The following is a 56,480-nucleotide window of genomic DNA, read 5'->3' as shown; positions in this document are numbered from 1 at the left end:
AGGCAGACAGGGAGAGGGCTAGGGCCCAGGTACTTGGAATACAGTCAGGCCAGGAGCCAGAGGTCAGCAGGAAAGGGGAGCGCCGGTGGGGCAAGGGGAAAGCTGGAGGGCGGGTGGGATAAAGGAGGGGGTGAGGGCTGCAGAAGGGGGCCGAGGGGTGGGGGGAAGGTGCGTGGCCAGGTAGGGCAGGTAGAGCACGGGCAAGGCGGCTGAGGGGGACCCTCCCCAGGCCAGCAGCCTGTCCCCCTACCCCGCCCTCCCCAGCAGGCAGCTGGCACACGCCTAGCCAGGCTGGGTGATCTTGGTGGGTGACCCGTGTTCGGATCTTATGCTCCTTACAGAAGCCACCTGAGTGGCCTTGGTCCTGACGCCCGGCCTGGGCCTCCTACGACAGGAAGTGGGCCGAATAGCCCTGCAGGCCCGGTGCCTCCAGGGCCTGGGCCCCAGCTTGTACACACAGCCCCCAGGCCCGGCGAGGGGACGGGGAGGGGATGGGGGAGGGGGGCACTTTTCCTGCGGGCAGGGCCTGGGGCCAGAGTCTCAGATGGACCCCTGGACGGGGTGGGGGAGAGAGTGCGGCGGCCGGAGGGCCCTGGGGGAGCCTCCTGGCCCAAGTCGGCAGGAAACCTGGGTTTGAATCCGGATCCATCAGCTGTCAGGTCGTTTGCCCCGCCTTGCAACCCCTCCCCTCAATTCAGCTGATCCCAGAGCACCCGCGCCCCGAGGACTCTCCCGATCGCCCCCCCACACACCCCGACCCCAGGCCTCCCAGCAGTTGGGCCTCGCCAGGTCCAGCTGTCCACCCTCCGGGCTCGGAACGCTGCGCGGCAGAAGGCCCGGAGCCGCGCTGTCCGCCAGGTGGCGCTACGCCCCCACCCCAGGCTCGGAGGAGATGACGTCATCGGCCTGCGGAGGCCACAGCGGAGCGGAGAGGGGGGAGGGGGAGGGCGGTGCCCCTGGCGGCCCAGGAACAGCAGAAGCTGATTTTCTGTCGGCTAATCTTGAGTTAAGTGTGTCACGCCCTAAAGCGACGGGTCCAGCTGGAGCTCTAGGATCTGGACCCTGGCGGGCGGGGTCGCTTAGGCCACCTGAGCCCCTTCACCTGCCCTTGTCGGTGCCGGGAGGGGGCGTCACCAGGAGCAGCTCGGGGCGGAGCTCGGGATCCTGATGAGCTGAGTGGTCGCGGCCCGTGTCACACTCTCTGGGCCAGGCTTTGTCTGCGACGCGGAGGTGACGTTGGTCCGGCTCACAGAGCTGCAGCCTCGGCCCGCAGACTTGCTGCGCTTAGCTTGGGGGCGGCAGTGTGTCCCCCTCCGGCCCGGCCTTGGTTGGGTTTCTGGGGGACAGGCGCGTGGGTGGGGGGAGGGGGCAGGGTGCGCCCTGGGATCTGAGCTCTCTGCTTCCGGGACCAGGCTGCGCTCTGTTTCTGGCCAGACCTAGCTCAGGGGTCCCGCTTCGGCGCAGGGACGCCCCACCTCCGCCCTGCAGACGGCAAGCTGCAAGAAAGCCTACATCCGACCCACACCCAGGTGGCAGTTCCACAGCGACAGGGGTGCAGCTCTTTTAGCCGATCACACCAGAGAGATGCCTTTGCCTTTGCTATATCGGGGATGGAGGGCGTGGGGGCACCCACGGTGCGGGCACTGCTCCCCAGTGGCCTGGGGCTGCTGGGAGGAGATGGCTGGAGCCCGCGGTTAGGAAGAGTCGCAAAGGAGCATCCAGAACGCGCCTAACATAGTCATCCCGGCGCCCTGCGCTGCCCTCTGCCTGCCACCCCGACGGCGGCTCTGCCCAATGACCCCAGGGCCTGGACGGCGGGTCAGCGGGAGCCCCCCCCCCCCCGAGTCTTTCCCTCATGCTCTGCTTTCTGCGGATGGGAGCTTGTGTGTGGCAACCTGGGGAGGCATGGCAGGGAACCTGAGTTTCTGGAGCCCTCCAGGGAGCCCAGGTGAGTATCGGGACCCTCGGGACAGCACAGAGGTGAGCACAGCCAAGCACAGCTAAAGGCTCGTATATATTATCAAAATCTTATGGAAAAACAGATACACAGCTATTTATACAGCAGCAGGTGGGTGTGAGGAAATGTCTGCTTTGGCATCAAACCTTCAGGTCCAGCTGCTGTCTGTCCTCTCCTCATGTCTGGAGCCCACTCCCCCCAGGCTCGCGGCCCCTGCCGTGTCCTCTGATTAGCTGGGAGGGGCTTGGGGGTGTCCTCAGCCCCTCCTCCCTCTTCCCTGGGCCCTTGGCCCTCCAGTCTTCCAGGCTTGCCCCACACAGAGAGCCAGCAGCCCAGCGGCCTTGCCCCAAGGGCTCCTCAGAGGCCTGAATCCTGGCCCTAGCGGGGCAGTGGGGCCGGGCGGGTCACGTGGTCCCTGGGAGACATCGTTCCTGGATCCTAGGACTTTGGCAGCTTGCCAGCCGCATGGGCCCCAGGCGTGCCGTCTTCTCAGTCACGTGCTGAAAGGACTCTTCTTGTCCAGAAACCTCAGCTCCAGGTATGAGACATTTGTGGAGAGCCTCAGAGACAAGAAAAGGAAAGCAAGGAGAGAAGGCATCCTTCCCGGAGCTGGCCCAGGCCTCCAGCTCTCCCACGGCAGGGCAGGGACGTCCAGGGCAGGTCAGCCGGCGTGGCGGGCGGGGTCTGTGCGGCCCTGGGAAGCGGGGCCTGGGCAGGCGTGGCGTCGCGGATGGCGCCTGCAGCCCGGTCCTACTGCAGCAGCTTGGGCACCTCCACCTGTCCGGGCAGAGCAGAGCCGGTTTAGAGGAGGGAACCCAGCGGGGGCCTCTGGAATCCCTCTCACTTCCTTTCCTGCTGGGCTCACAAAGAGATGAAGTGTGGACAGAGGGAGCCCTTCCCCTTTTCTGTGAAAACCGGATGTCATCGAATGACCCTGGAGTTACAGTCGAGGTTGTGCAGTGTCTCAGGAGTGACCGTGTAGGGGTGGGGACAGCCGGGCAGAGGACCGAGACGCTACCACCCAGGGAGGCCGAGCCTTGAGAAGCAGGGTCTCCAGGGACGGAGTGCTTCCCAAAGACCTTTGGGATAAACTGACCTGTAGGACTTGGCTGGTCCTGAGAGGGAATTAGGAAAACAAAGACCATTTGGGTTTGGGGAATGGGGGGAGGGAGGAAGGGCATTTCTGGGAGAAACGGGTTTCACTGCTGGGTGAGGGGCTAAAGGGGGCCACCCCAGAGGAAGGCCAGACTCCGTCGCGGGCAAGGCGGGGCGGCCAGCCTGGGGCAGAGGGCGGTGGGATGAGCCAGCCCCCTCCCGGCCCCGCGCTGCTTGGCGCGGCGGCTGAGCGCACCCACTCACCTTCTTGAGCTGCTTCAGGTTGCTAGAGCGGATGGCGGCCAGCAGCTGGTCCCGGGAGTTCTTCTCCTGGGCGGGGAGGACCTTGTCGCCCATCTTCCGCTGGGTGGCCGGCGAGAGCGAGTTCTTCAGGTTCTCCATGAGGAGCGGCGGGGCCAGGGGCGGCGGCGGGGGCGGGGGCGCGGCCGGGGCGCCCCCTTTCCCCGGGGAGGTCCTGGGAGCGGCCCTGGGGGACGACTGCGGGGAGGGCCTGGGGGAGCCCCGGGTGGGGGCCCCGGCGCGGGGCACCTCCAGCAGCGCCTCGGCCCCGCGGGCCTCCCGCTCCTGCCGGCGCTCCTGCAGCCGCTTCTGCCGCTGCCGGTCCATGTTGCGGCTGAGCAGGCTGGTGACGGTCATGCGGGGCCCGGCCAGCTCGAAGTGGTAGCCCAGCTTGAGCAGCGTGGTGTTCTCCTTGAGCAGCTTGGCCATCTCCATCTCGGTCTTGCCGCCGCAGATGTGGCGCTGATTGTGGAAGCGGAGCTCGGTCAGCGAGCTGTTCTGCAGGAGGGCCCGGAAGATGGCCAGGATGCCCTTGCCGGTGATGCGGTTGGAGTCCAGGTTCAGGCTGGTGATGGTCTTGTTGGCCTTCAGCATGATGGCGATGGCGAACGCCACGTGGTCGTCCGCCCGCGTGTTGGCCAAGGCGAAGACCTTGACGGCCGTGTTGAACTCCAGCGCCTCGGCGAAGCGCACCAGGATCTCGGTGGTGATGCAGTCCGAGTTGTTCACGTTGAGCTCGGTCACCTCCGGGTCGTTGCTCTTCACCCGCTCCAGGGGTTCGTCAAAGACGCTGGGGGCCGCCTCCTCCTCAGCCTGGGTGGGCCCGTCGGCGGGCTCGGTGCGGTCTCCAGGGGCTGATCTCTCTGGCGCCGGGCTCTTGGGCTCTTCGCGGGGGGCCTCTGCACGGCGGGGCTCCTCTTTTCTGGCCTTCTCGTCCTCCGGCCTGGCACCCCTGTCCCTGCTCCCTCTCTCCACCTCCTGGCCCTCCTTCCGGGCGTCCGTGTCCTTCCTCTGCCCCTTCACCTTCTCGGTCCCCTCTCTCTGGCTTGCTTCCTTCTTCTCCTCTACCTTCTTCCCCTCTCCCTTCTTCCCCTTGTCTCCGCTCGCACTGCCCTGCTTCTCCTCGTCCTTCCTGGGGGCTGCCGTCCCCTCCTGCGCCCGCCCCTCCTTCCCGGCCTCCTTCTTGTCCACCGCGGCCCTGACCCGGCCCTTCTCGAGGCCCCTGATGAGCTTCTCCTCCTTGGGCCTCTCTGAGCCTTTGCTTTCAGCTTCGTCCTTGTCTCTTGAGAAGCTTTTCTTCAAACCGCCCCTCTTTGGCTCCTTCCCCAGGTCTGAGTCCCGTCTGGGGCCCAGGGGCTTTTTGCTGGCATCTCTGCCCCTTTCCTCTCCCTTCTTGGCATCTGTCTTGGTCTCCACTTGCTTGTCCTCCTAAGAATTCAGGAAAGAAAAATAAACACGAAGAGCTGGCTACGGAGGCAGAGGAATGAGCCTGGGGACAGCGCGGGGTCACGTATGGAGCCGCCTGGAGCCCCCGGACAGCCTCCGTTGAGGCCGCCGTGCGGGGGCCTGGGGTCACACGCAGAGACCGAGCTGACATCGGACTCACAGAACGTCAGGGTCGTGAGGCCCCGAAGGGAATTCCTGGGCAGCTGTGGCCCTTCCTCCCCAGAGGCTCTCAGACCCTGAAGCGCCCCCCTCTGTCGTGGGTGACCGGGAAGGTGGACCCTGCTGAGCCTCGCTGGACCATCCCTAGAACTGGTCGTGTCTTTGTTTAAAATTTTAGATTTTTGTCCATATTGCGTTCTTCGTGTTAAATTTGATTTTTTACAGTATTCGTTACAACATTAGTTGTCTTGATCTCTGGGCTGCTGGGCTCCCCTTGCTTCCTGTGCTCCGGGCGGGAGCCTCAGGGCCTTGCCCTGGCTCCCAGCAGTAGGTCAGTGATTCTCAGATCCTGGGGTTTTTACCGCCGAGACCTTTTCAGAGGAAACAAAGGTTGGAGGGACCCACAAAGGACTGCTTGTGTTTTATTTCATCAGTTAGGAGTATTTGTAAATTCTGTCTACCATCCTCATCTCGTCGAAATAAGGAGTCAACAATAACGAAGGAAGGTAGACGTAACAGAATAAAGGACATACCTTTGCATCAAATATACGTGGCTTTTTGAAAAGTCCACATGAATTCCCTTATTTTTTAGTAAGCACTTTGCTCAGGCCCAGCCCTCTCTGTGAGGAGCCTGGGACCCGCCAGGTCAGCTGGCCTCGGGAGAGCTGGACCCACGCTGCAGCGGCGGGGGCCGTGGCGAGCATGCTGCGTTGAGCTAGAGGCTGGAGCGTGAATCCCGCACCTTATTCTGAGAGCCACGGGAGCAGCTGAATCGCCTAAGATGAGATATTAGATTTAACCCTGTCCAACTGTGACAGACCCCAGGGCAGCCGGGCCCCCGGGGACGCCCCGACGTCCTTCTGAAGGTTCTTAAAAGGAGGAGGCTGTGGCCCGAGTGGTGGGAGGTGTTCTGTCTCTCAAGAGCCAGGTGGCTGTGGGGACAGAAGCCCACTCGGCCCACGTGGCCCTTCCTCACGTGTGTCCCGGAGGGAGTGGGGTGCCGGTTGGCCCTATGGAAACAGCGTGCACCTGGACCACAAACACGTGCCCTCGGGGACCAGCCCCAGGGCTCATTTAGCTCCGCTGCCAGAATGCCATGAGGCAGCCACGGGGCACGGGGCCTGGTGAGCCAGGGCCTTGCAAGGCACCACTTCCCCCTCCTGCCTCGCAGGCCCAGCTCGGGGCTCGTGGGGCACAGAGCCCTCTCCCACTCACTCCAGCTCCCAGAACCGGGGTGACCCTTCAGAGCACCTTCCAGGGCTGGGCCAGGAGGGGTGGCGACCGTGCCTTGATTCGAAAGGGAGAGAGGAACTTGCAGATACGAGGCCAGCGAGGGGCCCGGTGGCTCAGCCCTTTTAGGACGTTTGTAAGAACCCACCCACCGTCTGGCCAGGGAGCCCCCCTCCCCCCGGGTTCAGAGTGGTTCCATCACAGATGCCGTCCCCTCGAGGAGCTGCGGGGGAGCTGGGGCCGTGGCCCATCCCCCAGACGGAGGTCAGGCGCCCGGCCGTGCCCACGGCACACGGTCCCGCTGCCCTCTGCAGAGCTCCCATGCCGCTCGCAGGCCTGGCTTGGAGGGAAACTGGGGATCCAGAGGGACGATAGCTTAGCCAGCTTCAGCCAGCGTTCGCGAGAACCCGACTTCAGACCTGTCTCACTGGCGCCCCCGTGGGGCGGGGGGGGGGGGATGGGCAAAGGCACCACCCCCTGCTGCCCGCAGAACCTGCACGGCCCGCACCCAGCCTCTCAGGAGGCTGTTTTCCAACATCCTAGCCCTCTCTCTGCCCCCGCGTTGTCTTCACCGGGATTCTCCCCCGACCTCACGCGCTCCCCGCACCGGCTCCTAGTGGGCTGGGCTGGGCCACGTGTCTGCTCTACAGGGGGGGCGCCATCCCTTTAAAAAGAACCTAATGAAAAACAGGCCGGGGGTGGGGGCGTGCGGGGTGGCGCTGAGTAATCATCGTTGCCTCCAAATAGCCAGGAATGAGTGGGGCTGGGGCCGAGAGCTCAGACGTTGCCTTAAAAGGAGAAGCAGCCCAGCGTCGTCCCAGGGCCGGGCTTCCGCGGAGCCGAGCTTCTCGGCACAGAGCACGCTGCCTCCTTGCTTGCGTGACGCGGACGCCAGGCCGACTTCTGCTGCTGGAACTGGGGCTGCATCCTGGTGACCTCTGGGGGTGACTCTGTGTTCCTGTCTCTAGGCACCTCGACGAAGAGGGTTTAGGTCGAGTTGAACTAGGGACCTCCATGGAGCAAAGGTCTGAGGCCTCTGGATGAGACTAAGCAGAGTTACCCTCTTCCTTTGGGAAAAGCTTTCGGGTCAGGGGCGCCCACAGGCGTGGTTAGGGACTTCCTCGTGGACGCAGGGGAGTGGAAAGGGTGACCTTGGAAAATCTCTAAGGACCTGTGACAGTGGCAGGGACCTGCCGTGAGTCCAGGGTCAGGGTCAGGGGAGGAAGCAGCTCCTGGCCCCCAGCTCCTCCAGGCCTTTTGGCCTCATGACTTTGCTCTGTACCTTCACGTGGTCAGGACCCAGGTGACGCGTCTTTGGCGGGTGTGGACGGCAGGATGCAGTGTCTTTCCCCACCTTGGGCCTTGCACCACTTCCCCGGGAAGTCTCGTCTGATTGGACGGGGGACAGCGTTTCCCACTTCCACTGCCAAAGCAGGAGAGGAAAGGAAGTGCGTGCCTGTCAGGAAGTCCCTGAAAATGAGGACCCCCTCCCCGCCTGGTGTGCTGCACTGAGCCCCCGGCCCAGCGGTGCCCTGCGAGCTCACGCTGACTGCCACCGGGTCCCCTCTGTCCTTCCTGTGACCCATCACCTGAGGAAGAGTAATCCTGGCCCAAGGCATCTGCAAGGAGGGGTCGCAGGCCCCCAGAGGGCAGGTGGAGCCTGGGAAACGCCTCAGAAGGGGAGGGAGTGCAGAGCAGACCCGCTAGCCTGGAGGGGGCGGAGCCGAGGGGCGGAGCCAAGGGGCAGGGGTGTGGCCACCGCCTGGAGTTTAGGTGCATTTGCTCCTTCCCCAGGGCGAGAGCAGGGTGATGCCCACCCAGATGGTTCTGTGTCCCCAGGGCTGCGTGGCGAGGCCCCTGAAGGTCTGTGTCCGGTGCATCCGGGCTGCGGGCAGGGACGCGCTGCCAGAACTCTCTCCCCAGACTTCACTGCAGTTCTGGGGGCGCTGACAGCCTCAAGGGTGTGGAGCGGAGCCCCTTAGAAGACAGCATTTCCCCTGGGCCTTGGCCGGGGCTGCTTCTTATTCCTCCCTGGTCAAGGTTCCATTTCCCGGGACAGCATCAGGGGGCGTGTCCTGCTCCCGTGCTCAGAGCGCCCCCCCAAACACCTCTCCTTCCTGTCCTGCACTCCCCACCAGCCCCTCCGTGTCTCACAGCCCAGCTCGCACCCCCTGCTTCTCCCCTGAAGCCGGCTGGCCGAGGGCTGGGGCCCTGGCCCCCACTCTCTCCAGGCACCTGGTGACCTCTGATGTCAGGCACAGCAGCTGTCAGGGCCGTCTGTCTACAAGGGAGGGCAGGGAGGAGACGGCCATGGGCTGGGGGCGCCCGAAGGTGCCCTGGGAGGGCAGCTCCCTTACAGGGCTGGCGGGCGTGAGGGCAGCACAGGGGCAGGGCCAGGGCCAGGGTTCACGGGGGCCTGGAGAGCTCACTCCCTCCAGCCTCCTGCTGCACGGAGGGCCAGCTCTCTCACTGTTTTCCACCAAGAAGAAAGAGTCTAGATTCTCCCAACAAGAAGTTTCAGCAGAGGCCATTGCCTTTGGGGGGAAGCGGTATTCCTGGGGCTGGCAGTCCTGGGAGGGACGGCGGCGCCCGTTTCCCTTGGTGGTTCGCGGGCAGGAGCCCCTACTGAGGCTTAGGCCAGCTCACTGGACTGAGCTGCAGGTCTGTAACAACTGATCATCCCCTAGAAGGCCACCGGTTCCCTCCAGGGCTGCCGGGGAAATTCTGCCTATAGTTGCACGGGCGTTCATTGGCTTGGCAGGCAGCTTGCAGGAAACTGAGACCCAGAGGGTGGCTTGGAGCTGGGGGGGGGGAGGGGGCACCGAAGGAGGGGGCATAGGACTTTGACACCCCTTGGTTAACATTCCCGGAAACATACTTTTTGGGGTGTTCAGGGCTCATACAGACACTCAGCTCCTGCCCATAACTGGTGTCTGGTTAGTGCCCTGAGAACGGGGACTGGGAGTGGAATTCCCATTGCTGGGCTGGGGTCTGGGCCCCTCACTGTGAGGGCAGCACGGTGGCTTCTCGCACTCTCTGAGGCCCAGGACGCTGCTCCCAGCTCTGCAGCTCCCAACACAAGGCCTGCAAGTGGGCAGTGCCTGTTGGGACGATGGCCATGCCAGGCGAGGACACGCTCAGGGCCCTCCGTGCTCCCAGTCTGGAGCCGCATGGGCGGATAGGGTTAGCGCCAGTCCGCACCCGCGAACACAACAAGCTGTGCTGGAGGCTGTGCCCCTCGACTCCCAAAAGAAAGCCTCCTGCCTGCTCAGGACGCCCGGGGACGTGTGTGCCTGGTGGGCCCTGAGCCCAGGGGCCAAGGTCAAGAGCTTAAGAGGAGCCACCCCTGACACCCAGGCTCCAGCCCATCCTGGGGACCGCACACCAGGGACGGTGAGGCACCCACTGTCCCGCCCAGTGAGGAAACCGGCCATTTCCCAGCTTTGGCCGCGTCTGGTGCGGGCACCGCGGCCCCCGCCCCTCCCGGAACGCTCAGCCCCAGTGCGATGCTCTGCAGGGCTGTCATCGTCCCCATTTCACACAGGAAGAAACTGAAACCCAAGGCCGCACAGCTACCCCGGAGGAGGCCGGGCCTCCAGCTCTGGGGTCTGAACCGTTTCCTCCACAGCCCACCGTCCTGGGTTTCACTGAAACGCTGTGCTGAGGGCTTGCCTTGAGCCGTCCCTCCCGTTACTCCTGACCGTCTGTCCATCCATCCATCCATCCAAGCAGGCAGAGGGAGCTGAGCTCCGGGCTTAGCAGGAGGAAGCTTGGGGATGTGGGGGTGAGGGCCTCACCCGCGATGACCTTCCCTGGTGTCTCACGGGCTGCCTTTCGCTGTCCCTACACGCCTTTATCACGTCGTCAGAGTATCTTGGAAACAAACACGGAAAACCCACCGCCGCTGGACAGTGTGTGGAAGGGGAGCACGTGGGCCGGGGGCCAGTGCTAACGTTTTCCTGGCTCTGCAGACGGCGTATCGGGGGAAGTGAGAGGCTGGAGGCCAAGCTCAGATCTCCTGGGCTCTTCACTGCCCTTCCTGCCATCCGAGGAGTGGGTGCCACCGCCGCCAGGAGCTCCTGGCAAGGCACCTGGAGCACACCTGACGTTCGTCCCCTGGGTGCCTGGTCGTTGGCACACACAGAGGGACAGCTCTGCACCGGGCTGGGGGAGGATGCAGGTGACCCCGCGTCCCCTGGAAAGGCTTGGCCCCTGGGGTGCAGAGAGGGCAGGCCGGGAATCCCCCAGGAGCCCGGGACTGGGGTGGGACGGGCAGCCAGCATTCCCTGGTTCCCCTGGATTTCACGTCCAGGCTGGCAGGAGGGGCCCCGTGGCCTCTGCTAAGGTAGGCTGGTGGGGAAACAGCCTCGTGGGAAAGAAGGTCAAAAAAAGGAAGGCTCCCACCTGCTCAGGGCACGCGGGGACGTGTGCGCCTGGGGGCCACTGCTTATTAGATGCTGAAGGAGTCAGCGTCTGCAACCCCGGGCCTCTCCTTCCCCATGTTGCTTTTCCCACATTACTTGGCACTGACACTGAAATTCAGAGGGCCTGTGTGCTTGGCAAGGGCCAGAAATGAAATAGACGGAGGCTTGGAAGTCAGTCCTGAGGACCCTGACCTGCCTTCCCGCCGGGCCCCAGCCCTGCAGCCCAGGACCGCTTAGGCAGACCGCTGAGCCGGGTCAGACCGGCGGGGCAGTGTGAGGCCCGGGCTGCTGGGGGAGGATGCAGGTGACCCCGTGTCCCCTGGAAAGACGGCCCAGGCTCTGCCTCCCAGCAGGGCCAGCAGGGGCCACTTCTACGTTCCCCACAGCCTCTCCTGAGGAAGCCAAGCCCCAGCCGGGGCCCAGAGGCCCTCGAGGAGTCTGCTTAGGCTCCCAGCCTCGAGGATGTCCGGAGTTGGGGAGGGAGGTGGGAGCTGAGAGGCAGCAAGACCAGCCGGCCAGCACCAGAGCCTGCCCCCCAGGATGGCCCTTGAAGGAAGGCGGTAAACAGGGAGGCGGCCCTGGGGACCAAGGTGGGAGGCTCAGGGCGGGGGCCCCTGGCAGCCACTTTATTCCACTTTTATGGCGTTACCCTCCACCTCTACCGCTTTATCCCAAAGGACGGAGCAGCTGGGAGAGGCTGCGTTTGCTTCTCCAAACCAAAGACCGGTTACCTTCAGGCCGAGACCTGACCCCCAAGACTGGCACCCATGGGCTAGTTTCCGGCTGCTTCCCCAGCGGCTTCCCTCTGGGCCACCACCTGGAACGTGGTCCTTCAGGACAAGGCTGGAGCCCCCCACTGACTACTCAGTTCTTACCCCGATCACCGCGGACGCTCTTGTTGCTGAGGAAGGTGCGTGGGTGAGAGTGAGATGAGGTCCTGCTAATGGAGGGATCACCTGCCGGACAGGGACCCTCGAAAAGCTCGAATTCAGAATTTCTTCCTTTTAAGGCTAACATCCCATTATATGTGCAGACCACATCTCGTCTGTGCACTCATCCTCGGATGGACCCTTGGGTTGCTTCCGCCTTTTGGCTGCGTGAATCAGCTGCTAAGCGTGGCTGGGCAGGGGTGTGTCTTGAGTTCCCGCTTTCAATCCTTTTTTTAAAAAATCCTTTTCACATACTTCATTATTTACTTATTTTAAAAAATAGTCCTCAAGTTTTAGGTTGTGCATTTTCTTTCTTTTAAATTAATTATTTACTTATTTATTTATTTGGCTGTGTCGGGTCTTAGTTGCGGCACGCGGGATTTTTGGTTGCGTCGCGTGTTGTGGCGCACAGACTTCTAATTGTGACCTACGGGTTCTAGAGCGCGGGCTCATTAGCTGCAGGGTGTGGGCTTAGCTGCCCCGCGGCATGTGGGATCTTAGTTACCCGACCAGGGATCGAACCTGCGTCCCCTGCATGGGAAGGCACAGCCTTAAGCACTGGACTGCCAGGGAAGTCCCCTTGCTTTCAATCCTTTTGGGTCTGTACCCAGAAACAGGATCCCTGGAGCGAAACCCAGGTTCTGGCTTCTCTACACCAGCTGCCTGGACTGCTTCACCACCCAACCCTCCTTGTACCGAGTGTGTCAATCACATCCTTACAAAATCCTCAACCGTGGTCACAGCCACCATGCAAGCCCCGGCCTGACTCTCGCCCACTGCGTGTCTGTGCTGCTCCGCACCAAGGCTGCTAGACACACCACCTCCTGAGCCCCAGCTCTGACGACAGAATGCCCGGGTCCAGCCTTTGCTTTCACGTGAACTTGGGGACCACAGTCCTTCCCGGGCTGTCCAGCGGCTTCAACAAAGTTGCATGGAGCTCTAACAGTGCCCAGCGCACAGGAGCTCCCGGCAAAGTCAGGCGTCCTCATTGAGCGCATGTGCCAGTCTGCAGCCCCTCCTGCTCTCCTTGCCCCTGACCCGCCCCACCCCCAGTCTCAGCAGACCGCTTCCTCCACGAACGTCCCCGGAATAAACAGAAACCAACTGCGGGAATCCTCCCTCCTCCTGTCCAGGGCTCCCCTGCCTGGGGCTCTGGCTCCCAGCCCCACGCCCTGCACCTCCGCCTCCCAGAACCCTAACCTCTTCCCCTTCCCTGGCCCCCTCCCATCGCCTTGTAAAAGTGCTCACACCTCTCCCAGCACCAGGATGACCAGATCCTGCCTCAAGCCCACCGCCCCGCCCAGGTGCCCTCTGTCTCTATCCTTTTACCCCAGGCTCCCCCAAAGAGTTCTTTTTAAATCCCTGTTCATCTCTGGATCCAACACAGTTTCGCCTCAAGCCCCAACATTCCATGGAAATGTCTCACCCAGATCATCGCTGACCTTGTTGCTAAATTGGATTTAGGTCTTTTATTCCTTATCTTGCTTAGTTGCTTGGAAAACATGTGACACTGTGGACCAGCCCTCCCCTCCCCCCTCGAGCCACCTCCTGGCCCTCTGGCAGCTCCTTCTCAGTCCCCAGGCCGTCCTCCTCTGCCTGCCCCTTAAACGTGGGTCTTTTCAAGGTTTTCCTTGAAGCCTCCTTCATTTGCTCTTTTAGACTCTCCCTGGGTCACCTCGTCCACTCTGATGGCATCAGTTGGGTTCTATGTCCTGGTGTCTCTTGAAGCTGTACTTCCGGGCCAGAACCCCCTACGGAGGTTCGGACCCTAGTAACCAACTGTCTAATGAACATCTCAGCTTACGAGCCCCAATGCACCCCCAAAACTCCACTTCTCTCCCCGCCACCACACCTGCTCCATCTTGGTGGGTGGGTCCCCAAATCCATCCTGATGAGAAGGGGTGGTGTAGCATGTGGGGGGCGGCGTGGACCCCTCTGCCTCACTCATCCCTGCTCCCCTTCCCAAGAGATTCATCCTCCACACTACCTTCTCCATCCTCACCAGTGCTCCTCTGGCCCAGGCCCTGTCACCTCTCACCTGGGTCACTGCAGACCTTCTCACTGGCCTGCTCTCTGCCGGGACACTCTTCCCACCGCAGCATCGGGACCTTTCTGGAGTACAGATCTGCCAACTCACTCCCTTCCCTGAAACCTTCTGGTGGCTCCCCAGTCCCCCAGGGTAAGCCTTGACTCCCAAGACCTCACCCCAACTTGCATTCCTTCCCACCAGCCCCACCTTTGCCTTCGCCTTCGAGGGACCCAGACTGCGGGCTTTTGCGATGATGTTCTCACTGCTTGGAAAGCTTTTCCTCCTTTTTCCTGGTAAATTCTTACCCTAATTTTGAACTTTGAGGGATCTTAGCTTAGATCTTTAAATCAGCTGGGATTTATTTTGGAGTATGTTAGGAGGTAGCAATCTAACTTTCCCCCCAAACTAATGTCTGAGTTATCTAATGTCTGGATTACTTTTATGATAAGAAAAAAAAAAGTTGTTGCAGAAAAAGAAAAGGAAAGAAAATTGTCTTTAGATATTTCAGTTTCATAGCAAAAAAAAGGAAAAAGAAAAACAAAACAAAAAACCAAAGCCCCTCAGGTCAGCAGCAGCTAGGAGGGACGGATAGGGACAGAGATGGGCGTTGATTCCCCATCACGCAGCCCAGCGGCGCTGTGCCAGGACCCACCACGGAGCCTGACCCTTGCCCGGCCTCGTTCCAGCAACTATGAGGTCAGCGCAGTGATAAATATGAGGGCTGCTCAGAGGGCAGGGGGGCTCAGGCGCTGCCTCCCACCCAGTGTAAACAGTTCATCTTTACCTCCTGGGATGGGGGTGCTTTGTGAACCAGGGACACGGGGCACTTTCTGCTGGCGTCCAGCGCGAGGCCAGGCCGCCTCTGTGTCCGCTTTGCCCTGTGCGTGGAGGGAAGGAGGCCAGCGTCTTCTGGGAAGCAGGTGATGTGGAGACTCGGTGGTCCAGCCGCTGCACCGAACACCTCACCAAACTCTGCCCCTTGGCAGCCTGAGGTCCTCGAGGGCAAAGACTTCGTGTGAAAGAGACGTGAAGTGCTGACCAGGGGAAGGACACCTGCCGGCGGGGACAGGGGAGACTCTGGGGCCCTTGCCCCCTCCTACGAGCTCCAAAAGCCACCCAAAGAAGGGAGGGGTCTGTCTGCGGTCACCGGCATTTCCCTGCGGGGAAGGGGGCGCCAGGTCAGGGGTGGGTCGCGGCTGCACTGGGCCTGCCCTGGCCAGACCCCCGCGGGCGGTGTGAGGCTGGAAGGAAACACCTCCAGGGCAGAAGGAAGGGTGTCTGGTGGATCTCCTCTGCCCCGAAGGCTCAGCGGCAGTGTCTCTGTGGGCCTCAGGGACCTGTCTCTGGCCGCTGGGTCTGGTGACTCAGGGTAGGAAGCTTGTAGCAAACCCCATTTTTGGAGAAACTGGGAAAGCACACGGCAGAAACAAACAAGTCGCTTTGGCCCTCTGCTGTCCGCCGGGCTCGGCTGCCCTGAGCGCCTGCAATTCGTCCCAGGCAGACGCAAGCCAGTGAGTCTGGAGAAGGCTGTAAAGGGCCGCTTAGATGTGAGCGTTTGCCTCCTGTCCCTCCTGCCACGCCTGGGACCTCAGTGGGCCCCAGCGAGTGAGCTGAGCAGTTTAATAATTTTTAAGTAGCTTGTCTCAATTGTAGTGCTTATAATTATTATAAGCGATCGTTTCCTTCAATTTTGACATTGCTTTGTCCCAGTTATCTAGGGTTCATATTCCACCTTTCTGTGGCAACTCAATTTTACATAGTATTTTGAAAGGTAATTGTAACGTCCCTGGGTCCCACTGAGGTCCCGGGGTGGCAGGAGGGACACGCCGTCCTCTTGCCCAGCTGTGAGAGGGGGCCTGGCTCTCCCACAGCTCCTCCCGCCTGTTCTGGACGGAGGCCTGGACTCTGCTCTGCCCCAGGCCCCGAGCTCGGCTCCAGGCTTCGAGTCACCATCTTGAAAGGCTTAATTCCTGGACGAGGGGCCTCACACTTCAGTTCTGCTCTGGGTCCTGAGGAATCTGGAGCCAGTGTGGGGCCGAATAGGGAAAGAGGAGGGAGGAGGCAGCAGCAGGCGCCACGTCCCCGGAGCGGACCTGGGATGGCAGCCCCACCTCCCTGCTCCCTCACCTGCCTTCCTGACACCTCAGCACCCTTGGCACCACTGTGCTGGGGCCAAGCTGGTCCCCTGCCCGCCTCACTGCCCTCTCCAAGCCACCTGCACCTGCAGCCGGGGCCATCTCTCAGAAATGTCACCTGGTCAGTGGGGCCGGGCTTTTGGGATGAGCCCCAGACCCTGAGCAGGCCCACAGGTCCTCGTGACGTGGCCGCTGCCCGCGGCTGTGTCCCGCCCCCTCCTGCCCGCACTCCGGTCACCGTGCAGGACACACGGCCTGGCTGCCTTCGAGGTGCTGTTCATGCCGCCCAGTGTTCTGTCCCCCCCCCGCCTGCCTGACTGTCCTCCTCCCCCCAACTTCTCCTCCTCTGCCTCATTCTTCTTTTTTTTTAATTAAAAAAATTTTTTTAATATTTATTTTTATTTACTTGGCTGCATCAGGTCTCAGTGGCGACACTCGGGATCTTTGTTGCGGCACACGGCCTCTTTGGTTGCGGCACGCGGGCTCAGTAGTTGCGGCACGTGGGATCTTAGTTCCCTGACCAGGGATGGAACCCGCGTCCCCTGCATTGGAAGGTGGATTCTTATCCACTGGACCACCAGGGAAGTCCCCTCCTTCTTCTTTTTAACTTTGTATTTGGGGAAACTTCAACGGTTCATAAAACTAGAGCATAATGACCTCCTGGCAGCTCAGTCATCACTGTCTGCCCCCCTGTGTTTCTCTCACCCTCACATTATTTCAGGGCAAATCCCAGGTATATCGCTTCATGCACAAACAAATCAGTGTGTATCTCTAAAAGATGGCAACTTTTGAGAAAGAGAGCTACGACACTGTTCTCTTACCTAAAAGGTTAATAATAGTTAATTCCTCGGAATGGACCATCAACATGCAGCCCAGGCCCTGGGCCGGGAGCCCCTCCCGGGTGGCTGCCCTGTAGCCCTCTCTGCGCTGTCCTGGGACTAGATGGTGAGCGGCTTGAGGGCAGGACCGGCCCTTTATTTCTGTCCCCGGCATCTGGCCTGGCCCAGTGCTTTGCATGTAACAAATGTTTGCTGGGATGGAATGAAATATTTCAACCCTACCTATGATGTCCCTACCACTTAGGTTCCAGGGACTGAGAGCTCAGTTCTTCCTGAGGAAGCCAAGCCTTTTTTTTTTTTTTTTGAAGCTGACTCTATGGCAGGAAGCCCTCTGGCTCCACCCCCAGGGTCCCACGGAACAAGGTCCCCTCCACCTGTCATACTGAGCCCGTCATCCCAGTCTGACCAGAACTTTGTGGATCCTGGTTCCGCTGTTTCCAAGTTTGCACTCCCTCTGGGCCTCAGGTAATCCACAGGTCTGGTGGGTGTGCCTCCCAGACCCCCACGCCCGCAGGACAGGGCAGAACGGACGACAGCCCTGCTGGCCTCGGGGACGCCCCACGTTCCAGGCCCCCTGTGCCACCGTGAGGGGTCTCCCGATGCCTCTGGACGGACGGGACCACGGGGATGAGGGACTGCTGGCTCCAGTGCCACCTCCCCCGCTGCTGACTCTTCCTGCAGATTGTACCCCAGGAAAATGCCACACCCGAGCCTCCATCCCCCAGGCCTTGGGCACCTGCAGGTTGTTCTGGAAAGTTCCCTCTTTCATGATGCGGGGTCGTCACGACTCCCAGAGGCAGCTCCCTTCCCGCAGTCGAGGTCAGGGAGCTGCAAGGGAGCTGGGACCCCCTTGTAGTAGAGTGAAAAGGCTGGGTCTTCCCGTTTGAAACACACTGGTGGGGGAGGGTCAGAGCCGGGGACCAGCCTGAGCACTGAGCTGAGCCTTTAAGCCCCAGGACAGCTGGGAGGTGGGTCTAGTCCTTCCACTGCAGGGAGAGAAGTCGAGATCTAGCTGCGGGGGCGGGGGGACTTCCGTGGTGGCGCAGTGGGTAAGACTCCGCGCTCCCAGTGCAGGGGGCCCAGGTTCGATCCCCGGTCAGGGAACTAGATCCGACATGCTGCAACTAAGAGTTCACATGCCACAACTAAGGTGCCCGTGCGCTGCAACTAAGGAGGTGGCGGGCCGCAGCTAAGGAGCCCACGAGCCGCAACTAAGGAGCCCACGAGCCGCAGCTAAGGAGCCCGCCTGCTGCAACTAAGACCCGGTGCAACCAAATAAATAAATAAATATTAAAAAGAAAAAAGTCTAGTGGGGGGAGGCAGCGAAGAGGATGTCAAACCCTTACATCAGGGAGGGCAAGCCCCCCCCCCCAGTACAGGACCCTGTGTCTATGCAGTGGAGGCCGGGCCAGGAGGACATGGGACTGAAGCGTCATCCCAGGGGGCCTACTTCAGAGGGCTCAACTGGGACAGGAGACACGCAAGGACTCTCTCAGGGCGAGGGTCAAAACGGGCAAAGCACGGGACTTGTTGGGCACGGGGTGGAGGGGCTGAGACCAGAACCTTGCCCTGGGGCCAGATCACTCCAGACGCCAGAGTTCACGCATGGGCCTCACATGATGGGCAACGGAAACACACACTTTTAGGCAGGAAAGTGACGGACGGTCAGGTTGTATTTGGAGAGACAGCTCTGGCAGGACGTGATGGGACCCCAGACCGAGGCTGACAGCGCCCGCCTTGAGGTGAATTCTATGCTCGTTTCTGGGGGACAGTTCATAAGATTTGGTTAAGTGGGGAAAGCCCCCGGGACTTCAGCTCGGTTGACAGGAGAGATGGTGATGCTTTAAAACCATGGCGAGGAGGGTGGAGGGAAGGCGGGTGGGAAGTGGGGTGACGGCGGTTTGGGCCGGGATGACGGTTAAATGCCCAAGGAGCTGGCTTTAGTTAAGACCGACGGCTCAGGACAGAGACCTGCGCTTGAGACGCACATCTGGGAGTGGCAGGTGTGCAAGCAACAGTGAAACCACAAGAATAAATACGGCAGGTCTGGAGAAGGAGGGTTAGGAAGACGGAACGGATTTGAGGAAATCGCCACATTATTTCATGAAATAAACCCGTGTCCTCTGAGGTTAGCAAGACCCCAGTGAGATATACACCTCACACCAACTAGGGTGGCTATGATTAAAAAAAAAATAAAAACGTCAGATAATAGCTGGTGTCAGCGAGGATGTGGAGAAACTGGAACTTTCATACACTGCTGGCGGGAATGTAAGATGGTGCAGCCGCCTTGCAAAAGCCTGGCGGTTCCTGAAACAGCTGAACACAGTTACCCTATGACCCAGCAGTTCCACCCCTGGGTCCTATATATACCCAGGGTAAATGAAAACGTGTCCACACAAAAACTTACACACGCATGTTCACCGCAGCATTATTCATAACGGGCAAAATGCGGAAACAACCCGGATACCCATCAGCTGCTGTGGTGTAACCATAAACATTACTATTATTCAGCCATAACGCTAATGAAGTGCCACGCTCCAACGGGGATGAACCTTGAAAGCATGATACAGAGAAGGAGCAGAGCCCAGAGGCCCCGTGCTGTACGGTTCCACGCACATGAGATGCCAGCACAGGCGCCCCCTTAGAGACAGAAGGCAGATGAGCGGTCGCCAGCGTCTGGGGGGGCGGGGGCGGGACCTGGGGAGGAGCTGCTCGTGGGTGCGGGGTGTATTTTGCGGCAGATGGAAACATCCTGGAATTAGATAGTAGGACTGGTGGCACAACTTTGTGAATTACTAAAAGAACCACTGAACTGCACACTTTAAAACGTTGAAGTTCATGGTATGTGAATTATATCTCAACGAAAAATGGGAAGATAATTAAAAGAGACCTTGCTCTTTATCACACAATGATGGGAGGTTATACTGAACAAAATCCTATTGTATGTACTGTGTTTATCTTCTCTTGCTTTAATTTCTAAAGGATAAAGATTCAATAAAGAACTGAAACCATAAAACGAACCTATGTGCCTGGGACCATCAATGGAACACCGTATTAGACCAGCCCCACCCAATGGAAACATCATGGGAGTTATACCAGCAATTTTAAATGGTCTAGTAGCCACGTTAATACAAAGGAAAAAGAAACAAGTGAAATGAATTTTAATAATGTGTTTGTTGAAGTTTCAGTGCCCTTGAATTAGAAGGGGCTGAGTCACTAACCCTGCAGATTGAATGTATCAGCACTGACTGAACTTGACCTTGAACCCATCACATCCTTCTGTTTCCCAGCATCCCAAGAATATGCTCACGTGTGCACGCACACATGTGCACACACACCCAACGCCACGTCAGACTTCCCTCTGTGAAGATATGCATTCGGGACACACGCAGGAAGGGTTGATGACATGATTTCCTAATAAATCCTGTGTTTTTTTAAATAAAAAATACATGTTTGGAGCCCATCTGAAAACGATTTCCACATGTGATCAATGTAAAATTACTAGCGAGCCAGTTCATTCTTCCCGATAGGTCTGGGGCGTCTGCGTGACTCACGCTGGGCTCCCGGCGGCCACACCTCCAGCTCGGCAGCCCCACGTGGAGGGGTCCCCGTGCCGGATCCTGAGTGACTGCACTTCCCGTGTGGGCCGTTTGCTTCCCTCTGTTTATTCCCATTTGTGACGAGCAATAAATGCCCTAAATAGTAAGGGCTCCTGTGATCCACAAAGACCCTTAGTGACCCAGCGTCCCGGGAGGGGGCGAGTGGAGAGACCACGGCCTCCACCGCAGCGGCTGCAGGACCTGGGGTGGAGGGGGTGCGGGGTGGCGATTCCGGGGCCGCAGGCTGGGTGAGCGAGCCCTGGGTCTGCATCAGGGAGAAGCCATCCTGGGACCACCGAGGGCAGGGTGGGCCGAACCAGCTCCCGCCCCAGAGCGCAGAGGGCTTCCAGGCGTAGCACCTGCCCCAGGCGGGTGCACGGCAGGCATCCGCCACTCAAGGGGGTGCTCAGAAAGGAGGCTGAGAGACAGACTTTTTCTGTGAACATGAAGTCAGAAGGAGGTGTTCGAGAGCGTCCCTGGTCACCAGCTGGGTGACCTCCTCAGCCCCAGCTCCTTTGTCTGTCAAGCAGGTTAAAGCCTGTCTAGCCCTACACTGCAAGGCTGACAGGAGGGGAAATCAGACGGCGCCTGCGGGAACCCATAAGACCGGACAGGCCGGCAAGCGTGAGGTTCCCCTTTGGAGCCTGGACAGCTGGGGCTCGTGGGCGGATGTCCCAGGACGGCAGCTGAGAGCTCACCTGGGTCAGCTGAGCCGAGACACCCTTCCTCTGCTTTTCTGGGGGAGGGAACCGGTACCACGAGGACTTGGTACCTTGGGGTGCCTTTGGGGCAGGGCCTCGGAAGCAGGAGAATGGACCAGTGCCCTCCCCTCCTTGACATCCTGCCCACACCTGAAATTTCCCAGGCTGGAGACTTGATTCTCTTTGTCAGTAGGAACAACTCTTTCCTCCCAAGTCCGAGGAAAGCCGGGCACGCCAGTTCTGCCACGGTGCACGCAGGTGACTGGTCCTGGGGGGGGCGGAGGGCTGCCCTGCTTGGCAGATGTACCAACGTCAGGAATTTGAGTCTCAAGAAGGAGCAGGGGTGGCCTCGCGTGTCCCTGTCCCGGGATTAGCCATCGGGGAGTCTTTTCTCCCCTTCCCTAGTCGGTCTCGCCCATCTGGCGAGAGTCTCAGCTGCGAAGTGTGTCAGTGGCTCTGTTTATCATGGGGTTTGGCTTAGTCTCTCTGGGGACAGGCGCCAAAGGCCAGGGGAAGGAGCCTGCGTCTGCGGATCCACTTGGGGACTTGGAAAGTACATTTATTGGAAACCATGTAAGTGTCCAAATATAGGCAAATGGCTTAACCCAGCCATACGATGGACCATAATACCCTCTGAAAACGATGTTCAGGAAGAACTTTTAGTGACATGGGAAAATGACTGCTGTAATATGATAAGCAAACAATAATAACGAGCAGGAATCAGAATGTATGTGACTATGTGTGTTTGTGCATAAAGGTATCTCAGCTACAAAAGGAAAAGTGTGTACGCACGCCTGCACTCAGGAAACGTGACCGTGGCTGACACCTTTAGCTAATCAGACAAAGAATTACTGGTTATTTTCTCTATTTCCCCTATGTTTTGATATTGTCTATAATGAGCCTTATGACATTACAATTATAAATTATCGTTTGAAGAAACAGCACCTCCGTGCTCTGTGTACCACTGTCTCCTCCTGCCTTTAAGGCAAGGATTACAGGGACGGAGAGTAAAACAGAAAGTCTCTCTGACCCCCGACCTGAAGGAACCCTGACCATTGGGACACTGGCGTCTTCAGCATCTGGGTCATCAGTAGACACTTTCCTGGTGATTTGGAAATACATTCTTTCTAAATAATATACAGGGATAGGCACGCGGAAGACTCTGCCGTTGGAGTAGGGGAGGTGACCCATCGGGGGACACTTGGTACGAGGAAAATGGCTTGAAGTCAGCCCTTGTCAAAGGAGCTTCCAGGAGATGCCCTAAGGCGTCCACTGCATGTACTGAATTTCTTTCTCCTCTGTATTTAGAGTGGGGAGAACTGAGGACACAGTCACTCAGTTTTCTGCAGGGCTTGGTTCCCTGCAGAGCCCTGGTGAGAAAAGCTGACCGTTTATCTACAAGGACCTGCTCCCGGCTCTGCTCCGGCCTCACAATCCTGGCTTCAGGAGGGCCGGTGTCCATCTACCTGGGTCAGGACTGGCCCATCCACGACCTTCCCAGTTATCACACCCCCACGTTCAGACCCCCAGCCGCCCCACAGGTGGGCCTGCGACACTGTGACCGGGGCTTTGCTCCCGCTCCAAGGGGAGACCTGCCTGGAGCCAGTTCTCTGCAGGAGCCACGTCACCTCCGCTGGATCTAGAGGCAAAGCCGCAAACTTCTCCAGACATTTTAGGGGAGAAACCAGATGGTGGGCGCTGACAGCCCCAGCTGGCTGGGTCTGGAGCTAATCATTGATATGCTCGTTAGGGTGTATCAGTGGCCCCTGAGACACAGGCGAACTGGACTGGTCAGGCTAAAAATGTCAGCCTGTGATCTCAGGTCCCTGGAGAGCCATTTAAGAGAGGATCCAGAGAAAGAAGAAAAATGGAACAAGTTAAAAATGAGTCCTTGAGTCTCGTTCTGTGCAGAACAAACAGGGGGAAATACGGCAGTGACGTCTCCCCGCGCTGGGGTCGTAGGGTGCAAACTTGTGGACCGATTTCAGTGGCTGTTTACAGAAACTGGAAAAAAGGAGTCACCGCCAAGTCTCTCTCCATCTGGGGATCTGGACACAAAATCATATTTTCCAGCAGTCTCCGAAGAGCACAGATGAATAAATAACTTCTGCAGGTCCAGTCAAGCAGGACGAGAATGGTATTTGCAAACTATTCATCCTCTGTTCATTCAACGTTCAGATGTGTTCTGAGCCGGGCCCTGCACTCACTGCTGGGGAGCGGGGCTGGGTGAGGGTCAGGCCTCGCCCTCTAGACGTGTGGGGAAACACGGGCACAGGCGATGCGGGAACACCGCGTTCCACGTGTGCGTGTGGACAGTCGTGTCACGGCTGTCACCGGAGCCGAGCCTCCAGGGAGGAGGATTATCCGGGCTGGCAGGTCAGCACAGGCACAGAGGAAGGAGAGGAAGCCCCTTTGTGGGCCACCGTCAGGCGTAGACGTGGCAAAGGGTGAAAGTCAAGGGGACGAGCATTAGTAGCCGGGAGTCAGGGAGGTGCTGGCTTGCCCAGCGCGCCCTGGGCCGCCAAGGAGTGTGGGTTGGTGGTGGAAGCCGTGCGGAGCAAGGGGGTCTCACGCAGGACAGTGTTGGGGTCGAGATTGCATTCAATGATAAGACGCTGGCAGCTCGGGGAGGATGGATTCCACGGGCAGAGGAGGGGGTGGGCGGCGAGGTCATGACGCGCGATCTGAGCGACTGGGGAGGTGGACCGGAGGGGAGGACAGCGCACCAGGGTTCTGTCGCCAAGAGAAGCCGGGACACGGGCAGGGGGGCTAGGCAGCCCCCCTGCTCACCAAACTACAGAGGAGGAGGAGAGGCGGGCCCGGGCTGGGGCGATGGTTCATTTATTTTTGGACTAGTTGAACCTGAGACACTCGAGGAGCACAAGAGGCAAGTGAATGCTCTAGACTCAGAATGGAGATCTAGGCCAGAGGGAGTGGGCGGGCACAGGGGCTGCGGCCAGAGCCCTGGCCACAGCGGTGTCTGGACACCAGGGGAAGATGGGGAGGGAGCAGCTGCGGAGGGAAGGAAACCAGCGCGTTGGTCAGGATGCCAGGGACTGAGGTGGCGTCGGATGGCGCAGAGGAGGCACGCGGGACGAGGACTAAAAAGCCAGCCCCCAAGGCTGTCAGTGCAGGGGCCAGGGAGCTGCAGTGAGATGGTGACTGTGGGGCTGCTTCCCGCAGTTTTGTTGTGAAGGAGGAGAGATGGGGCCGGAGAGAGAGCAGGGAGGCAGGCTGAGGAGAGACGGGCAGAGACAGACACGGACAGACAGACATAGAGAGACACAGAGAGACAGAGAGACACAGCGGGAGGGACAGAGACAGAGAGACACAGGAAGGGACGCAGACACAGACAGACAGACACAGAGAGACAGAGACACAGAGGGAGGGACAGAGACAGAGAGACACAGAGGGTGGGACAGAGACAGAGACAGAGAGATACAGAGGAAAGGACACAGACAGACAGACACAGAGAGAGGGACAGAGACAGACAGAGACAGAGAGAGAGAGACACAGAGGGAGGGACAGAGACAGAGAGACAGAGACAGAGGGAAACAGAGGGAGGGACAGAGACACAGAGAGACAGAGAGACACAGAGAGACACAGAGAGAGACAGAGACAGAGAGAGACTGACTGAGAGAAAACCGGTGTTTAAGGGAGCAAAGGTTGCAGAGGACACAGGAGAGAACAGGATCCGAACAGTGCCTGGTCCAGAGGAGGGCCGTCTTTTCCGTGCTGAGATGGGAGGGAAGGGGGAAGATTACATACATGGACGCCTACACGTTTTCAGGTAGCAGACGAGGAATTTGAAGGTATTCCCACCCGAAGCCTTCAAGGTTCTCAGTGAAACCTGGCGCCAGGTCATCCGCTGAGGGTGAGAAGAGAGCTGGGACAAGAGGGTTCCTAGAGGAAGGCTGGCTTCTGGAAGAAGAGGGGGATGTGCGGAGGTTTTCTGGGCAGCCTGAGGCCTGGCCGCGGCAACGACGACGTACCCGCCACGTCATTCTCTCCAGGTCTGGGGAGCAGCTGTGGGGCGGGGCACATATGCCAGGGGGTTAGTCTCCTGCCGGCCCAGTGACGAAGGTGGGGGCCGAAGCATGAGAACCGAGGGTAATGCTGAGAATGACCGAGTAAGATAGAAGCTAAAGGGGAAAATAAGCAAAGCCGGAAAGCCTCCAAACACTGATGAGAAGTCTGTCCACGCTGGGGCCAAGGATGGAAGGGGCCACCGTTTCTGGGAAAGTTATAGTCTGGGGGTGGAGAGACCCGACCCGGGCCTCACTGCGGCATCCAGGTCTGAACAGAGTGACTGGTGGGCGTGTGGAAGGGCAGGATGTGTCCCAGGACGTGAAGGCAGGCGGTTGCCCTCAAGGATGGGCCCCAGGAGAAATGACGACGGTGGCTATCACTGACTTAAATGCCTACTGTTTGCAAATTGCTATGTTAGACATGCTGCAAACTTGTGAGCCCCACCCTCACAGAGACTCCAAATTAGATAGGATCACCTCTATTCACAGGCAAAGAAATGGGAACTTCATTATGCGTTCTCTGTGTGGCAGCAATGCCACTCACAGGCACATCCCCAACAGAAATGAAATCGTAAGTGCACCCAAAAATGGACAAAAGCGTTCCTAACAGCATGCTTTGTAATATCCCCCAAACTGGAAACAACCCATATGTCTACTAACAGTGAAACGATAAATAAATTATGGCATATTTATACAAGGGGTTACCACATAGCAGTGCAAGTAAACAACAAACAAAGCTACGGACGACATGGATGTATCTCACAAACATAAAGACGCGGGACAGGACACACGCTGTGTGACTCTAAATACATGATTTTAAACGGGCGAGCTAAGCCTGGGGTTAGAAGCCAGGGCTGGGCTCCCGTGGGGACGGACGGGAGGGGCGACGGGGAGGACGCCTGGGGTGATGCCGTCAACGCACTGGTTCTGGTTCACTTTGTGGGAATTTGCGAAAGTCTGTATTTGTGTTTTGTACACTTTTCTGCATGTGTTTTATATTTCAATAAAGGCGTGCGCTAGAGAAAGCATCCCCTCTTGTCAATGAGACACAGGTAAGACTGAAGAATACGATGAAAGACGGCAAACCTGGGGAACGTTCGGGGCTCATCTGAGGCTGCGCGGCTGCTGAGCCCTCCGGCCGGGAAAGGAGCCCGGGGCCCCTGCTTGGCCTGCAGCCCAGGGCTCGTCCCACCGCCAGCCATGCCGAGAGGCCCGGAGCCCCCCACCTCCCGCTGGGCACGAGGGCCTTGGGGACAGAGGATCAGTGCCCCGGAGTGACAGTCTACTGGGTCTTGGAACAGCTCTGGCAGCTGTTGAAGCTGATGTTCAAGGCCGGGTTTCATGTCTGGGGCGTCTCGTGTGTCCCTACCTCACCAGGAAGCACTGAGCATTTCTCTTGGGACCTGAGGCATAACCTCTGACCCCAGCCTCCCAGCTTCTCCCCTTCAATGCACCCCCGCTTGGCGGGGCGTGTCTTCCCAGAGCAGCCCGGGTACCTGGCCCCACGTGAGAGGCCAAGCTCCCCTCCCCCTCCCCCGACTCGCCTTCCTGACGCATCGTGCCCCCCTCCGCGCCCCGCCCCAGTGTGGGAGGTGAGGCCCCACCGTAGTGCGTCCCGCCATCAAGGTCTCCCTCTCTACGGACCCTCCCCAGCAGCACCGAACACGCTGTCATAGCCCATCTTTTAAAACTCCTCCCGTGATCCGTGTTTACCTCCAGCTGCTCCCCACTAGAACAAAATGCAGAAAACACAGAGAGCCATGTCTGTGTGCTCCATCTGCCGGCCCCGCCATCCTCCTCGAGTCTTAACCTTCCAGAATCTCTCAGCAGGAACAGACGTGGCGGCCCCCCCCCCCATGAGCCCCTTTCACCTGCTTCTAAGAAACGGCTCCGAGCCTCCGCCCTCCTCCCCAGCCTCCTTCAGGGCTCCTCCCCCTTCTCCAGCGCCTGAAGTGTGGGAGGGACGGAGACTGGTCCTCGGCCCTGGCTCTTCACCCACACTCGCTCCCCAAGTGCCTCTTCCAGGCTCGGGGTTTGCAGCATCACCTCCACACTTCGGGCTCCCAAATGGGCTCTCGCCGCTGAGCTCCAGACTCGCACCTGCGACCCAGCGCTCCCCGTGGGGCTGCTAAGCTCCACGAGCATTCTGCATCTGCTCAAATCCCCTGCTCACGTCAGCGAGCGGCGCCAGATATACCCGCAGCTCAGGCAGGACGGCTCACCTCACTCCTCTCTTTCCCCCAAAACGTCAGCCAGGCCTGGCTGTGCTGCTGTGAAGTATCTCCCGAATCTGACCACCTCTCCATCCTGCCCTCCTGCCTCTGTGCGTCCCACCGCTGGCAGAGCAATGGGTCCGCGCATTCTATTTTATTTTTCATGGAAAGGCATTTTATTTTAAATATAGCAGTGTGTACATTTCCTTTTGAAAACGGAGGTCAGACCACATCTCTCCCCTGCTCAAAACCCTCCAATGCCATCCCACCCTGCTTGGAATAAAACTCCAAGCTCCCACGGCTGCCCTGTAAGGCCCCGCCTCACCTGAACCCGCCTCGCATCACCCGAACCCCGCCCCATATAAACTGAACCCGCCCCGCATCACCTGAACCCCGCCCCGTATAACCTGAAAACCACCCCGCATCACCTGAACCCGCCCCGTATCACCTGAACCCCGCCCCACATCACCTGAACCCCGCCCCGTATAACTTGAACCCGCCCCGTATCACCTGAACCCGCCCTGCATCACCTGAACCCCGCCCCACATCACCTGAACCCTCCCCATATCACCTGAACCCGCCCCGCATCACCTGAACCCGCCCCATATCACCTGAACCCCGCCCCGTATCACCTGAACCCGCCCCCGTATCACCTGAACCCCCGCTCCGTATCACCTGAACCCGCCCCGCCTCACCTGAACCCACCCTGCTTCACCTGAACCCAGCCTACTCCTGGCCTCATCCCCGTTCGACTGCTCCAGTTACAGGGCCTGGCTCGCCCTCTGACAGGCTACACCTGCTAGCACCACAGGCCTTGTGTTTGCTGTTCCTTCTAGAGCGTCCCGTGGACAATCCCTCAGTCCATCCCAGACCTGCTCCCACGTCGCCTCTGGGCAGTGTCTTCCCTGACCCCTGGTAGGAATCTCCCCCCACCAAGACTATTGGTTGTATACTCTTTCCTGAAACTAGGTTATTCTTCTTTGTAACAAACAGATGTTACCTGTGATGTGTGTATATGGTCTCTACGAGTATCATCTGTCTCACCCACTAGAATGTGAGCTCAGGGCCAAGGGCCTCTCTGTCTTACTACTGTCTCCTAGCGTTTAGAAATTGCCTGTTGGGAACTCACAAAATAGCTGGAGAATCAATGATTTAGTGGAATCCGCCTCCCTACTTAGAAACACAAACATGATCCGTGAACCCTGCCTAAAAAGAGTGAAGGCGGGACAGGGCTCAAGGCCCCACCTCCAGGCCCCCAGCCCCCAGCCTGCCAAGCGCCTTCTCTCTTTTGGCCTCGCCGCAGGGCAGGGCATGCAGGATCCTAGTTCCCTGACCAAGGATTGAACCTGTGCCCCGAGCAGTGGAAGCTCGGAGTCTTAACTGCCGGACCTTCAGGGTCAGGGAAATCTCCCTGCCACAGGCCTTCCATGCCCTGGCCTAAACCTCACAACTGCCCTATGGTGGGCTTTACTTCCATCTTGTGGATGGGCATCTCGGGCTCCGAAAGGCAAAGGGACGGGGTCTGAATCCAGGTCCAGCTGCCTCTGGAGACCCTGTTCTGACCTCCAGACTCGCTACCTTCTGCGCCAGGGATGTTCTACTTTTCAGGTCAGGACGGGGTCCCGCTGGCACTGATGCAACAGCCTGAAGGGGCTGTGGACCCTCCTGGGGGAGGCAAGAGGGGGGTGGGAGGGAGAGGGCGCGGGGCAGGAGGCCGTTCTATTCCTAGCTGTTTGTAAACGGCCTCCGGACAACCAGCTGGTCTTCTCTGCCGGGGACCCCAGAGACCAGGAGGGTTCACAGGCCCGAAACCTCCCCCATCTCCCTTCCCCCAGCAGCGTCCAGCCCGGAGCCTCAGCCCTTGAGCCTGGGGGTAAAATAATTAGGCAGAGGCTAGAAGAAACCAGGCCACGGGATGGGGGTGGGGCAGGAAGTAATTAAACTCCCCCTGCCTCCCTCTTTACTGAGCTCCCGGCCACTCTCCGCGCACGTCCATCCAGTCCTCACTCCCACCGGCAGTAGTTTTTAACCTCATGAGAGATTAAGAAGATTTGGCGAATACCCAGGCATGAAGTCTGCAGGATTCAGGGAGAGGAGGGCAAGGTCCCTGTGCCACTTTCAGCACCTGGTCCAATTCAACCTCACAGTAACCCTCCAAGGTCACCTGACAGGTAGCATGGTCGACTCAGGAAGCCACGTTAATGAGGCCTTTGGCCCAGATGGTCCTCAGCACCGTGAGTGTGCTTCCTTCCTGAGGGGACTCACTGAGTTCTCGAGCTCGTAAGGGACAGGAGCTGGGTCACACCTGGACACCTCGGGCTCCAGACACCGGGGGCTCCCCCCACCCCCGTGTCCTGGGCCAGCAAACTGTGGGGGGACAGACCCGTCTTCCTTCTCCCGTTATGCCAGGAGAGGCCTGGTAAACAAGCTCAGGCTGGTCTGGAAAGGCTATTCCTGTTTATCCGACTTGGCAGGCATCGAATATCAACTACCCCCCCACCCCAGATGTCTGACACAGATGCTCGTCTCTTGGGTGGAGGGAGAGGCTGATGGGAGCAGATGGTGGGTGCGGGCTCTGGCCCCACCCTGGCCCCTTCCTGCCTCAGCCTGGGGACCCCGAGCCCCCAGCCTACCCGATCTGGTAGCAACCTCCCCTTGGTCAGTGGGATGCTCATCCCAGCCCCGCCCACCTGCATCCCCCAGCACTGCTGCACTTTCTGCGTGTTCGGGTCTCCATGGTCCTGCCTCCCTGTCCGCCCGGCCCATCCATCCACCCTGCTGCCTCGCTGAGGAGAAGGCAAGCGCCCAGGGGCAGCCCAAGGGTGGCAGCAGGAGCTTCACTTGCTGAAAATTCATCAAACTGAACATTCTATGCATACAGAAGAACCTATATAATACGTGATTAAGAGCAGCAACTAAGACAAACACACGTGGATCCCACCACCTAGTTTAAGAAGTGCGCTTGGGCTTCCCTGGTGGCGCAGTGGTTGAGAGTCCGCCTGCCGATGCAGGGGACACGGGCTCGTGCCCCGGTCCGGGAAGATCCCACATGCCGCGGAGCGGCTGGGCCCGTGAGCCATGGCCGCTGGGCCTGCGCGTCTGGAGCCTGTGCTCCGCAACGGGAGAGGCCACAACAGTGACAGGCCCGCGTACCACAAAAAAAAAAAAAAAAAAGTGTGCTTTTTCACACTCCGGTTGGACAGAGGCAGCTTTCAGATCCAGGGTGGGATTCTGAGCTGGCCGGGCCATCGCCGGTGCCCGCTGGTGCCTCCCCATCACGTCTCCTGCCCCTCCGCCCGGCCTCCGGGGCTATTCTGGTTGTGTACCCATTGGGGTTAATCTCCTTAAGCAAGGAGCCATGCCGCCCAGTGCACACGGCAAAGGGCAATGGGACCTGCTGCTGCTGCTGGGCTCTTCCGCTTTCCCGTCGCTGCGGGCAGACCACGGATGCTGGGCTGGGAGCTGAGGCTGCGGGGGCAGGGGCCACAGGGAGCTCAGAGGCCTTTTGGGCCCAGCAGCTACTGGCTCATGGAGGTTCTCGAGTTTTCCCCGAGGGAGAACCCAGAAGGGCGTCCTCCACCCTGGCTGAGCTGCCCTTGCTCCTGCCTGGGCGCAGGTGCTAATCCCAGCCCCCGGCAGGCCAGGGAGGAGGATGGAGAGGCAGGCGGGAGGCCTTCTTTCCCACTTGGGAAGGAAAGAGAACACACGGCTGACCCGCTGGGATCCGGTTCCTGAAACCTGAGCCACGACGACGGTTTCACTGAACCCTTGGCCACACACCTGCCAGGGCCGTCTTCCACCTGGGCGGGAGGACCGGGATGACACACACTGGCCGAGGGCTCCGCCTCTTTACAGGGAGGGAGGGGAGCCAGGGATCAGCTCTGTCAAGCCCACCCTGACCCCCTGCTCACCAGGCCGAGCTAGCACGTGATCCCCAGAACCACACCAGCTGCACAAGAAAGCAGACTCGGCAACAATGTGACGGGAGGACAGGATGGGCCGGGGTGGGGCTGGCACAAGTGGCGTTGGAGGCCTCAGCCCAGGCAAGGTGCCTGACACTGCCAGGGGCAGGGAAAGGCAGGGAAGACTCCCCGGAGGAAGTGGTACCTGAGCCCCAAGGACAGATAGGAGCTGACCTGGAGGAAGCAGGGGGTGGGGAAGAAGCAAAGCGAGGTCCCTTCCACAGCGAGACCCACCCAGTCTGCATATGGACCTTGGGGACCCCGCCCCAGGAAGAGCCAGAGTGTAGCACCCACACTGGGCCCGCCTTCCACTCTTGTCTCTATGTATTAAATACAAAAACAAACAGCATTTTACTATGGAAGATCTGAAACATATACACAGAAGTAGAGAGATGAGCATAATAGCACAGTGCGGACTCACCACCAGCTTCAACACGTCAGCAACTGTCTACCAGCGGACAGTCTCACGTCATCTATACCCTGCCCACTCCCCCCGGCCGCAGTACTTTAAAGCAAATTCCCTAATCCTAGCAGGGTTTTTCCCATAAGTGTTTTAGTGTCCGCATCTAAAAGATAAGGATCCTTTAACAAGTATGCCCACGGGCTTCCCTGGTGGCGCAGTGGTTAAGAATCCGCTTGCCAATACAGGGGACACGGGTTCAAGCCCTGGTCCGGGAAGAGCCCACATGCTGTGCAGCAACTAAGCCCGTGGGCCACAACAACTGAGCCTGCGCTCTAGAGCCCTCGAGCCACAACTACTGAGCCCACGTGCCGCAACTACTGAAGCCCGCACGCCTAGAGCCTGTGCTCCGCAACAAGAGAAGCCACAACAATGAGAAGCCCAAGGATCGCAACGAACAGTAGCCCCCACTCGCCGCAACTAGAGAAAGCCCGCGCGCAGCAACGAAGACCCAACGCAGCCAAAATAAATAAATTAATTAAATAAATACAAAAAAAGACAAAAGTGCGCCCACAACACCGTCATCAAGTCAGGCGACGCCGGCTCCTTACTCTCTGCTTAGGGGCAGCTCCGGCACCGCCCTCCCAGCCCCTTGGCTCCTGGGCTTCTTGACCCAGACAGCCGACACGCTGGAGCTGCAGTTTTGCCTTCGAACCAGCCCGATGGAGTCGATGGAGTCGATGAGGTGGATGTTCCAGCCTCTCTGTGGGGATGAGGCGACCAAGGCAGGTCACAGTGCGGGACTCTGGTCCTCAGACCACGTGTTCCAAAGCAGAGCTCGTACCAGGCTCGAGTTCTGCTAAGGGTGCTGACGAAGCTGCGTCCCCGGGTTTGTGCCCCCTCCCCAGGTGACACAGGTGACTCTGCCCACGGCCCGGGAGCCACCGAGCTGCATGGGCCCCCGGCCTGGGGGAGGAAGCGGTGTGGGGTGTGGAGGACCGACAGCCTCCCTCCAAGGGAAAAGGCCTAGGGGTGCCTTCCCCACAGGCGTCATGTGTCCCCTGACTCGGACTCTGCCTGCGAGACAAGTGTCCACCTGGTGCTAACCGGCCGGCTGGGAGCGAGACCTGTGAGGGTGAGCCCCTCACATGCTCTGCGGCCTGAACGCCTTGCTTTGGGATCAGGAGTGTTTCCTGCTTGTGTTTCACCTCCGGGGACCTTCGCAGCTGTGGGCTCAGAGCCTGGGGACTGGGTGCCAGGGGTCCAGTGGGGCGTTGACAGAGGTGCCACCCCGCCGGGAGCGTCTTGCTTCCTTCCGTGCGTCCCAGCAGCAAGTCCCCGCATCCTCTCATTTCCCACCGAGGCGGTAGTATCTACCCAGCGCGTCGGAGCTGCACCTGGACCTTGCCCACAGGATAATAAACGGTAACTGACCAAAAATGCTACCGCTATGTTAGTTCCCGGTGCACAGCAGAGTGATTTGATAGTTCTGTGTGTTACGAAACGACCCCTACCCTACCAGGGTTTTGGCAAAGCTTTAAACGCAGGCCGGGGTGGCAGGGGCAGGCCGGGCGCCAGCCCCCCACTTGCCCCAGCCTCTGCCCCTCTGCTGTTGCTTCCCAACCTCGAGGGGCCACGCGTGCCCACCGGCGGGCGCTGCGGTTAGTGTCCCCGCCGGACGCCTCGCAGGAGTTTCAGGTGATGGCGCACAGGGAGGTGGCTGGCGAGGTCCAGGCGGGGGGGGTGGGGAGGCGGCACACAGCAGAGCAGTCTCCCCAGCAGACACTCCTGACCTGGAGGAAGGGTGTCTGCGGAGTCGTCCTCCGGCCGAGGCCAGGCTCCTTTGCCCCAAGAAAACCAACATATGAGCGCACGGCAGAAACCCGGGAAAACCCAGAAAGCCGCTTTGCTTAAGCCCATCCTAGATGTGCGCAAACGCTTCCCCAGCGGTCACCCCTGCCCCTCCTCTGTCCCCTCCTGGTGGCAAAACACCTGGTGGCTGGGAAAGAGCTTCATCCCCCAGCCAAGGGGCCTTACCCCCAAAAGGGGGCCTGCTCCCTCAAGAGGCTCCTCCAGAAAGTGCAGACCCCACCTCCCCCGGGAATGAGACGGACGGGAGCTGTGGGTGAAGGTGCAGACCCCACCTCCCCCGGGAATGAGACGGACGGGAGCTGTGGGTGAAGGTGCAGACCTTGGCCTGTCTCCACTGCCCTGGGAAGCCCATCTGACCAGCTGCCTCACACGGTCCACATGCCACGAGATGCCCAGAGGCCTTGAAAGCGAGCTGTTCTCCACAAGGACTGGACTGCAAGCCCAGTCTCCCTTCCTGCCAGGAGGGTGGGATGAATGGGAAGGAAAAAAGCCAGGTGTGGGCGTCCGGGTGGAGTCAACCCGACAGTGACCACCCCAAGGGCGTCCCCTCCAGCTCCCAAGTTGCTAGCAGCCCCGCGTGATACGTGGGTGCAGGTCCCCCCGACACATCCGACCTCTGCTTCATGAGACGGCAAATAGGGGTAAGGGGCTCACACGGCCAGTTCAGGGGATGACAATCGGTTCTGAAACATTGAATCCTTTGCCAGCGAGAACTCTTCTTCTAAGGAAAGAGCATCCTCATCGCGCGTCGGGGTCTCCCCCTCTCCCTCCCTCCCCTCCCCCTCTTCTCCCTTCCCCCTCCCCCGCCCCCCGCCCCACTCACATCTATGGACATCTCCCTCTGGATAAGCTTCTTGGTCTCCTTCTCGCAGAAGTTGAGCATGGCTTCCCGGTTGTACACGCCCGTGGACGACTTCTCCGTCTGGTTCCTCTGGCGCAGCCCCACGGGGACGCTCCCGTCTGGGTCCACCACGTCCAGCTCCTTCTCCAGCTCCGCCATCTCCTCAGGAGACAGGGTGGACAGCAGGCTGTCGATGTCGGGGTCCTCGCTCACCTGCCGGCGATACTTGGCTACCTTGGACATCTTGGCAAAGTGGGCTGCTGCTCTCGTGAGGGCTGCGGGGAGGTCCTGGTGGGCCGGGACGGGGTGCGAGCCGATCTGGACAGAGCAGACCCCCAGCTGGTCGAGGACCTCGGCTCCCCTGCCCTGCCTGCTGCAGGTGCCCAAGTGTGAACGGGGGGCAGCAGCCTCCCCAGTCCCAGGGCTAGTGGACCCGGGCTGGTCCAGCCAGCAGCCAATAAGGCCCCATGACGGCCCGGCCCTGAAAGGAAAGGCCAATCCCCGGGCGGGGGCGGGCCTGCCTCTCTGTCAGAGCTGTTTGAAACTTGAGGACATTCCAGGGAATCTTGGAGCGCTGTGTGACCAAATTTAGCACAGAGCATTTAGCCTTTTAAAGACAAGGGGGCCACGCAATGAGAAAAAGATATAATACAAAAATGCAGAGGCTGGCAGAAGCAGGCGAGAGCCACGGAGAGCCAGAAATGCAAGCAGACAGGACGCGGGCTTCACGAGCGGCCAGCCCCAGGCCTGCCCTGTTCAAGTGCACACGTGACGCCTCCACCCGGGGTGGACGGCGCTGTGGTCAGCACGTGCTCCACTGACTCCTTTCTACTGTATTTGGTAGTGTGCTGGGGACTCCCCAGTGTCTACAGCCCCAGGAAGGAGCTCGATTCCAGGAGCCCCGAGCCACCCGGCCGTTCTCTCCTGCCGAGGAGGGCCCAGCATCAGAGGCCCCCGCCTGCCGTGGCCACTTCTTGAGAGAGAGTGAGAGAGAGAGAGAGAGAGAGAGAGAGAGAGAGATAAATAAATCCTCACTGTGTTCCTAGACTGAAAACTGGCAGGCTGTTTGGGCAAGAAAATGTGAGGTGCAGTAGGTCAGGGAACTCTGACAGGGCTGTCGGCCTCCACGAGCTCTTGGGAAGAGGGTTCCCACCTCCCTCCGTCCCGTCGGCTCCTTCCTCTGCAGGGGCACCTCCCGTGGGGGCAGCAGGAGGGGCAGCAGGACCCTACCATGTGTAAATCCGGGGAAATATAACTGGGCTGTTGGGAGAGACCCTATTGCAATGGGTCTGGCAGGTTTCGTGAAAGGGCTTTCACTGCTCATCCCTCCTGCTGCCCTGCACAAGGCGCAGGGACATTCAATCTCCTGCCACAAAATCCCTCTAGAAGCCCTGCTGTAACCCACTGCGTAGCGCCTCCGATCTTTCCTGGCGTCGGTCCACCCTAAGCCAGAGAGAGGCAGTCACCCGTCGGCATCCCTGCTGACGCCAGGGATGGTCTGGGAGAAAAACTTGGCCCTGGCGTTGACCGCCGGCTGGTCCCGCTTCAGGAGGAGCTGGGGCTGGCTGGTGGGACTGGAGGGCAGAGGCGAGCAGGCGGGCCGAGGGGAAGCGGGAGGAGGGGCTTGGGGGCTCCTGGGGTTGTTTCTTTTCAGAGGCGGGGCGTCCGTGGGCGAGTCATGAGCATGTACTGATGAGTGCGGACCACGTGGCAGGCACCGGTCCAAGAGCAAGGGATGAAGCTAAAGGATAGAAAATCCATGTGGTCCCCGCCTTCCTGGAGCTTACAGTCTCCCAGTGAAGACAAGTTAATAAACAAGTAACTGCGAACACTTTATGAAAAGAAAAAGAAGAGTTTACAAAATGCCTCAAAAGAGCAGTGCAGGGGCCGCGGGGAGCACGACAGGGAGGCTGGTTTCACGGCTCAAGCTCGGGCTCCCCGGGCGGCCGACCTGCTTAGGTCCTGGGCTCCCTGCTCAGCCCACGTGGGATTCTGACCCAGCCACCTCCTTCTCTGAGAGCCAGCTTCATCACCTATAAAACAAGGACAGCGCTGGTGCCAGGCTCGGAGAATGGTTGTGAGCGTTACACGTGAGCCACGCGGTTGACACGCCTGACGGGCAGTGGGCACACAGTCACTGTCTGTAGGCGTCATCATCACTCACTTCTTCTCCCGGCCCAGGTTCTGTTCTCCACGCCCCACCTCCTCGCTCACCTTTGTCTTTCAGTCCTTCAGCAGAAACCACCTTCAACACACATGCACGCATACAGCACACGCGTGTGTATGCACACTCATCTCCTCACCTCGTTCTCATCATTCACTCATTCATTCATTCAAGGGCGCTATGTTTATATCTCACCCGGCCAGGCGCTATAGGGGGAGAGACGCAAGAATAATTACAGCGTGGTCATTCTCTTTTAAATGTGTCATCTATTGAGGTAGAAAACTCCACGTACTAGAAGGCAAGGTGAACCAGGAGAGCAAGAAGCAACGGCCTAGAGCCCGAGGGAGACACGTTAACTTCGTGGGGAGGGTCAGGTGGCCCCCAGTGGGCACGCCGAGGCCTTGGGCTGGCCTGGGGCTCCAGGGCGCGTGGACAGAACTGTCTCCCCCCAGGCCCTCACGTCTGTCGGCCTCTGCTCTCACTTCTGCCCAGAAGAGGCCTGATCTCTGGGGCCACCCCAGCCAACCTCTTGACCCCGCCAGCTGAAAGCAGCTCTTTCCAGCCCCCGGCGACTCTCCCTTCTCCTCCCAAAGCCGAGTCACTCAGCCCCGGGCCACCTGGTTTCAGCAGCTAGTCTCCTCCCCCTGGTTCTAAACTCAGAAAACAAAGCCAGAGCTTCCACACTTCCAGGCAGGACTCCCGGCCTCCCAACCAAAGGTTTCTGCCCAGAAGCCCAGCATGTTCTCTGCTTAGGTCCCACGATGCCAAACAGCTGGCTCTCCTGGTGTGACTCGTCCAAGGCCTTTTGCTCCTAGAACCCAGGCTCCGGGCGTGGCCCGCAGACCCTGAAAGCCCAAAGGCATCACCTGTGGGGCCGGAGGACTTGGGCCCCTGCGGCGAGGGACCGCCGCCCCACGCACTCTCCAGGGGCAATGGTCATCCCAGCTCAGAATCCACTTCCACCCAAAACAAATTCATCTTGAGTATCGGGATTATGGGATGGCCTCGTCCCCAGAGAAAACCCAGCATCGCTGTGCCAAACGGAAGGGAAAGGGACCCCAAACTCTGGCCAAAACCTGTGTACGTGTCGGGGGACGGGGACCAGAAGCAATTAACTAATGCTTAGGGTGGCTCTCGGCTGGCCGAGTGGCCCCAGGAAAGTCACATTTTCAGGAATACAGGGTGGCAGCATGGTGTAGCAGATAAGGCCACGGGCTCAGGAGTCGAATGACGTGGGCTCAAATCTGAGATGTGTGACTTTGTGTCAGCTATTTAACCTCTCTGAGCTGCAGGAAATGGAAAACGAGAATCTTAAAAGTACCTTGAGAAAAAAACATGCTGCACAGGGTTATGAAGGTATTAAATATATCAAACAAGGTGACGTGCACAGAGCGCGCGGCACAGCGTCAGACGCTGTAAGCACTCAGTGTTCGTGCTCAGTATACGACCACACCGGCTTTCTCCTTTTCAGGGAGCCTGGAGGTCTCTCTGGAGTAGCAGACTTTGTCTCTGAAGCAAGCCGCCGGCCTGGCCCCGCGCCTGGGATGGGCAGAAGTGGCCAGAGGAGAGCTCGGAGACAGACCACAGGCCGGACACGTCTTCCTGCAAGGAGGGCAGGGGGAGGAAACAGGGCAGAAGAGAGACAAGAGACTGTCTCCTCTCCCCACCCACGGCGCCCCAGCCCGGCTAAAACCCCAAACAGGCCCCAGTCACACACTGGAAGCCCAGACCCAGAGCTGGCTGTGGTACCAGCCTCACTTGTCCACGGCAATCTGACAGGCCAGGCGGGGCTGGGGGTCTGGGGCCACGTACATGGCCTGTGACCTCCTGCTGTGTGGAGCTCTTGAGGTCCCCAAACCTCTGGCTCAATGAAGCCCAGCCCACTGGGGGCCAGGACCCCCTAAGTGGCAGGCGCGTTCTGAAAACGTCCACCCCTCTCCGAGGGTGCGGTCTGGGTGGAGAGAAGGGTTCCTCCCTCACGCCCCTCATCCAAGCTGCTTCCAGCCTGTTCTTCACGCGGTGAGCTCACCGTCTACCGAAAAGATAGCATCCTTCTGGAAGGAACTCCCTCAGCTACTTGAATAAAGTAGAGAAAAGTTTAATACATCATTACTACCTGGAAGGTAGACAGTCTGCTCCAGGGAGGGGAGGGAGAGAGCTGTCCCTTCACTATCCTGTAGCATAAACACACCTGCTCCAGAGGAAGTCATGTCTGGAGCTGTCCCAGGCGACCTGCTTACAGCAACGCTCTCGGACAGAGGGGAGCTTCTGATGCTCGGATGTGTAGAAACGGGAGAGGTCTGTGGAGGACTGTCTCCCAACACACAGCAGACCCTCCCTCTGGCTCACACCACCTCCACGGCTGGGAACTTGATCCCCTGAGAAAGCCTCCTTGTCCCGCTTCTCGAGTTTCCTACCCTCCCAGTGGGACCAGCAGCCCACATGGTGACAACGCTGAGTCCTTCGTGCTCCTGCGCCTTGTCGCTGGCATCCCCTCTCCCTCCGACCCCCCTCACCCAGCAGAGTCCTCCCAGTCTTCAGGCTCCAGCTTGACTGCTCTTCCCCCAGGACCCTTTTGCAAGCACGCGCCAGCCGCCAGGGCTCTCTCCTGTCCGGATGCCGCTAGCATGTAGCACATTCTCCGTCACATGCTGGCATCTTATAATTTTGACCCGACAGCTATTTCTCAAGGGCTTATTCTTTCTCTCCAAGTACTTTTGAAGACCCCGAGGGGAGGAACCACATGGATACTTTTAGTATTCTCTGCACCCCAGTCCTTACACTAAGGCAACTCTGAGCACAGGGGAAGGGGCTTACCGTTGATTTGGGATTACCAATCCCTGTTACTTTCTCGGTTCAGCACAACCTTTGTACCCTTAATATCTATCAAATGGCCCTGTCTCCGACCCTAGCCTCTGAAAGTGGTCCTTCCCCAAGAAAAAAGACAAGTTCTACTTGTCCAAGAGCAGAAGACGAAGGAAAGCTCGTTGTGGGGTGAGGGATGGACGGGGTGGGCAAGAGGCATCAGAGTCACTGCTGGACCAGCCACCTCACATCCCTCCACGTGGTTTCTGAGGGAGGATCTTCCTTCCTTCACTTTGTTGGGTTGGGGGAATCTCATAGCAAAACGGGCCCCGGGTCACAGCTCTTTCAGTTCACACAGGGAGCTGCTTTCCCCAAAGCAACACCCGGAGGACCTGGGTCTCAGGGTTCCAGTGCAGCCTCACACTGGGTCCACCACACTGACTTTCACCAAACGTGCCCAGGGGTGTTGGGTCACCATCTCAGACTCCCCTCCCCTTCAGGCCAGGTCCCTCTCAAGGACCCCACTTCTTTCCTCTGCTGGTCTTGACGTCATTCCTTCATGTCACTGACCGTTCAGCTCTGCAGACGTCTTGAAGACTCACTACGCTCTTTTCTTCCACGATGGATAGGGATATTTTCCGGGGGTGTGGGGGGCACGGGGGCAGCTTCCTTCTCTAGCCAAAGGCCAAGTCCTAGGCCTTGCCCAGACCCAACTGTCTGCTGCACCCTGTTATCTGCTGCAGTTACAGAAAACAGAAGGTGAGAAGTCCAAGAATGCTTGCTGGCCACGTGAGCAGTGCCCTCCAAAATGCAAGGCTGCTCCAGGAGAGGGACTGTTGGGATGAAGTGAGCCGGGTAACCAGAGCCTAGAGTCTGGCCCTGACTCAGCTTTGCAAACTCAGCAGCTTGGTATGATCACCGTTCCTGGTGACTGCTTTGATTCAAGGGAACCAACCTCACAAGAGGTGAATGCATAAACCAACATAAACGTCGAGTGGACAGGAATAGTTATGAGCATTCTCTCTTAAAGGAAAATCCATTCAGAAACCAAATAACAATCAGAAGACTGCATAATGAATATGGAACAGGAGCTAAGGGATATTTCCTCTGGGTCCTGGTGAGACCAGAACCTCATGAGAACGCAAATCTCTAGTTACTGAAATACTTCTGCCCGCTAGGACCCTTGCTGCCTGGTGACTCTTTCCAGGTCCCTGGTTGCCCGTCTCCCACACTCTCTTCAGGCTGTCAATTAATTAGATTGAAGCGTTCTTAATCACAGTCACATTCCAAATAAGCCCTCTTGGACTTAGGCATCCAAATCACAGGACCGGTTTGAACTGTTCTTTTCAGTATGAGACACATTTTACTGACAGTCTTCATTTGGTTCTACGGAGGGTTCAGTTTATTTGCTCAACTTATTTCCAAGATTTTGGAGGGAACGTCACTCTTTCTTGCAGTTTCCTATTATTTATTACACTCACTTTCCCAGGAAAAAAATATATACAAGTTTTAAAGTCAACCTCAAAAGTGCAGGGTGGGGAAGAGGTCCCGTAGCAGCTGTCACATGACAGGTTTTGCCGGCTGCAAGCTCAAAGGGCCCGGGGTCCCCAGCCTTTTGCTACCTCTTCTCTGAGCTAAACACCCCTCACGTCTCCCGGTGATCATTTGGAGTGCGGTCTGAAAGAGGCTTCGTTGTCGCTGTCCCTCACGTCGAGGGCCCCCACGGGACACGAAGCTCCAGATGTTCACAAACATTTATGGAACATCCACTACAGTCCGGCCCCGAGACTCTAAAGGACTCGGGCACTGCCCGCCCTAAAGAAGCTCCGGGTAGTCGGTGGGGCTTCACCAACTCTGACGAAGTAGGCAGCATTTAATCCACACTTGGCAGCCAGGTACTAGAACAAAGAAACGTGTTCGGGAGTTCTCGGAACCCTAGCGGAGCAACACCAGGTTTGTCTTCGGCCACGCCCCGCGGCTTCCGTGACGGGTACCTCTCCGCACCTGGGCGCCCCGGGCGCCCCGCCCCCGCCCCGCCCCCGCCCCCGCCCCCGCCCCGCCCCCGCCCGGAGCCTTGCCTTCCGCCCGGAGCCCCGCCTTCCGCCCCGCAGCCCTATTCCCGGCTCCCATTGGCTGCGGCAGGAGGCGGCGAGCCAATCCCCGCACACTTTAACGCCCGCCGCCTGGGATCACTTCCGCCGCCGGGCCAGGCCCCGCCCCGCTCGCCCGGCATCGCGGAGCGGCGGAATCAAGATGGAGGAGTATGCGCGCGAACCTTGGTGAGCCAGCCCGCTGCCCGCCGCCTGCCCCTCTGCCACTGCCCGGCCCCCGGAGCGAGGCCGCTCTCAGCCGCGGGCTCGGCGGCGCCGGGGGCCGTGGGCACCCGGGCGTGAGCAGCCGGCTAGTCAGCGGGGGCCGCGGGGCCGCGCCGGGTGACCTTGCGGCAATTCGAGGGCGCCCCGGCTCGGCTGTGTGGCCCCGGCCCCTGCCCGGCCCGCGGGTCGGGAGCAGCCCCTCTGCCCGCCGGCGACCTTGGGCTCGTCCTTGCGCTCGGGCGGCTCGGCCTGCGTGGGGAGGGGGCAGTGCCCGGGAAGGGTCCGCGTGGGCGCGGCGGCCGCGGTCCGGGCTGGGGTTTCCCCGTGGGGTAGGGGCGGCGCGGTCGGGAAAACGGGGAGAGTAGCGTGTGTGAAAAGCCGGCGACGGGGGTCCCTTCATTCGGCATTTAGCGGGGGGTGGTGGTGGTGGTCTGTGCCCCGCGCTCGGTCGGTCCCAGGAATGAAAGCATAGAGGAGTCAGGCACGCACACAGTTGAAGGCTTCGGAGGTCATGAATGAAAAATCACATTTTGTTTTTTGGGTTAACCACCTGTGTTTTTTGTAAGAGCAAGAACCGAGGTGTTCTCCAGCTGTGTGTAAGGGCCCAGGGCTTTACATTCTGACCTTCCAGCATTAGCCATGTTGCCTGCTTTGTGCATTTTTTTCCTCCCTGAAATAAGATACAGAGTATGTTTCAGCGCCTCCCAGCTCTTTAAATTTATCTTCTCCAAAGGTAGTGGTCCCCCTTCCTGGGTTGTGCTCAGGTGTGCAGGACTCAGCGTGCTGTACACTGCTGTTGTCACCTGCTCTTGGGTATGATATCGTGAAACAGGTTGGCATGAGGGGAAAATACTTGACTTTCTTGGGTTAAAGATGTTATGGGAATCATAAATATTCATCTGCTACTAAATTAGGTGGCCCCTTTGCTTTCTCAGTACATATGTCCTGAAGCAGTACAGTCAGTTGTCTGGTTGGTTTTATACTCAAAACTGCTTTGATCTTCTGGACTACCCTGTTTTCGTGAAGTCATCCGAGCTCCAACTATAAGCGTCTTTCTCCTCCCTCTGCACCTGCCCCAACACCATAGGCAGCCTGAATTCTTTCAAACCTTCCACCTTTCATTTCCTGTTGTCAGGATCTTACCTGGCATCCTTAATGCCTTTTACAGTAGTTTCCTAATTGCTTTCCTTCTCTTCAGTCCTTTTTAGTACATCATAGGTACTTAATCGTCCTAAATACTTTTTAATCATGTGTTTTGTTTTCAGAAGCCCTAGTCTGTAGGATATAGTGGAAAGAATTTGGGGCCTTTGGCGTACTAGATTTTGTATTTAAATTGGTTCTACCAGTTATTACCTATATGACCTTGGGCAAGGTACTTAATCTGAGCTTCTGTTCAGGTATAAAATGGAGAGGAGACAGGGATACTCTTCTGCAAAGTTAAAAGATTAGGGAGTCTATAAGAAAATAAGCTAGCTTTCTTGAAAATCAGGTTATTTGCACTATAAGGCACCTAAAACATAGTTGATACTTAGTAAAAGATAACTTTAATCTTGTGGTTAGTTATTGGTTCCCTGTTGCCCTGTATTTGTCTGGCATTTACATTAGAGTCTGGCTTCAACCTTCCTTTTGTGTATCCGTCACTTCCCTGCAGGAACCTTGATTTAGCCAGACTTAGTTCAGAGACTGTTTGCATCTTGCCGTTGTTTTGGACGTCCTCTCTTGCAATCCTGCGGCTGCTCTCTGATCTGAATCCTGCTGTTCTTTACTGATTTTTTAAATACTCATTTTCATTCTAACTGATTATAGGATCATTTAGGATCGATCGTTTAGAGTTAGTGACTCTCCTTTGTCTTTCCTTTTTACTTTTTTTTTTTGGTCGCAGCACGCAGCTTGTGGGATCTTAGTTCCCCAACCATGGATTGAACCTGGGCCCCGGCAGTGAAAGCACCGAGTCTTAACCACTGGACCACCAGGGAATTCCCTGTCTCTTTACTTCTATTAATGTTTCTACCATTTTGAAGAAATTTTCCTAATCCTTTTTAGTCTCTCAGAGCACTGCTTCTCAAACTTTTAAAGTGAAATCAGGTCACCCGTGGATTGTGCTAAGCTGTGGGCTCTGATTTAGTAGGTCCTGAGTGGGGCCTCCCCAGAGCCTGCATTTGTAACGAGTTCCCAGCCCCGAAGCCTCAGGCTGACAGTTGGAACATCTGCCGCATGAGATCGTCATTCTGTACAAACTCCTGGTTTGTGTTAGACTTGGAAAGGACAAGGTGTTTCGTATTTCTGTCTGGCAAAATGAGACATTGCTTATTATTCAGATTCTTCAGCAGCAGCGATGCGCTGAGCTCACACGGTTACTTGAGCAGTTGCATTGCGCATAGGGTCGTTACAGCATTTTACCCTTGCGACTGGAAAAGACATTTGTGAATTGAATTATTCACAGACTTGTTTTTTTTTTTCCTTCTTTTGGCCATGCCGCGAGGCTTGCGGGATCCCAACCAAGGATCGAACCCGGGCCACCACAAGTGAAAGTGCTGAGTCCTAACCGCTGGACTGCCAGGGAATTCCCATTCGCAGACTTTTTAAGAAACCAGATTCCTAGAAGAGTGGTTCTGTTCTACTGATCAGATTACTCATGTCGTGCTGCGTGAGTTAGGGTGCTGCATTTGGAAGCCGGGTCTACACATATAACCTCTCATTATCAGATGTTAGAGGTTACTAATGTGTTAAGTGGATCTGATACAAACTTAAGTTCCAAATGCTAACTTGGACTCAGTAAACCCAAAAAGAAGTTTTAAAATTTAAATAATGTGTCTTCTTCTGCGCCTGTTGAAATTTTATTCTTTGGGTCTCAGCTTTAAATTTTGCTGCAGCTGGAGAGCTTTCCTTGGTCCCCCAGGCGACTGGGTCACTGTTGACTATAGTGTAATTTCCTAATGCGTTTTGTGTTTTTTCACACATTGTTTTCACGGTGCCTTAGAATAGATGCACTAGTAGTTGAGCAAATGAATAAAGTGCTGTGAACAGTAGGGAGTTGAAGCCATTCAACTACGAGTTCATTCCCTGTAGCTTAGAAGACCGGGGCTGAATAGATGTGGATCTGTTTAGAATCCTTAATCTTTGTCTGTATTTTATGGGCCAGATGTTACTGGTTGCAGTGAGCCCTGCCCTGGAATCTGTTGTATATCCCTTATTAACAAAGAGGGTTTTATGGTTTATAAATGAGAAATACGCTCATCTTTTTTCTTTTTTTCTCTCTTTCCTGTTCTTAGCCCCTGGCGCATTGTGGACGACTGTGGTGGGGCCTTTACGATGGGAACCATAGGTGGTGGGATCTTTCAAGCAATCAAAGGTTTTCGCAATTCTCCGGTGGTAAGTGGGTGAATGGTCTCATATCATCATTACTTGAGACCCGTTTGCTAATGTCACTTGGGCCCCATCAGTGGGTTGGAAATGTGTTATACTCCTAATGTATTTTTGGTTGCTTCCTTTTGTTTCCTTATAGGGAGTAAACCACAGACTACGAGGGAGTCTGACAGCTGTTAGGACCAGGGCCCCACAGCTGGGAGGTAAGCAGAATGTTCCCATTTGTACTTCAGATGATTTTTTCCCTATTTTTTTGAAAATGAAATTCTGTTTTTTTTTCCTTCTTTTTTAGATTATACCAGTTAGTGATTTTAGTTTGGTCTAAATAACAGCTTGTCACAAGTTAGTATCTATGCGAATTCTCGATTTATGATTTATTTGGAAAGTTAACTTGAATTGTTGCATCCATTTGAAACTCTGTCCTTCAGAAGCTCAGTGCGGTTTTGTTTCTGCTTGGTTTCATTTGATTTTCTCCCGTTATCCAGACAGTGTGTCCACAGCTCAGGTTTGTGAGGGTCAGGAGTGATAGCTTCTGGGTTAGCATGAAACTGAAGAGGATGTGAACAGAAGGGTTAGGGTGTGTGAAAGGGACTGATGGAAGTCATGGGGCTCCCTCCAGGTTTAGCTTTGGACATTGTGCCGAGGTCAGTGCAGAGGTGGAGAACGATTATGTCCATCACACTCTTTAAGCTTGGTAATTAATTCAGAAGCTGGGAGAAGAGAGAATAAGAAATCTGGGAGCTTATATTTGCTTGCAAAGATACAGTCAGGCTGAAGAGACCACATATAACACGTGAAATGGACTTAGCACTTTCAGTCGTTCCTTAGTGATTTTGTGCATCAGAAGAAATAATCTTCTCTTTGTTTTTATAGCATTTGTTTTCTTTAGAAGATAGTAGCCAATGTCTGTTGTTTATTCAGTGCCTGCCATGTGCCAGGCACTCCAGGTGTTTCACAGGATTATTTTATTTAGTCCTCACAGCAACATAGGAGGTGAGTACTATTATCTCCATTTTCCAGATGAGGAAATTGAGGCTCTGAGGGTTGAAGTGATGGTGTATCTGTTTCCTGTTTTTCTCCCTGTAATAATTGTACACCCTGGAAAGTAAACAGTGACTAATTTTCCTTTGTTTTAATGGTTACCGTGTTGTTTAAGAGTGATAAGTAGTAAAAAAAAAAAAAAAAGAAAAGAAAAGTACACACCAAACCCTGAACCTTCGATAAATGCAGAAGTCATACAGGTTTACCAGGTTTCTTGAGAGGCTGCTTCTATCACATGCATTTTCAGTGAATAAAAAAACAATCAGGTAACTGTCACAGTCAAGAAGAGCCTAAGGAGATAAGACTACTAAATGTTATGAGGTGTCCTGGAACAGAACAAGGCCATAAAAACTAAGGAAATCTGAATTAAGTATGGACGTCAGTTAATAATGTGTCAATATTGGGTTGCTGTGACAAGTGCACGGTGCTGATGTTAGATGCTGGGGACCCTGGATGTGGGGTATGTGGGAACTGTACCATCTTCACAGCTTTGCTGTGACTCTGAAACTAGTCTAAGAATAAAGGTTTGGTTAAAAAACAATCAGGGTGAAATAGAGGAAGAGTATGTTGTGGTGTGAGTGAATTGGAGTCAGGCTTTTTAAGGAAACTACTGAGGAATCTTCATGGAGTCTTGAATTTTAAAAGTACTGGGATGGGCTTCCCTGGTGGCGCAGTGGTTGAGAGTCCGCCTGCCGGTGCGGGGGACGCAGGTTCGTGCCCCGGTCCGGGAAGATCCCACATGCCGCGGAGCGGCTGGGCCCGTGAGCCATGGCCGCTGGGCCTGCGCGTCTGGAGCCTGTGCTCCGCAACGGGAGAGGCCACGGCAGTGAGAGGCCCGTGTACCGCAAAAAAAAAAAAAAAAAAAAAACACTGGGATGGCACTTGCAGTTTAATTGAGTGGGCGTTTACTGAGCTCTTCCAGTTAAGCTCCTGGGAAAAGGCAGTGTGGGAAAGTCACAGTTGTGTCCTGAAGGTCTTGTATTTTCATAGCAGAAATAAGACGTGCTTTTGACGTGTCCCCATTATGCTTCCAGCCCTTCCTTGCATTTTGGAACAAGATGTTCCAGGCTCATCTTGTACTTTCCCTGCCTGAGTGTAGAGTCATCTGTCCCCAAGGAGCCCTGCTTCCTTCTAGTTAAGAATGGTACTTAGAAGCCAAAGTCTGGGCACTAAGTGTATCATTGCTGTGGGGCATTGCTGTTCCCAGGCCTTCTTAGGAATGTAGTGTGTATCTATGAACACACACCACGTACACGTACATACACAAGTTTATATCTGTGTTTCTATGTATCTATATGTATTAGGAATCATGGGTTCACACTGATACCTCTCAGTCCAGTCCAGCCCCACAGGTTCATTCTTCTTTCTCTTTTCATATGAATACTTGGGCTAGGGCACCTCGTAACAGGCCACCCTTCCACGTGGGCACACTGATCTCCATGCTTGGGAGTGTCCTTCCTGCAGACGCCTCCTCGCCCTGCTCCGGCTGTAGCTGCCCACACGGGGCCAGCCTTTTGTGTGGACTCAGTCTCCACTCTCATCAGCCACCATAGCTTACTCTGGCAGTCATTCTTGGGGTGGGCAGATATCAGATCCTTGTGAGGGAGTGGGAGAGCCTTGTTTGAGGAATTTGGTGAGATAATTCTAATATACCTGGACATATCTCTCTCCCAGGGCACAGAGCCACTGAGTTAGGACAGACTATTTCATCTGTATGTAGCATGTGGTATTTAGTGTTGGACCGAAAACGACGAGGCTCATGCATAGTTTATTATTTTTTTTAAAACATACTTACTTGGCTCCTCCGAGTCTCAGTTGCAGCACGTGGGATGTTCGTTATGGCATGCAGGATCTTTTTAGTTGCGGCATGCGGGATCTTTTTCTTAGCTGCGGCACGCGGGATCTTTGTTGCCGCGTGCTGGATCTTTAGTTGTGTCATGTGGGCTCTTTTAGTTGCTACATGTGGGATCTTTAGTTGTGGCATGCGGGATCTTTAGTTGTGGCATGTGGGATCTTTAGTTGTGGCATGCGGGATCTTTAGTTGTGGCACGTGGGATCTTTTTAGTTGTGGCACGTGGGATCTTTTTTTTTGTTGCGGCACACGGGATCTTTGTTGCCGTTATGTGGGATCTTGAGTTGCGGCATGTGTGCGAGATCTAGTTCCCTGACCAGGGATCGAACCTGGGCCCCCTGCATTGGGAGCATGGAGTCTTAACCACTGGACCACCAGGGAAGTCCCTCGTGCATACTTTAACTGGTTGTGTCTGCTGGATTTAACTCACAGGGTGAGCTCTGGGGAAGGGTGCTGGTGATGGTCTGGTTCAGGCAGTTGGCGGAACCCAGGTTATTGTCCTTATTGACACACCTCTGCTTCTGTGAGGTTTCAGAGGGTGAAGGATAACCTGACAAGGGCTCCTCAGTGCAGTTTTTCTTTCTTTAATCTTAATAAAAGAACTCGTCATAGAGTGTAAGTCATGTGTATTCATTTTAGAAGATTTGGAAAATAAAAGCACAAAGCAGTGAAATCGTCTTGTTATCATCTGTCACCCAGAGATGCTGACAATTAAAATCTTGGTGTTGCCTTTCTGTGTTTTGTGTGTACTTATACACGTGTACGTGTGGGTGTTTGTTTTTTATTTCACAGAATAGTCACTGTGTTTAGGAAGAGTTTAAAGTGCAAAGTAATCTGATTTAGGGTTGCTTTTAGTTTCATGCTTGAGGAATGAAGGATAGAAATGAGAGAGGAAAGGTAATTCCCATTCCCTCGAGGTTCCATAATTCAAACTGTTTGTATCACCCTTTTGCCCTTTATGTGTATTGGCTTACGCCTGTAGTACAACCCAGAATAGCCCGGTTTCTTTTGTTTTCACATCGGTGATTTTTGTAGAGCAGGTGCTCAGTGGCACTGACTGAAGAAAAGAAAAATAGAGGTAAGGTGATGAAAAGAAGGAAGGAGGACACTTCTTAAACAGATACACACACTCTTCTGAAAGGGGGTTTGAATGGGTTTAGCCCAACTCTTTTAGGCCTGGCTTATTTCTTTTAGGCTTTGGGCCGTTGCTGATTTCCCTGCTGATGTAATACAAACCAGGCTTTATTAAAAAGATAAGTATTCTGACTCCTGTTCGGTGCTTATTCAAACTTGCTTGCATGTGTGTGTGAGAGTTTCAAGAATATAGTGAGTGTTGTTATTTAAGCTTGTTTCTGACTATTACATTTAAAGGCTAAAATATAAAAAATGAAATTTATTTGTTTTGTTTTTAAATAAAACAGGCAGCTTTGCCGTTTGGGGAGGCCTGTTTTCCATGATTGACTGCAGTATGGTTCAAGTCAGAGGGAAAGAAGACCCCTGGAACTCCATCACGAGTGGTGCCTTAACAGGAGCCATCCTGGCAGCAAGAAGTAAGCAGGCCTAGACACACACATTGAAGCCAGCCCCTGCCTGCACTTAGGGACATCTGTAATAGACAGACGGAGCACTGTGTAACTTGGTGTAGTGAGTGTATACGGTGATTTGCGGGGAAGAGTAAAAGGATCTCTTAACTTGGAATGTTGAGGACGAGAGAGCCTGGAGCTCTAACCGGTAATCCCCGTGGTTAAGAGCAGTTCAGGTTCTGCTCCTGCCACTTACTAGCTGTGTGATTGGGCAGTTTCTCTCCTCAGCCTCTGGAATTAATCATTGTACCTGTCACACAGCATTGTTATGAGTGAAGAGCTTAGATCCATCTTCTGGGTCTTTGGGACAGAACAACCTAGGATTCCTTTGGGCGTAGTGGGTGAGCCCAGGAGTCAGCACCCTCTTCTGTGAAGGGCCAGGTAGTAAATGTGTGGGCTTCGTGGGTTGTGAGGGCTTCTGTCACATGTACTCAGCTCTGATGTCATGAGCGCAGCCTAGACAATACGTGAATGAACGCGCATGCTGTCCCAATACAACTGTATTTCCACCAGCAGGCCGTGGGCTGGATTTGACCTGCGGGCCATAGTTTGCTGACCCTGGTCTTGGTCAGCGAGAAAGGGGGTTTGGGAACGGGGAGTAGCATGGAGCCCTATGGACAGGTCTTTGCTTTGTGGTGTCTTACATTAACCTGGATTTCTGTTAAAGTAATCTCTCTGTTCTCAACGTGCTCAGACGGACCAGTGGCCATGGTTGGGTCAGCTGCGATGGGTGGCATTCTGCTAGCTCTCATCGAAGGAGCTGGTATCTTGTTGACAAGATTTGCCTCTGCCCAGTTTCCCAACGGTGAGTCGTCTTTCTGCCTGACACCACAGCTCAGACGTTTGAAATGGTTTCCCGATGCCTGCTCAGATGTGGCAGTTTGACATCTCTGCATCACACGTGAATACGCCGTGCTTTGTGAGGGTTCTGGCTCTGCACGGGTGTGGGTGCAGTTAGTTGTGTTTCATCTCAGTAACAGAATGCTTTGGCTGATGACTTGCTGTCGATCTTTCCTTAGAGTTCTTAGGTTTTATCAGTGCTCACTTGCTCATTCTAAGAAATTGCCGATCATTTCAGCGGTGCGGGAAGAAGGGTCCCTGCAGACGTGGAACAACGATGGCCGTCAGTCGCCAGCTTTTCACTGCCTGTGTGTGGGGCACTGCTCTAGCTGCCGGGGGCAGTGGGAGCGTCAGGCTGACACGCTCACAGATAAATGCGGTCATCTGGTTGTGCTGCTTCCTTGAAGAAGGTGAAGTAGCAGGAGAAGGTGACCCGTGGTTGGGGCTCACTTAGGGCCGGAAGGAGGGTTCTTCTGAGACGTTGGTGATGTAACGCGTTGCTCCTGTTGCTCCTGCCTGGTGCAGGGAAGGTGAGATGCTGGGCGGTTAGTGGTCCACAGGTGGTCACGACGTGGCCAGGGAATGTCTGCTCTGCGGCCAGCGTGTGCAGATGCTTGTAACTTAGAAAACTTGAGCTGTCTAAATGGGACTGTTCCCTGGCGTTGGAAGGGAGCAGAAAGACACCGAGGGTCGTCATGGGGAAGAGCCGACCCGGCGTTTGGGGAAGGAAATACGCAGAACGGTGTGACTGGTTGGAAGTTAGTTTTGGAGCTTGGAAAGGATTCGGCATAGAGTGAGGGACAGGTGACAGCTCCTGGTTCGATTTGATTCCCTGAGGCACCAGGCGAGGGATTCGGTGTCTTTTGGGCACGGTTCTGAGGCCTGCTCCCTGTGGCCAGTGGGTGACCCGGGTGGCTCCTGGGCCCTCGGTCCTTGCCTCTGCTTTCAATCATTATTTCTCACTGAATGCTCTGTTGTGATGGCTACTTTCTTATTTTGCTTTTTAGTTTGGCACTTTAGTGTGAAAGACTTCACATAAGACGTGAGAAAAGTTCCATGTTTGCAGAAATTCAGAAATTGATAGAAAAATACCTCGGTCACACTGTCTTGTAGGATTTAGCCTTGTTTGCTGGGGTTTCGGCTTCTTTCCTCGGAAGGAGTTCTCTAAAAGAAGTGCTTTTTATTTTAGACAGGAGGAGTGTTTCCGAAAGGCTATGTGGGGGCAAAAATCTTTGAAAAGCTAATCATATTTTTCCAGTTAACTTACATGAAAGAGTTCTTAAAACAGAAAGATAAGATAAAACTGTATCGAAATGGTAACAGTGGTTATTTTTGGTTTATCTTTTTCACCCAGTGTCTTCTCCAGCTTTCTGTAATGAACAGATATTTTTAGAATATAAAAAAAAATTCACTGGAGTAAAGTATTGGAAAGAAAGCCCTCTTTACCACTGTCCTCTTTCTCTCTTCCTTCCAGATAGTTTTTAGTCTGCCTCAGTTTCCCTGAAGAAAAGAGGAGTGATTATTCCCATTAAAGTCTTTTTTTTAAACAGCCACATTTTTTCTTAGGTCACAGGCCGTCCCATCCTTTGAAAGCAAATACTACAACACTTAGTTCTGCGCAAGCTAGGGGATGGCGGTGTCTTCCCATTTCAGGACCCATTCCTTACCTAGTTGTATAAATTGTATTACTGAGTTCTCTTGAAACGTGACTAAGGTACTTAAACTTTGTGAAAATAATTTTAAATAGCTACTGACAAATACATCAGGAGGTGTGAGAGATTCGTCCAGTCCTGATACGGCAGCTTGTTCAGCAGTTGCATTAAAACTGGCGTGTTGTTTCTTGCTGTAACTACTCCATGTGACTTCGCTGGCGTAGCATTTGAGAGCTGCTCGTTCTGGAGGAGGGCCGCCAGGCCGCCGGACGTTAGCACGCGCTCTCGTGGGAATCGGGCAGCTTGATAAAGAAATTCAGGTTACAGCTCTGATGTAGCACTTTGTTTTCTGAGTTGACTGATTTGCTCTTTACAGAGACTTGTCGCTTTAAATTACATAATATTCAGGTGGTGTTTAAATTCCCTCTTAATTGCAGGTCCTCCGCTTGCTGAAGACCCCTCCCAGTTGCCTTCAGCCCAGCTACCATCCTCACCTTTCGGGGACTACCAGCAATACCAGTAGGGCCTCTCCCCCAGGACTTCTGTAACAGAGTGAGCTGCGGTTCAAGGAAGGATTTCAGAAGATCAGATTCAGTCTGTTTTGAAAACTGTAGGTGGGACAACTATGGCCAAATAGGCTGTGAAGAGACATTTAGCACATTTTTCTATTTAAAGGAATGGGGAGGGGGGGCGGGGGAGGGTCTTAAAAGATAATACATTTATTTATTCACACTTGGATTGCGTTTGTGATCAAAATAAATGTCTGAAATCTTTAGAAGGAAAAGCAGTAAGTGCTTGAAGGACCAGTGGCAAACGGCAGTGAAGCATGACCATCATTTCCTCGGGGACCTCTCTGCCTGGTTTTGTTCTGTTAGTCAAACAATAAAAAACGCCAGGAGATTGCTCTTTCTATTACGATAAGTTGCAGAGTTCTACTTTTCATCCTTGAATTCAAATAATGCAGAGTCCGTTGAAAGTTGCACGTGGTACAGTCTCCAGGGATTGGTCCACAGCAAACACTTCCGGGCTGGAGGGCTGCGGGAAAGTGCTTAGCCTTCTCCTTGTGAGTAAAAAACACTCCACGTCTTGGTTTCGAGGGTGTCGGATACAAAACCCTCTTCACCTCTGAGGCTACTGTGTCTTGATTCTTCATCATCAGAAAAGCTTCCTTCCGGTATGCCCAGTTCCGTATGAGAAGGTTCCTGGAGGGTGTAATAGCCCTGGAAAAGTTTGGCGTTTATGGTGTGCTGGCAAGTACAATACATGCTGTTGTTCCTGTGTTGCAAGTCCCCTGAAGCTGATCTTCGTCGAGGGTGTGTTTTGGGGTATGGCCGGGTCTGGAAAATGGATTAGCATTTCGGAATAGGCCATTTTACTGGCTGTGCTGAGATGCCATGCGGCCTTACGGGAGGCAGGCTGTTACGCCCCGTTTACCTGCCTCTGTGAAACGGAGAGCAAATCCGTGTGGGTGTGGTGAGCACATGCATGTTTTGGCCCAATGCCACGTACATAGTAAGCATTTAATTTACTAATGCTGGTTTGATCTTCCTTTGTGTGGTAAAATATACGGGAAATCATATTTATCATTTTAACCATCTGTAAGTGTACAGTTAGTGGAATTTACATACAGTGTAACAGTCACCATCGTGTATCCCAAAATTTCCTCCTCGTCACCAACAGAAACTCCCCATCCCACCTTCCCCCAGCTCCTGGTAACCGCAGTTGTACTTGCTGTCTCTGAGTTTGCCTGTTCTGGGTACCTCATATAAGTGGAACCGTACGATATTCGTCCTGTGTCGCTTTTATTTCGTGGAGCGTCGTGTTTCAAGGTCCGTCAGTGGTGTAGCATAAACCAACGCTTCGTGCGATGGCTGAGTAATATTGCATGGTATGCAGAGATCCCATTTTATTTCTCCATTCCTCCATTGATGGACACTTGGGCTGTTCACACCGTGTGACTCTTGTGAATAACATGGGCATACAAATACCTGTTTGAGTCGCTGCTTTCAGTTCCTTTGGGTGTAGACCTAGGAGTGGCGTTGCTGGGGCATGTGGTAGTTCTATGTTTAACCTTTGGAAGAAGCACCAAACTTTTCCACAGCGCTGCACCATTTGACGTTTCCACCAGCAGTGCACGAAGGTTCCCATTTTTCCACATCCTTGCCGACACTTTTATTTTCCTTTAAGTAAAAACATTATGGCCAGTCTAGCATGTGTGACTATCTCATTGTGGTTCTGATTTGCGTTCTCCCGAAGTACTGCGCTTATTGGCCATTTGTGAGTATTGGGGATTTGTCTTTCAGTCTGTAGCTCTTCTGACTTCAGGAGTAAATGTAAGGAGATGTTATCAGAACAGTGGAAAGCTGAGGGCGTGTTGAATCGCAGATGAAATGCTTTACATTTCGTAAGGTCTCCTAAACTTCCTCTTAAAGGCTTATTGGTTTGGAAAGTAAGTTCCTTTCTTGGGAATTCGGAGTCTGGCGGGTGTGTGTATGTGATGCTGGCGTGTTTTTGCCATTTTATGGGTTAATTCAGCATATCTGAAGCAATCCTTGGTTACAGATGAATTTTCTGGAACGAGGGGTTGGGGGGGAAGAGAAGCAGCTTGAAAAAGATGGAAAGCCAGTTCTTTTTGAAGAACTTGACATTTAATTCCACAATATGTGGGACGGCAGGTAGAAACCCCGAAAACCTTTCCGGTTGTTTCCCTGCTTCTTGGCCCTCTCCTCCTTGGTGGATGCCCCCTTCCTCCGTCCCGCACTTAGGAGAGCTGCTGCTCCCGGGGAAAGCCTGGCTGCCCACCTACCTGCCGGGGCTTGGCCTGAGCGGAGTGGCTCCGTCTCCGTGATGTGTCTAGCGTGGAGATGGGGGGCTGGTGAGGAGAGAGAAAGGGGAACGCAAACTTCATGCCTCTGATTTTCTACTGGAAGCCTCGTGCCATCTGCATTTCCGGTCACAGGTGTTTCATAACCGCCCAAGAACGTCCTCGTGTGCTGTGTCCTCTGCCTGCCCCTGTTTGTCCAGCGGGCTGGTTCCTGGTGGTCTGGGGACCAACTCGAGTGCCCCTGCAGCCTCCCGTCCCCTCTCCGTGTTCTCTTGTCACTGCACAGCAGGAGGAGGTGCTGAGCGGTTTGTTTTGTTTTGTTTTCTCTCCCCCACCTTTTCCCCCAACATTTTTTCAATGAAAATATCAAAACTGTAAAGTTGAGGTTCACAGTGAACATACATATACCCATCACCTAGATTCTATGATTAACTTTACATTACTTTACCATTGTGTACCTGTTCACCTATCACGTTTCCTAATAAAATTGAAATTTATGAAATCCATTGATAAGCTTTATAAGATGTGATTAAAATTGGAGTATAGTTGATTTACAATGTGTTAGTTTCAGGTGTGCAGTAAAATGAATCAGTTATACATTGATTTTTTTTTTTTAAGTTTAGCAAATAATAGAAACCAGGTAGTTTAGATTCTAATAAATATCTTAAAATACCTATTTTGAGATGTTTAATACATATTCTAAAACTAATTTTGGTGTACAAGAACCCAGAATAAAAGGTGAAATCACGAAAATTGTTTTAATTACCAAGATAAATGCAGAAACAAGCAGACAGGAAGGAATTTTTCCCTAGGTCTTTTTCTGGAATAATGGAGTGGTTTCCTCAGTTTCAAGGTTGAAATGCTCATCAGAAAGATCCCATCTGCTTCTCCCTTTTTTCCTTAGTATCTGACACTTTGTGTGAAATTGGCCTGAAATAGTGAATTTCTGAGTCAGGGTTGGAACGCGTGGGTTACAGCTGCATCTGTTGAAAGCCCGTCTGTTTTCTTATATGAAATGTCTGCAGATTGTGACGGCGTGGTCACAGCTCCACCCGGTGGTGCATTAGTTTCAGAACACAGTACTTCTGCTGCTGGTTTTGCTTTGTTACAGTACGCTATCTTTTAGAGCAAGAGTCAACCACCTAAGGCTCAAGGGCCACATTTACCCGGCTGCCTCTTTTTGTAAGGCCTGTGACTGAAGAATGGATTTAAAATTTTTCTAATGGTTGAAAAAAAATCAAAAGAAGAAAAATGTTTCATGGCACATGGAAATGACACGAAATGAAGATTCCGGCGTCCATAAATACAGTTCTGTTGGTGCACAGCCACACCATGTCTTCACGTTTCATGAGCGACTGCCCTCATACGACACAGCAGAGTTAAGCGGCCGCGTCAGAGACCTCGGGGCACACAGCTCCTGAGATGTTTGCCCTTTAGAGAAAAAAAATTGCTGACCTCTGTTTTAGAGCAATTAAAAATAAAAAGATTTATTTTATCTAAACTGATTCCATTTCTAGCACTCCTTCTTTTCTTTGTGTGGACCCACGTTCCTCTCTGGTATCATAGTCCTGTCTCAAGAGCGTCCTCTAACATTTCTTATAGGGTAGGATTATATGGGTGGATCCCGATGAATGCCTAGGGATGTTAGTGGGTAGCATTACAGGAGAGGAGCTTTTATAAAAAGCTCTTTACGCCCTGAGCTTTTATAGTGGGCAGTAGCATTCCTGCTTTTGCCTCTGAGGGAGACATTACCTTTATTATACTAGATAGTGAGCGTGACTTCCCTTTGCTCCAAAGCAAGACCCTGTCTCTGTCTTGGAAGGGTGTAAGCCAGTTTACCAGCCTTACCACTGTGGACGTTTAGGGCTGGATAATCAGT

General features: G+C 55.6%; 2 protein-coding genes across 4 annotated transcripts; one reads left to right on the top strand and one right to left on the bottom strand.

Annotated features, from left to right (window-relative positions):
- Nucleotides 1-1,274: 1,274 nt before the first annotated feature.
- On the bottom strand, nt 1,275-34,570 carry LMOD1 (leiomodin 1). Of its 2 annotated transcripts, XM_082675708.1 has the most exons (3): nt 34,142-34,570; nt 3,317-4,780; nt 1,275-2,734 (listed from the first exon to the last, which is right to left on the bottom strand). In XM_082675708.1, the coding sequence occupies exons 1-3, from the start codon at nt 34,400-34,402 to the stop codon at nt 2,708-2,710; spliced, it is 1,752 nt and encodes a 583-aa protein (XP_082531834.1). In that variant the 5' UTR covers nt 34,403-34,570; the 3' UTR covers nt 1,275-2,707. The 2 variants fall into 2 exon arrangements, with proteins under 2 accessions (XP_082531834.1, XP_082531833.1); XM_082675707.1 differs by lacking the exon at nt 1,275-2,734 and having other exon boundaries at nt 2,855-4,780.
- A 6,787-nt stretch (nt 34,571-41,357) lies between these two features.
- TIMM17A (translocase of inner mitochondrial membrane 17A) lies at nt 41,358-56,061 on the top strand. Of its 2 annotated transcripts, none has more exons than XM_082671938.1 (6): nt 41,358-41,407; nt 44,716-44,815; nt 44,949-45,012; nt 49,124-49,252; nt 49,980-50,090; nt 52,215-56,061. In XM_082671938.1, exons 1-6 carry the CDS (start codon nt 41,382-41,384, stop codon nt 52,298-52,300), a joined length of 516 nt encoding a protein of 171 aa, XP_082528064.1. In that variant the 5' UTR covers nt 41,358-41,381; the 3' UTR covers nt 52,301-56,061. The 2 variants fall into 2 exon arrangements, with proteins under 2 accessions (XP_082528064.1, XP_082528063.1); XM_082671937.1 differs by having other exon boundaries at nt 49,953-50,090.
- The last annotated feature ends 419 nt before the right edge of the window (nt 56,062-56,480 follow it).

The sequence above is a fragment of the Grampus griseus genome, assembly GCF_964374135.1.
Source record: "Grampus griseus genome assembly, chromosome: 1".
In the NCBI taxonomy this organism is placed as follows: Eukaryota; Metazoa; Chordata; class Mammalia; order Artiodactyla; family Delphinidae; genus Grampus; species Grampus griseus.
Note: the sequence above shows the minus strand (reverse complement) of the source record. Positions and strands in the feature narration are given on the sequence as shown.

Bases quoted from the DNA above. Each gene is read 5' to 3' on its own strand.
- LMOD1 (XM_082675707.1), bottom strand. From the start codon at position 34,402: ATGTCCAAGGTAGCCAAGTATCGCCGGCAGGTGAGCGAGGACCCCGAC. The intron at 4,781-34,141 runs GTGAGTGGGGCG...CTGAATTCTTAG, and splicing joins AGAGGGAGATGTCCATAGAT to GAGGACAAGCAAGTGGAGAC.
- TIMM17A (XM_082671937.1), top strand. From the start codon at position 41,382: ATGGAGGAGTATGCGCGCGAACCTTG. The intron at 41,408-44,715 runs GTGAGCCAGCCC...TCCTGTTCTTAG, and splicing joins GAGTATGCGCGCGAACCTTG to CCCCTGGCGCATTGTGGACG. The intron at 50,091-52,214 runs GTGAGTCGTCTT...TCTTAATTGCAG, and splicing joins CTCTGCCCAGTTTCCCAACG to GTCCTCCGCTTGCTGAAGAC.